This window comes from Leuresthes tenuis, unplaced genomic scaffold (assembly GCF_036924035.1).
Source record: "Leuresthes tenuis unplaced genomic scaffold, fLeuTen1.0.hap1 SCAF_18, whole genome shotgun sequence".
Classification (NCBI taxonomy): domain Eukaryota; kingdom Metazoa; phylum Chordata; class Actinopteri; order Atheriniformes; family Atherinopsidae; genus Leuresthes; species Leuresthes tenuis.
This window is the reverse complement of record NW_027325372.1, coordinates 29,303,930-29,376,018: the sequence shown is the minus strand read 5'-3', so window position 1 is coordinate 29,376,018 and position 72,089 is coordinate 29,303,930. Positions and strand designations below refer to the sequence as shown.

Below are 72,089 nucleotides of genomic sequence, written 5' to 3'. Positions count from 1 at the left end.
CACACCGCAAGACAGCCCCACCCGCAAGCCCCCAAAACTGCCCTCCAAGCCCGACACACAGTCCCCCCCAGCAATGACCAACCCGGTCCCCACGACCCGAGAGACCACCAGACGCCCGAAGCCACACAGCCCCCCCCAGCACACACCCAACCGCCCAGAGCGACGGGACAGCAACCCACCACCAACACTATGTGATCAAGCTAATCAGAGGGGACCAGAGAGAATTAAATTCAGCCAATTGATGTTTTGAGGAGGCAGACATTGTTTCCATGCTAATATAATCTAAAAGAAAATTTCTAAACTGGTTAATACACAGATTGTTCTTCGCTTTCCAGTTCATGAGAATAGTTTTCTTTGCTATACATAACACTGTGAGGATCATGTGTGCTAAGCTAAATTCCACGTTGATGTTGTCTAAGTCACCCAGTATGCACAGTGTGGGGCATGCAGGAATGCTACACTTTAGCCATGTTGATAGGTCCGCACAGACTTCAAGCCAGAACTTCTGGACAGGCGCACAAAACCACAAAGCGTGTGCATAATCATCAGGTGTGTTATCTGTGCAATGTGAGCAGATGTTTGAGTGTGTTAGACCCATCCTGAACATCCTTTGTCCTGTATAGTGTGTTCTATGAAGAATTTTGTATTGTATGAGCTGTAAATTAGGATTTTGAGTCATTCTGAAGGTGTTCAAACATATTTGTGGCCAGAAGCTATGACTAGAACTGATGGATAAATCTGCCTCCCATTTTGAGGACGGTAGAGACATTGTGTCATCTATCTTAGACAATAATTTATATATTTTTGATAGTAGTTTTGGGGTGCAGATGCTCGGGATCGGGAGTTGTAAGTCTGGTTGGTGGAGGATATATTTCTTTGTTATTATAGACTTAAGTTGTTGATATTCTAGGAATTTATTGCTGCCTATCTCATGTTGTGATATGAGCTCATCAAATGAAATAAAATGTCCATTTTGGATTATATGTTCCAGATGTTTGATTCCTTTGATCTTCCAGAGAGTAAAGTTTAGCATTTTTTTGTTTTGCAGGATGTCAGGATTGTTCCAGATGGGTGTAAGCTTACACGGGACAAGTGAAGACTTTGTTATTTTAAGAAATTCCCACCAGGCTGTCAGAGAGGTGCTGATGTTAATGCTTTTGAAACATTTGTGATTTTTTACGTTTTGACTAATAAGTGGCAGGTCAGAGATTTCCAGATTATCACACAATGCTTGTTCTATATTTATCCATGTTCATCTATTGGGCTAGGTTTAAACTATTTTGATATATACCGTAACCTATTGGCTAAGGAATAGTGCTGAAAATTAGGTAAATCTAATCCACCACTGTCCTTGGTCTTCTGTAGGGTTTTTAAACTAATACGTGGTGGTTTGTTTTTCCACAGAAATTTGGAGATGCATGAATCTAGTGACTTAAACCAAGTAGCAGGTTGGTTTTATGGGGATCATTGAGAACAAATAGTTAACTTTTGGTAGTATCATCATTTTAATGGTTGTAACTCTCCCCATAAGTGATATAGGTAAGGACTTCCAACGAGAGAGATTGTCCTCTACTGTCTTTAATAATTGCACATAAATTAGCTTTGTTAGCTCTGAGAGCCTGGAGGAAATGTTTATGCCTAAATATCTAATATTTCCTGACTGTAAAGTGATCGCAGGTATATTCTGGACCCTACAGTTAATGGGCAGAACTGTGGTCTTAGACCAATTGATAGAGTAGTCAGAAAGTGCTGAGAATTTATTTATGAGTGTGATCGTGTGAGTGAGAGACGTCTGTGAGTTCTGAAGGAAAAGTAATACATCATCAGCATAAAGACTTATTTTATGCTCAATATTTTGGGGTTGGGTGTCTTTAATATTTCTATCTTGTCTGATAGCAGCTGCTAAAGGTTTGATGAAAATAGCAAAAAGTGAGGGAGAAAGTGAGCAACCCTGTCTTGTACTTCTCTGCAGACTGAAGCTTGGAGAAGTTTGATCATTTGTCCTGACACTTGCATTTGGGGAGTCAGTTATTTTCTTGTGAGGAGATAAGAGACTTTAATAATAATATCTTGCAAGAGAGAACAACACAGTACAGAATACAGAGTTGCTCTGACCACTGAAGCAAAAACACACAGTTATATTGCCCGCTCATCACGTCATCTGTTTTTGGGTATAATTGATTGTTCTTCTAACTTTCCTCCCCAACCATCAGTTGAGGTTACCCAGACACACTCGTAAATACCAGCCTAACCCTGTCCCCCCTAAAGTGCAGCTATCTCATTATAACAAGCCCACCATTGTAAAGAGGAATTTAAGAAAACAGGGCAGGGTGGTACCTTGCAGCTCGGTCATTTGCAGGTTATACACAGTAACACTCAATACAATGCATATAAGAATTATTTTCCATTACATTCCTCCATTTTGATTATAATAATACCATTATATTAATCAACCCAAAAGAAACAAGGAAAATAATAACTTTATCTGTAAAACATCAGCCTGCATTTGCACACAACGTGAGTTTAAAATGCAGGCATCATAGTAATAAAGGGTCCAATGATAAACAATCAAAACATGAACAATTAAACATGATTATCTTCATCCCTCTCTAAGTCAGCGTCACTAGAGGAAAGATTTTGAAAGCAAGAAAGTTATTTGAGTCATTTGGTCTTTTTCACACTGTTGTTTAGATGGACTACATAAAAGGATGTCATCCACATACTGCAAAAGAGCAGAGCCTGTGGTTGATTGAAGTTAATCCAGACTAGCTTTGAGGGCAGCATTGTAAATAGTGGGACTTTCACAGTACCCCTGGCATAACCGGGTAAAAGTCCAAGATCTCCCTTCAAACTAAAAAGCAAACCAAAATGGGCTATCAGGGTGCACTGGCGACAAGTCAACCACTGAGAAAAACTGTGCATCTGATGTAATTTGAGACAAAATAGTGTGTGGGTTGGGCACAGTAGGAGCATGTGGCTGAACTGCAGCATTCACCGCTTGGAGGTCCTGTACAAAACGCCATTCATCTGGCTGGCCAGCATCTTTAATCTTTTTAACAGGAAACAATGGAGTAAGCACAGGTGAATTTTCAAAAGGAACAATAACGCCTGTTTTCTGAAAAGATTGAAAAACAGGTTTAATCCCTTTAATTGCTTCAGGCTTAAAAGGGTATTGTTTTTTACATGGACAAAAGTCTGATTTAGGGGTGACAATTACTGGTTCACAGCCTTTTATCAACCCCACATCATATTTGCTCTTAGCCCAAAGATCATTGGGCACTTCAGCCAACATGGGTATCGAAGACAAATCTGAAGACAAAACATGCTTCAAAATGTGATTCTGTGGTAGGAATTAAGTCCACAGTTCTTTGACAATGCATTGTACTCAAAAATGTTTTTTTGTATGCTGACAATCGTTCAGAAAACATCAAATTTGGATCAGCAGGTGAAACAGTCCACTCCATTTCTATCTGACATGTAGCAACAAACTCTCCCACACCTTGTCACTGCCAGTGTGTACGTTTGGCCAAGGAAATGTGAGGGCGAGTACCACAAACATTAAAAAAATCGAAGTGCTCTGGAGTGAGCGACACAGCCAATAAAGTAGGCACACATATTTTTTCACTTCTTCTCATAGTCATTGTCAGGCCCCAAAGAAATGTGTGATGTGCAGTGCAAATCAGTAGGTTGCATGAAATCAGAAAGGGGTGAAACTAACGCTTTTGCTTCTTCCACTAGTTGTTGTGAAAAAGGAGAGCTGGGAAGTTTCCACTCATAAGCATATGTAAGTGCCGATGAATCAAACTGCACTGCTGTGAAAACTTTGTCAGGCTGTAACATAACCTTAACACCCTCTGGTGTAGAAGTTAAAATAATGCCTAATTTACACATGAGATCACAGCCCATCAGGTTAATGGGACACAACTCTGATAACAAAAATGAGTGTTTGAAGGAGAGCTCATCGGGAGTGACAACACGCAATGGGCATTGTCATTTTCTCCTTCACAACCTGGCCTGATGCAGACATACAGTAAACGTGGTTTCCACTTAACTTTGGAGGACAATCAAACTCCCCTGACGTCACTACTGATGAACATAAGTTCCTATATTCTGAGAGAAATATCTTTGCTCTAGGACGGAAATAGCATGCAAAACTTTACTACGTGAATCACAGTCGGCAAGCGTTGCTTCACTACACAGAGCAGGAAAAATGTGTGAGTGTGTTTGTGCTATCACCCATTAGTGGAGGCTCCGCTGCCGCGTGACGTCCAGAACCTGCCTCCCACCCTCAGTCAGCCTTTTGCCCAATTTCATCACTTTTTAGCTGTGGACAGTCCTTCTTCCAGTGTCCAGTCTGGCCACAGTAAAAACAAATATTCGGATCATAGCTCTGGCGTGGCCCATTTCGACCTCCTCTCCCACACGTCCACGTCTTCGACTTCGGCCTCGTCCTCTGTTTACACCAACTGCGTAATACATGGTCATGGTTGCCAAATGCAGCTCCTTTTCACACTTGTCCCTTTTGGTTGTCTTACGCGTCTCAACTTGGTTCTGAGCATGGCGAGCATATCGGCGAACGTCAGCCAAACGAGGACCCTCACACCATCCCACGTAAATGTTCTTTACTTCAGTGGCGACATCTATATAATATTGTCTGGGTCCCGTTAAAACATGTATTTTTCCCATCTAATTCCTTGTTTGCTTTAAAACAAGTATTCCCCATTTTCTATCCCTTCAGTAGCCAACCAGTTTGTATGGAGTACACTGGAGCAACTTGACTGATCAGTAAAACACTGCTTTTGTTGTCACCGCAAGGCTTCCCCCGTCGGTTGTTTCACTGAGACACTACTGAGTAACTACAACTCAACACAGTTTATACACATAACATTCATATACATACTAACAAACAAACAAACAATAATTTATCGCAATTTTCTCATCTCTGTTTGAACGTACACCCAGGTAAATATTCCTGTAGTCTTCTCATACCGACTATGGACCCATTCATTGTTTAACTTCACTGTTTTGCAAATCCTAATTGAATATTACACATTGACATTGAACTTTACTGGATAAGCAGGTCTTCATTGCATTCAGCAGCCTATATGTGAGCATCTATGTGTAAGCTGTTCTTCTTTGCATTTATCAGCAGCAAGCAATTCCTCACTGCACATGCATATGTAAATAGTAAAACAATTCCAATGTGTTAGCGAAACCTTCTATATCACAGTGGTTTCTAAGATCTATTTTAAGTTCTTTGCCATCAGTGAGATGACATAGTTTACAAAGTGTGTCAAATTATCACTGAAGATCTTTTCAGGAATTTCAAATCTAGAAATGAGTTATTTTACGCGTGATTTTGCTACTGAGAGTGCATCTGCTTGTGCACATGGAAATATTTCAGACCATTTGGTAAAAACCTCTGTTGTCACTGAGCAGAATCGTTTCCCTTAACATTAATTTAGTTCAATGAAATCTACACAATAATGAAATAATGAAATACAAACAAATATGTTGAAAAAGATACACTGGCTTAGGGAATTATCTTCGTTTTGGTCTTAGATTGCCCTGTGGAATGTATTTTGCACATATTTGACCTGCTAGACAAAACTTTATTCATTTATTTATTCTAAAAAAAAAAATTCAATAATTAGTAAAACCATATGCTGTAAAAACCTTGTTCATTATTGCTTCCATCCCTCCTGTTGAGACATGACATGGTCCGTGGCTCAATACTGCAGCATATTTAAACAAATTCTTTGGCAGTATGGTTTTCCTTCCGGTCATTCATACGAGTCTATTGTAGATGGCAATTGAATAACATCTAATAATGCTAAAATATTTGTAGTTTATACATTTAGCTGTGGATGTCAACATACCTGTTTTTCCAATGCTGTGTTAACACATGTACAGTTGAGAAGGCATACTGACTGTCAGTGTAAACGTTAACAACCTTTTTGTTATTTAATTTACAAGCTTCAGTTAAAGCTACCAATTCGACTGCTTGAACAGAGTAATTTTTTGGTAGTGGTTGTTTTAAGAAAACTTCAGTTTCTGTTACTACTGCAAATCCTGTAGCATTTGTGCCATCAGGGTTTTTTGCTTGACCTGTTGAATAAATATAGTTATTTCTGCATTTTCATAACGTATATCAGTTAAGTCTGGCCTGGGTAAAACACTGATGGTTATTTCTGACATGCAATCATGAGGCTTTCCATCTGTGGGGTAGGTAGCAGTGTGGATGGATTAAGTGTAGCACATCTCTCGACAACAAGGTGTGGCTGTGAAAGAAGAACTGTTATGTAGGAGAGATGTCTGGTAAAGATATTTTGTTAAGTAACCATATCACAGCCACTGCATGAGGTACCTTAAGTGTTAATGGGTGAAATAACACCATTATTGTTGATGCCTGCACTGCCAATGGCTTCTGGCCATTGATTCAAAAGTACGATCTCGTCCCTTTTTCCCCCTTTCAGTGGACACTGGCCCCTAATTACCGCAATTCAGCAGGGGGTCTTTCATTAGGAGTACTGGACTCCCCCGTGCACGGTTTCAGCTCCGACCCTGGAAAGCGGAAAAAACGTTGAGATCTGGTTTGAGGACCCAATTGTTGAGAAAAGTCTCTCAATGAGACTCAGAGTTGCTGGAGTCAGTTAATGCAAATGTTTAATCTTGCAGCAAGTTCAAGAATGTGTGTGTGTATGGGTGTATGTGTGTGAACGTGTGTGAGTTTGTGTGTGTGAGAGTTTAAAGAACCTGTTATCCACAGGCAGGTCTTCACTAGTATGGCACAGGTCCAGCCTGTCTCATCTTTTTTGGAAGGTCCAGCGCTCGGCCGTAACCCTTCTGTCTGTTTGGACTCTCACATACATTCGGTTAATCATAGAAAAACGAGAACAAAACTTTTTAGCCCCTTAAATTCATAAAACAGACATGGTGCAGTCATTTCCATTCTAGAAAATAAGAGTAATCACCACCATTCCTATAAATTCTGGATATTCTAACAATCTGAATCTTTTTTAAATGTTCGATGAAGCCCTTTGCTGTTCTGTTTAGAGACTCAGCTGATCATAAACCAAGTTTTGCTCTTGAACCAAGCTTCTAAACTCTTCACCTTTTTCATTTCTCAGTTAGTATTCACTTTAAAACTGATTAAAAGAAAAATTAAATGAATGCCTATCAACAAATGTGGGATCTAAACTCTAGTGCTTTCTCTAAAATAATTTCTTTTCTCAATTCAGAAATGTGTGTGTGTAAGTCACAACACCCGTGACACCAAAACGGCTTTCTTTTCTCTCTTTTCTCTCCACTCTGCACTGTGAGCACACACACCAAATCAGAAAGGACTGTGGGGACACAAAACCGCTCTCTCTCTTTTTTTTTTGATTGTGTGCCAGGGCGTTGTCTCACGTATTAGATTATGCTTAAGATACGAATGGGTTTATCAGTCACATCAGAATCCATACATACTGATCCTCCAATAATAAAATGGTCGGATCTTATCAAACACACTTTGTTTCTTGTGACAAGTCAGCGAAACAGCGTATACACGTCAAGACACTGAATCAAGTTTGCCACAAGAACTCATAAGTTTGGCAGTATTGCTCTGCCGTCAGCAATCATACACCCATTTTATTTTCATGAGACATGTGCAGGCACCTGTTCATCTACTGTTCTATCACTATGAATTAGTTTATCTATTATCAATAAGGATACTTCTACAACTACTATCAAAGTATGTCCGGACTTCTTATGTTCTCAGTTGCTATATATGAATAAGTGGGTTGCTACTGAAAAGCATTAAGCATGTCACACAGCCCAAACATATAACATTTCAGGACACACCACACAGTTAACAACCACAGTGAAGCGTGTCAAAGCCCAAACATGTAACATTCAACAGGACACTTACACAACACATTCAAATCAAACAGTCAGACAACATACAAGAACATATACCCCAGCCGGCATTGCTTCCTGCCTATTTTCCTACAACTCACTATGTGTGCGCACACCTTTATTCACAAACTCTTCAACTTATACTCTTTTACCGAAGCTGCTACAGCTCGATAAGACATCTGCCTTGTATGTAACAGATTAGCGGTTTAGCAGTTTTAATTTAGTTTGAGTGAAGGAATTCATTTTATAGCAAAATCCGAAATCGTGAAGAACTCATGAAAGTAAGCTTATTCTCGGATTCCTGAAACTTTAGATTTGCTCTTTCTTTTACTGCAAAGTACAACGTTGAGCAGCACTAATGAGTTGTTTCTATTTTTGGCAGGCTTTACCTTTGCGGATGAAGCCCTTTCTGTCTGTGCAAAAGAAATCTTGTTACTGTGCAGAGTGACTACTCTGAGTAGAGTCGCCTTACTTGTTGCGACTGTGCCGATGTTCGAAGCTGGAGTGCAAAGTTGTTGCTTGAATGGTGCTCACTGGAGCGTGTGGTAGTGTAAAGTTATACCATTTAAAAGGGCTGAAGAGTGCTCAGTGCAGCGGGTGGGCGGAGGTGCAAAGTGACACTATGGCCATAAAAAGAACACCGCTACAAGTGCGAATTGTGCCAGGAAGGGCCCTCGGACGTGAACCAGTGGACATCGCTTCTCGGCCTTTTGGCTAAGATCAAGTGTAATATCTGTTCTTATCAGTTTAATGTCTGATATGTCCTCTATGCGAGGACTACATATTAAATGGATTTTTATCAATAGGAGTTGAAAAAGGAGCTTGCTCCGTTCACTCCAAGCATCGACCCGGTACTGCAGTGCCGCTGGGAACGGTGCGCTCTCCTCTGCTCTTGTGAAAAAGCAAACAGCGGTGCAGGATGGAAGTTTCAGGGAGCCTAAGATGAAACTTTCTTTTAATCTGCTGAGAAAAGAGAGTGAATGCGAAGCAGACTTTAACACGGCTCTGGGAGCGAGCCGAGTGCGGGCTAACCGGGAGAATTGCTTGAAAGAAACGCGACACCGAATGAGCAGTCAGAACAAAGCCTCAATACGGTGTTCCCGTGTTGTTTGTGGCTGCCTTGTCTTTTGCACAGAGTAAAAGACAAGGCTGCCATCGAATAGGGCCCGATTGTTCCTACTTGGTCAGCCGAGGAGCAAGCATCTCAACCAAGCAAAGCTCACCATGGGGAAGGTGGCTATGCCAACTAGTCTGATGCCCTGCTCCCGCAGTGATGGATAATCGTACACTGGTTTCTCTTCATAATGTATAAGTCCTTCGCCTTTTACTAAAGACTTCCGTGGAGAGCAGCACTAATGAATTGTTTCTATTTTTGGCAGGCTTTACCTTTGCGGGTGAAGCCCTTTCTGTCTGTGCAAAAGAAATCTTGTTACTGTGCAGAGTGACTTCTCTGAGTAGAGTCGCCTTACTTGTTGCGACTGTGCCGATGGTGCTCGCTGGAGCGTGCGGTAGTGTAAAGTTATACCATTTAAAAGGGTTGAAGAGTGCTCAGTGCAGCGGGTGGGCGGAGGTGCAAAGTGACACTATGGCCATAAAACGAACACCGCTACAAGTGCGCATTGTGCCAGGAAGGGCCCTCGGACGTGAACCAGTGGACAGATATCGCTTCTCGGCCTTTTGGCTAAGATCAAGTGTAGTATCTGTACTTATCAGTTTAATATGTGATATGTCTATGCAAGGACTACATATTAAATGGATTTATATCAATAGGAGTTGAAAAAGGAGCTTGCTCCGTTCACTCCAAGCATCGACCCGGTACTGCAGTGCCGCTGGGAACGGTGCGCTCTCCTCTGCTCTTGTGAAAAAGCAAACAGCGGTGCAGGATGGAAGTTTCTTTTAATCTGCTGAGAAAAGAGAGTGAATGCGAAGCAGACTTTAACACGGCTCTGGGAGCGAGCCGAGTGCGGGCTAACCAGGAGAATTGCTTGAAAGAAACGCGACACCGAATGAGCGGTCAGAACAAAGCCTCAATACGGTGTTCCTGTGGTGTTTTTATAAAATGCGGTGTAAAAAAAGGTGTGAATGCCCCATAGAAAACTAAAAGGTAGAGCGGAAGTGTTCGGCTGCAAGAAGGTGTGAATGTCCGACTATATTTGGTGAAAAGCAGGTGAAGCAAGGTCTGAATGCCTTAACCTTTTCTTACCCGCTTTTTACCAACTATGGTCGGACATTCGCAGCATCTTACAGCCGAACACCACCTCTCTAGCTTTTGATGATGTATGGTTGGGCATTCGCACCTTTTCTTACCCATTTTTGAGGAATTATGGGTGGACATTCACACCTTCTTGCAGCTGAACACCTCCGCTCCCGCTTTTGATGGTGTATAGTTGGGCTTCGGAACCTTTTCTTCCCCGGTTTTTACAAATTATGGTTGGACATTTAGACCTTCTTGCAGCCGAAAACCTCCGTTCCCTCTTTTGATCATACATTGTCAGGCATTCGCACCTTTTCTTACCCGCTTTTTACCAATTATGGTCGGATATTCACACCTTACAGCGGAAAACCTCCGCTCCCTTTTTTGATCATTTATGGTCTGGCAATACTACCTTTTCTTACCCGTTTTTGAGTAATTATGGCTGGACATTCACAGCTTCTTGCAGCCGAACACCTCTTCTCCCGCTTTTGATGATGAATGGTCCGGCATTCTTACCTTTTCTAACACATTTTTCAGCAATTATTGTCGGTCATTCACACCTTTCTCATCAGCTTTTTGCAAATTATGATCTGACATTCACACCTACTTGCAGCCGAACACCTCGGCTTCCGCTTTTGATGGTGTATATTTTGGCATTCGAACCTTTTCTTACCCACTTTTTACCAACTATGGTCGGACATTCACACCTTCTTACAGCGGAACACCTCCGCTCCCTCTTTTGATGGTGTATGTTCTTGCATTCTAACCTTTTCTTACCCACTTTTTACAAACTATGCTCGGACATTCACACCTTCTTGCAGCGAAACACCTCCGCTCCCTCTTTTGATTGTGTATGTACGGGCATTCGAACCTTTTCTTACCCGCCTTTTACAAACTATGGTCGGACATTCAAACCTTCTTGTGGCCGAACACATCCACTTCTGCTTTTGATGATGTATAGTTGGGCATTCACACCTTTTCTTACCCATTTTTCAGTAATTATTGGTGGACTTTCACACCTTCTTGTAGCCGAACAACTCCGCTTCCGCTATTGATTGTGTACAGTCGGGTTTTTTAACCTTTTTTTACCCGCTTTTTACCAACTATGGTCGGACATTCGCAGCATCTTACAGCGGAACACCTCCGCTCCCTCTTTTGATGGTGTATGTTCGGGCATTCGAACTTTTTCTTACCCACTTTTTACAAACTATGGTCGGACATTCAAACCTTCTTGTAGCAGAACACATCCACTTCTTCTTTTGATGATGTATGGTTGGGCATTCGCACCTTTTCTTACCAATTTTTCAGGAATTATGGGTGGACATTCAAACCTACTTGCAGTCGAACAGCTCTGCTCCCACTTTTGATTATGTTTGGTTGGATATTCGAACCTTTTCTTAACTGCTTTTTACAAACTTTGGTCGGACGTTCACAACTTCTTACAGCCGAACACCTCCGCTTCCGTTTTGATGGTATATATTCGGGCATTCGAACCTTTTCTTACCCGCTTTTTACCAACTATGGTCGGACATTCACACCGTCTTTCAGCGGAACACCTCCGCTCCCTCTTTTGATGGTGTATGTTCGGGCATTCGAACCTTTTCTTACCCGCTTATTACAAACTATGCTCGGACATTCAAACCTTCTTGTAGCCGAACACATCCACTCCTGCTTTTGATGATGTATGGTTGGGCATTCGAACCTACTTGTTGCCCGCTTTTCATTAATTATGGGTGGACATTCACACCTTGTCGCACCCGCTTTTTGCAAACTATGGTCGGCCATTCACAGCTTCCTCTCCACCATACTTGTATGGTGGGATATTCACACCCACTTGCATCCGAAGACCTCCGCCCCCACTTTTGTTGATATTTAGCCGATCATTCGCACCTTACCCGCTTTTGGCAAACTATGGCCTTCTTGCAGCCAAAAACCTCTGATCTCGCTTTTGATGATGTAAGGTTGGGCATTCAGACCTTGCTTCACCTGCTTTTCACCAAATATAGTCGGACATTCACACCTTCTTGCAGCCGAACACTTCCGCTCCACCTTTTAGTTTTCTATGGGGCATTCACACCTTTTTTTACACCGCATTTTATAAAAACACCACAGGAACACCGTATTGAGGCTTTGTTCTGACCGCTCATTCGGTGTCGCGTTTCTTTCAAGCAATTCTCCTGGTTAGCCCGCACTCGGCTCGCTCCCAGAGCCGTGTTAAAGTCTGCTTCGCATTCACTCTCTTTTTTCAGCTGATTAAAAGAAACTTCCATCCTGCACCGCTGTTTGCTTTTTCACAAGAGCAGAGGAGAGCGCACCGTTCCTTTTTCAAATCCTATTGATAAAAATCCATTTAATATGTAGTCCTTGCATAGACATATCACATATTAAACTGATAAGTACAGATACTACACTTGATCTTAGCCAAAAGGCTGAGAAGCGATATCTGTCCACTGGTTCACGTCCGAGGGCCCTTCCTGGCACAATGCGCACTTGTAGCGGTGTTCGTTTTATGGCCATAGTGTCACTTTGCACCTCCGCCCACCCGCTGCACTGAGCACTCTTCAACCCTTTTAAATGGTATAACTTTACACTACCGCACGCTCCAGCGAGCACCATTCAAGCAACATCGGCACAGTCGCAACAAGTAAGGCGACTCTACTCAGAGAAGTCACTCTGCACAGTAACAAGATTTCTTTTGCACAGACAGAAAGGGCTTCACCCGCAAAGGTAAAGCCTGCCAAAAATAGAAACAATTCATTAGTGCTTCTCTCCACGGAAGTCTTTAGTAAAAGGCGAAAGACTTGTACATTATGAAGAGAAACCAGTGTACGATTATCCATCACTGCGGGAGCAGGGCATCAGGCTAGTTGGCATAGCCACCTTCCCCATGGTGAGCTTTGCTTGGTTGAGACGCTTGCTCCCCCCCTTGCTCCTCGGCTGACCAAGTAGGAACAATCGGGCCCTATTCGATGGCTGCCTTGTCTTTTACTCTGTGCAAAAGACAAGGCAGCCACAAACAACACGGGAACACCGTATTGAGGCTTTGTTCTGACTGCTCATTCGGTGTCGCGTTTCTTTCAAGCAATTGTCCCGGTTAGCCCGCACTCGGCTCGCTCCCAGAGCCGTGTTAAAGTCTGCTTCGCATTCACTCTCTTTTCTCAGCAGATTAAAAGAAAGTTTCATCTTAGGCTCCCTGAAACTTCCATCCTGCACCGCTGTTTGCTTTTTCACAAGAGCAGAGGAGAGGAGAGCGCACCGTTCCCAGCGGCACTGCAGTACCGGGTCGATGCTTGGAGTGAACGGAGCAAGCTCCTTTTTCAACTCCTATTGATAAAAATCCATTTAATATGTAGTCCTCGCATAGAGGACATATCAGACATTAAACTGATAAGAACAGATACTACACTTGATCTTAGCCAAAACGCCGAGAAGCGATAACTGTCCACTGGTTCACGTCCGAGGGCCCTTCCTGGCACAATGCGCACTTGTAGCGGTGTTCTTTTTATGGCCATAGTGTCACTTTGCACCTCCGCCCACCCGCTGCACTGAGCACTCTTCAGCCCTTTTAAATGGTATAACTTTACACTACCACACGCTCCAGCGAGCACCATTCAAGCAACAACTTTGCACTCCAGCTTCGAACATCGGCAAAGTCACAACAAGTAAGGCGACTCTACTCAGAGAAGTCACTCTGCACAGTAACAAGATTTCTTTTGCACAGACAGAAAGGGCTTCATCCGCAAAGGTAAAGCCTGCCAAAAATAGAAACAACTCATTAGTGCTGCTCAACGTTGTACTTTGCAGTAAAAGAAAGAGCAAATCTAAAGTTTCAGGAATCCGAGAATAAGCTTACTTTCATGAGTTCTTCACGATTTCGGATTTTGCTATAAAATGAATTCCTTCACTCAAACTAAATTAAAACTGCTAAACCGCTAATCTTTTACATACAAGGCAGATGTCAAATTCACCGAAATAGGATCTAAGGGTATTTGGCCAATCGAGCTGTAGCAGCTTCGGTAAAAGAGTATAAGTTGAAGAGTTTGTGAATAAAGGTGTGCGCACACATAGTGAGTTGTAGGAAAATAGGCAGGGAGCAATGCCGGCTGGGGTATATGTTCTTGTATGTTGTCTGACTGTTTGATTTGAATGTGTTGTGTAAGTGTCCTGTTGAATGTTACATGTTTGGGCTTTGACACGCTTCACTGTGGTTGTTAACTGTGTGGTGTGTCCTGAAATGTTATATGTTTGGGCTGTGTGACATGCTTAATGCTTTTCAGTAGCAACCCACTTATTCATATATAGCAACTGACAACATAAGAAGTCCGGACATACTTTGATAGTAGTTGTAGAAGTATCCTTATTGATAATAGATAAACTAATTCATAGTGATAGAACAGTAGATGAACAGGTGCCTGCACATGTCTCATGAAAATAAAATGGGTGTATGATTGCTGACGGCAGAGCAATACTGCCAAACTTATGAGTTCTTGTGGCAAACTTGATTCAGTGTCTTGACGTGTATATGCTGTTTCGCTGACTTGTCACAAGAAACAAAGTGTGTTTGATAAGATCCGACCATTTTATTACGGGAGGATCAGTATGTATGGATTCTGATGTGACTGATAAACCCATTCGTATCTTAAGCATAATCTAATACGTGAGACAACGCCCTGGCACACATTATGGACTGTCCCCACAGTCCATAATGTAGAAAAGAGAGAAAAAAGCCTTTCTGATTTGGTGTGTGTGCTCACAGTGCAGAGTGTAGAGAAAAGAGAGAAAAGAAAGCCGTTTTGGTGTCACGGGTGTTGTGACTTACACACACACATTTCTGAATTGAGAAAGGAAATTATTTTAGAGAAAGCACTAGAGTTTAGATCCCACATTTGTTGATAGGCATTCATTTAATTTTTCTTTTAATCAGTTTTAAAGTGAATACTAACTGAGAAATGAAAAAGGTGAAGAGTTTAGAAGCTTGGTTCAAGAGCAAAACTTGGTTTATGATCAGCTGAGTCTCTAAACAGAACAGCAAAGGGCTTCATCGTACATTTAAAAGAAGATTCAGATTGTTAGAATATCCAGAATTTATAGGAATGGTGGTGATTACTCTTATTTTCTAGAATGGAAATAACTGCACCATGTCTGTTTTATAAATTTAAGGGGCTAAAAAGTTTTGTTCTCGTTTTTCTATGATTAACCGAATGTATGTGAGAGTCCAAACAGACAGAAGGGTTACGGCCGAGCACTGGACCTTCCAAAAAAGATGAGACAAGCAAAAAACCCTGATGGCACAAATGCTACAGGATTTGCAGTAGTAACAGAAACTGAAGTTTTCTTAAAACAACCACTACCAAAAAATTACTCTGTTCAAGCAGTCGAATTGGTAGCTTTAACTGAAGCTTGTAAATTAAATAACAAAAAGGTTGTTAACGTTTACACTGACAGTCAGTATGCCTTCTCAACTGTACATGTGTTAACACAGCATTGGAAAAACAGGTATGTTGACATCCACAGCTAAATGTATAAACTACAAATATTTTAGCATTATTAGATGTTATTCAATTGCCATCTACAATAGACTCGTATGAATGACCGGAAGGAAAACCATACTGCCAAAGAATTTGTTTAAATATGCTGCAGTATTGAGCCACGGACCATGTCATGTCTCAACAGGAGGGATGGAAGCAATAATGAACAAGGTTTTTACAGCATATGGTTTTACTAATTATTGAATTTTTTTTTTTAGAATAAATAAATGAATAAAGTTTTGTCTAGCAGGTCAAATATGTGCAAAATACATTCCACAGGGCAATCTAAGACCAAAACGAAGATAATTCCCTAAGCCAGTGTATCTTTTTCAACATATTTGTTTGTATTTCATTATTTCATTATTGTGTAGATTTCATTGAACTAAATTAATGTTAAGGGAAACGATTCTGCTCAGTGACAACAGAGGTTTTTACCAAATGGTCTGAAATATTTCCATGTGCACAAGCAGATGCACTCTCAGTAGCAAAATCACGCGTAAAATAACTCATTTCTAGATTTGAAATTTCTGAAAAGATCTTCAGTGATAATTTGACACACTTTGTAAACTATGTCATCTCACTGATGGCAAAGAACTTAAAATAGATCTTAGAAACCACTGTGATATAGAAGGTTTCGCTAACACATTGGAATTGTTTTACTATTTACATATGCATGTGCAGTGAAGAATTGCTTGCTGCTGATAAATGCAAAGAAGAACAGCTTACACATAGATGCTCACATATAGGCTACTGAATGCAATGAAGACCTGCTTATCCAGTAAAGTTCAATGTCAATGTGTAATATTCAATTAGGATTTGCAAAACAGTGAAGTTAAACAATGAATGGGTCCATAGTCGGTATGAGAAGACTACAGGAATATTTACCTGGGTGTACGTTCAAACAGAGATGAGAAAATTGCGATAAATTATTGTTTGTTTGTTTGTTAGTATGTATATGAATGTTATGTGTATAAACTGTGTTGAGTTGTAGTTACTCAGTAGTGTCTCAGTGAAACAACCGACGGGGGAAGCCTTGCGGTGACAACAAAAGCAGTGTTTTACTGATCAGTCAAGTTGCTCCAGTGTACTCCATACAAACTGGTTGGCTACTGAAGGGATAGAAAATGGGGAATACTTGTTTTAAAGCAAACAAGGAATTAGATGGGAAAAATACATGTTTTAACGGGACCCAGACAATATTATATAGATGTCGCCACTGAAGTAAAGAACATTTACGTGGGATGGTGTGAGGGTCCTCGTTTGGCTGACGTTCGCCGATATGCTCGCCATGCTCAGAACCAAGTTGAGACGCGTAAGACAACCAAAAGGGACAAGTGTGAAAAGGAGCTGCATTTGGCAACCATGACCATGTATTACGCAGTTGGTGTAAACAGAGGACGAGGCCGAAGTCGAAGACGTGGACGTGTGGGAGAGGAGGTCGAAATGGGCCACGCCAGAGCTATGATCCGAATATTTGTTTTTACTGTGGCCAGACTGGACACTGGAAGAAGGACTGTCCACAGCTAAAAAGTGATGAATTTGGGCAAAAGGCTGACTGAGGGTGGGAGGCAGGTTCTGGACGTCACGCGGCAGCGGAGCCTCCACTAATGGGTGATAGCACAAACACACTCACACATTTTTCCTGCTCTGTGTAGTGAAGCAACGCTTGCCGACTGTGATTCACGTAGTAAAGTTTTGCATGCTATTTCCGTCCTAGAGCAAAGATATATATATCTCAGAATATAGGAAATTATGTTCATCAGTAGTGACGTCAGGGGAGTTTGATTGTCCTCCAAAGTTAAGTGGAAACCACGTTTACTGTATGTCTGCATCAGGCCAGGTTGTGAAGGAGAAAATGACAATGCCCATTGCGTGTTGTCACTCCCGATGAGCTCTCCTTCAAACACTCATTTTTGTTATCAGAGTTGTGTCCCATTAACCTGATGGGCTGTGATCTCATGTGTAAATTAGGCATTATTTTAACTTCTACACCAGAGGGTGTTAAGGTTATGTTACAGCCTGACAAAGTTTTCACAGCAGTGCAGTTTGATTCATCGGCACTTACATATGCTTATGAGTGGAAACTTCCCAGCTCTCCTTTTTCACAACAACTAGTGGAAGAAGCAAAAGCGTTAGTTTCACCCCTTTCTGATTTCATGCAACCTACTGATTTGCACTGCACATCACACATTTCTTTGGGGCCTGACAATGACTATGAGAAGAAGTGAAAAAATATGTGCGCCTACTTTATTGGCTGTGTCGCTCACTCCAGAGCACTTCGATTTTTTTAATGTTTGTGGTACTCGCCCTCACATTTCCTTGGCCAAACGTACACACTGGCAGTGACAAGGTGTGGGAGAGTTTGTTGCTACATGTCAGATAGAAATGGAGTGGACTGTTTCACCTGCTGATCCAAATTTGATGTTTTCTGAACGATTGTCAGCATACAAAAAAACATTTTTGAGTACAATGCATTGTCAAAGAACTGTGGACTTAATTCCTACCACAGAATCACATTTTGAAGCATGTTTTTTATCTGAAACAGATTTGTCTTCGATACCCATGTTGGCTGAAGTGCCCAATGATCTTTGGGCTAAGAGCAAATATGATGTGGGGTTGATAAAAGGCTGTGAACCAGTAATTGTCACCCCTAAATCAGACTTTTGTCCATGTAAAAAACAATACCCTTTTAAGCCTGAAGCAATTAAAGGGATTAAACCTGTTTTTCAATCTTTTCAGAAAACAGGCGTTATTGTTCCTTTTGAAAATTCACCTGTGCTTACTCCATTGTTTCCTGTTAAAAAGATTAAAGATGCTGGCCAGCCAGATGAATGGTGTTTTGTACAGGACCTCCAAGCGGTGAATGCTGCAGTTCAGCCACATGCTCCTACTGTGCCCAACCCACACACTATTTTGTCTCAAATTACATCAGATGCACAGTTTTTCTCAGTGGTTGACTTGTCGCCAGTGCACCCTGATAGCCCATTTTGGTTTGCTTTTTAGTTTGAACAGAGATCTTGGACTTTTACCCCTTTATGACAGGGGTACTGTGAAAGTCCCACTATTTACAATGCTGCCCTCAAAGCTAGTCTGGATTAACTTCAATCAACCACAGGCTCTGCTCTTTTGCAGTATGTGGATGACATCCTTTTATGTAGTCCATCTAAACAACAGTGTGAAAAAGACCAAATGACTCAAATAACTTTCTTGCTTTCAAAATTTTTCCTCTAGTGACGCTGACTTAGAGAGGGATGAAGATAATCATATTTAATTGTTCATGTTTTGATTGTTTATCTTTGGACCCTTTATCACTATGATGCCTGCATTTTAAACTCACGTTGTGTGCAAATGCAGGCTGATGTTTTACAGATAAAGTTATTATTTTCCTTGTTTCTTTTGGGTTGATTAATATAATGGTATTATTATAATCAAAAGGGAGGAATGTAATGGAAAATAATTCTTATATGCATTGTATTGAGTGTTACTGTGTATAACCTGCAAATGACTGAGCTGCAAGGTACCACCCTGCCCTGTTTTCTTAAATTCCTCTTTACAATGGTGGGCTTGTTAATATGAGATAGCTGCACTTTAGGGGGGACAGGGTTAGGCTGGTATTTACGAGTGTGTCTGGGTAACCTCAACTAATGGTTGGGGAGGAAAGTTAGAAGAACAATCAACTATACCCAAAAACAGATGACGTGATGAGCGGGCAATATAACTGTGTGTTTTTGCTTCAGTGGTCAGAGCAACTCTGTATTCTGTACTGTGCTGTTCTCTCTTGCAAGATATTATTATTAAAGCCTCTTATCTCCTCAAAAGAAAATAACTGACTCCCCAAGTGCAAGTGTCAGGACAAATGATCAAACTTCTCCAAGCTTCAGTCTGCAGAGAGGTACAAGACAGGGTTGCCCACTTTCGCCCTCACTTTTTGCTATTTTCATCGAACCTTTAGCAGCTGCTATCAGACAAGATAGAAATATTAAAGGCATCCAACCCCAAAATATTGAGCATAAAATAAGTCTTTATGCTGATGATGTATTACTTTTCCTTCAGAACTCACAGACATCTCTCACTCACACGATCACACTCATAAATAAATTCTCAGCACTTTCTGACTACTCTATCAATTGGTCTAAGACCACAGTTCTGCCCATTAACTATAGGGACCAGAATATACCTGCGATCACTTTACAGTGAGGAAATATTAGATATTTAGGCATAAACATTTCCTCCAGGCTCTCAGAGCTAACAAAGCTAAATTATGTGCAATTATTAAAGACAGTAGAGGACGATCTCTCTCGTTTGAAGTCCTTACCTATATCACTTATGGGGAGAGTTACAACCATTAAAATGATGATACTACCAAAAGTTAACTATTTGTTCTCAATGATCCCCATAAAACCATCTGCTACTTGGTTTAAGTCACTAGGTTCATGCATCTCCAAATTTCTGTGGAAAAACAAACCACCACGTATTAGTTTAAAAACCCTACAGAAGACCAAGGACAGTGGTGGATTAGATTTACCTAATTTTCAGCACTATTCCTTAGCCAATAGGTTACAGTATATATCAAAATGGTTTAAACCTAGCCCAATAGATGAACCATGGATAAATATAGAACAAGCATTGTGTGATAATCTGGAAATCTCTGACCTGCCACTTATTAGTCAAAACGTAAAAAATCACAAATGTTTCAAAAGCATTAACATCAGCACCTCTCTGACAGCCTGGTGGGAATTTCTTAAAATAACAAAGTCTTCACTTGTCCCGTGTAAGCTTACACCCATCTGGAACAATCCTGACATCCTGCAAAACAAAAAAATGCTAAACTTTACTCTGTGGAAGATCAAAGGAATCAAACATCTGGAACATATAATCCAAAATGGACATTTTATTTCATTTGATGAGCTCATATCACAACATGAGATAGGCAGCAATAAATTCCTAGAATATCAACAACTTAAGTCTATAATAACAAAGAAATATATCCTCCACCAACCAGACTTACAACTCCCGATTAGGGTAGTAGAATTTCTAAGCATCTGCACCCCAAAACTACTATCAAAAATATATAAATTATTGTCTAAGATAGATGACACAATGTCTCTACCGTCCTCAAAATGGGAGGCACATTTATCCATCAGTTCTAGTCATAGCTTCTGGCCACATATATGTTTGAACACCTTCAGAATGACTCAAAATCCTAATTTAGAGCTCATACAATACAAAATTCTTCATAGAACACACTATACAGGACAAAGGATGTTCAGGATGGGTCTAACACACTCAAACATCTGCTCACATTGCACAGATAACACACCTGATGATTATGCACACGCTTTGTGGTTTCGTGCGCCTGTCCAGAGGTTCTGGCTTGAAGTCTGTGCGGACCTATCAACATGACTAAAGTGTAGCATTCCTGCATGCCCCACACTGTGCATACTGGGTGACTTAGACAACATCAATGTGGAATTTAGCTTAGCACACATGATCCTCACAGTGTTATGTATAGCAAAGAAAACTATTCTCATGAACTGGAAAGCGAAGAACAATCTGTGTATTAACCAGTTTAGAAATTTTCTTTTAGATTATATTAGCATGGAAACAATGTCTGCTTCCTCAAAACATCAATTGGCTGAATTTAATTCTCTCTGGTCCCTTCTGATTAGCTTGATCACATAGTGGTGGTGGTGGGTTGCTGTCCCGTCGCTCTGGGCGGTTGGGTGTGTGCTGGGGGGGGCTGTGTGGCTTCGGGCATCTGGTGGTCTCTCGGGTCGTGGGGAAATACAGCAGCCCTGTATTATTGCTTCCTGTGAAATCAAGATACAATGTGCACATGCTGGTTACAAATAAGAAAATACAAACAACAAACAGTTTCTTCCATGGTTCACAGCATGTGTATGATCATCTTCATCGCTGGTCTCAGTAAGGATGTTTCAATCTTCGGTGTCAGAGGTTACTAGCACTTAACACACCGTTGGAGTACAGCTTTTACTGCTGACTCTTATCTTTGTCCTTCCGGGCGTGTTGGTTAGGCTGATGTATTTCAGGGTGGAAGTCATCTACTGGTTCTGGTACCTTCCTACAGTGACTGGCATGAATCCAGGTTGCTCTCTCTGCAACTTTAACAGCTGTGTGAGTGACCAGTAGCACCTGGAACGGGCCTTGCCAACGTTTGGAATTCCAATGTTTCCTGCGAAGTTCCTTCACCACCTGTCATCTGGTTGGAGTGGTGTGTTTTCTGTGGCTGGAAGGGCTGCTTTTACTGTCTGTGAAACTTGAGATAGAACAGTGGAAAGGTTTCGACAGTAAGACAACATAGCATCATCACAAACAGTTGTGGAAGGGCGGGGTCTGGTTACAGGTCCCAATCCCAGGTTAGGAGGTCTACCAAATAAAATTTCAAATGGGCTGAGATTCACTTGAGCTCTGATTCTCATTCTCATGTAGGTAAGCTCAATAGGTAATGCTTTTGTCCATGGCAGACCTGTTTCTTCACAACATTTGGCTAACTTGGACTTTAATGTACCATTTTCTCTTTCCACAGCACCTCCACTCTGTGGATGATAAGCACAATGTGTGCGCAAGGTTATTCCCAGGAATTTACCAACCTCAGTCAATGCAGTGTTTACAAAATGTGTGCCATTATCACTGCTGATCTTCTCTGGAATGCCCCATCTAGGAATGATTTCTGTTTAGCAGTGCTTTAGTCACTGCATTACTGTTTGCATGTTTTGCAGGGAAAACTTCAACCCATTTACTAAACACGTCCACTATTACTAGTGCATATTTCTTTCCTTCAGCTGGTGTGAGTTCAACAAAATCCATCATCAAATGTTCAAAAGGTTTCTCTGGTGGAGGGTGTGCAACTTGCGATGTGTGTAATGCCTTTCCTACATTATGTGTGGCACAAACCATACATGACTGACAGTATTTTTGCGCATATGAACTGAACCCTTTTGTGAACCACTGAGCAGTGAGTGCATTCAGCATCCCCCCTTTTGACACATTGTTCAACCCATGTGTCAATTTTGAAAAATGAGGAAAAAAATTTTTAGGTAGACAGGGTTTACCATCAGGTCCCATCCAAACACCATCCGTATGAGTTGCACCCACAGAGGACCAAATGCGTCCAGAGGACCAAATTTCATCTGCAGAGGCAAAAGTTTGCAAAGCATGGAGATCTGTGAGGGAGTCTTCTGCCTGCAAAGAGAGGGAAGCGAAAACAGGAAAAAAATTAGCTGCTTAGCTGTCCCGTCGCTCTGGGCGGTTGGGTGTGTGCTGGGGGGGGCTGTGTGGCTTCGGGCGTCTGGTGGTCTCTCGGGTCGTGGGGACCGGGTTGGTCATTGCTGGGGGGGACTGTGTGTCGGGCTTGGAGGGCAGTTTTGGGGGCTTGCGGGTGGGGCTGTCTTGCGGTGTGGGGCGGGGTCCCTTAGGGGCCTTGGGGTGGTGGCTGCTGGCTCTGTACCGGGTGACCGGGCCGCTCTGGCGTGGGTGGTGGAGCTGGGCCTGGACCTGGTGGCTTGCCGCTGCCTTGCGCCCGGGGCGGGGCCCTGCCTGTGCCTGGGGGGTCTGGGTTGCCCTGGACATGCCACAATATGCGTGGGTTGGTGCAGGTCCTGGTGCCGGCCTTGTTGCTCTGGGAACTCCAAGGTGTCCGCAGGTGGTTGTTTTTTTTAGGGTGTTGGGGCGTGCGGTGAGGAGGAGGGGGTCTGTATGGGGGTGTGCTTTTCCCCTGTTGGGGGGGGCCTGGGTGATGGTGGGTCTCAGGCCCGTGCTGCTGCGACTGGTGTAACCGGGTGATTTGTTTGTTTGTTTGTTTGATTTTTGTTGTTGTTTGTTTGTTTTTGTAGAGGTCCTCCGGGGTGGGGTTGGGTTGAGTGGGGTGGGGCGGGATGGGTTCCTTCTGGGGGTGCAGTAGTTCCCGGAATATGGTGACTGCAGGCCCCGAGCCTGGTGGACATCAGGCCCTCCTGCCCTGTGTTGGGTCCCAGGTAGCGGGGATGCCTATTGCAGCCAGTCTCTGGCTGCCCTCTCCGGGGTGGGAGGGACCAGGAGGATGAATTAATTATTCTGCTAGTTTATATATTGTAAACATAAACAATAAACAATTATAAAACTTCCCTTGGCAAAGCAAATCTGTTTGGCATAAAGGTATTCAGACTACAATTCTGCTGCCATAATGCACAATTCCGGATTTTGATATAAAATGAATTCCTTCACTCAAACCAAGTTAAAACTGCTTTTTCCTTCATATTTATCCATGTCTAAATAGCTTTAAACAAAAAAGAACGTTGTACTTTGCAGAATAGGAAACAACAACACTAAACCTTTAGGAATCCGAGAATAAGCTTATTTTCACGAGTTCTACACAATTCCGGATTTTGATATAAAATGAATTCCTTCACTCAAACTAAGTTAAAACTGCTTTGTCCTTCATATTTATCCATGTCCAAATAGCTTTAAACAAAAAAGACCGTTGTGCTTTGCAGGATAGGAAAGAACAACACTAAACCTTTTCAGGAATCCGAGAATAAGCGTCGTTTGACGAGTTCTACACAATATCGGATTTTGATATAAAATTAATTCCTTCACTCAAACCAAGTTAAAACTGCTTTGTCCTTCATATTTATCCATCTCTAAATACCTTTAAACAAAAACTAACGTAGTACTTTTCAGGATAGGAAACAACAACACTAAATTTTTTCAGGAATCCAAGAATAAGCTTCTTTTCACGAGTTCTACACAATTCCGGATTTTGATATAAAATTAATTCCTTCACTCAAACCAAGTTAAAACTGCTTTGTCCTTCATATTTATCCATGTCTAAATAGCTTTAAACAAAAAAGAACGTTGTACTTTGCAGGATAGGAAAGAACAACACTGAACCTTTAGGAATCCGAGAATAAGCTTATTTTCACGAGTTCTACACAATTTCAGATTTTGTTATAAAATGAATTCCTTCACTCAAACCAAGTTAAAACTGCTTTGTCCTTCATATTTTTGCATGTCTAAATAGGTTTCAGGCATAAAATTCTTCATATTACCCTGTATGTGAAAGAAGCATACTTGTGATGGAGCAATACACTCCTTTTGGGTAACCTAAACTGATGGTTGGGGAGGAAAGTTAGAAGAACAATCAACTATCAACCAAAGACAGATGACGTGATGAGCGGGCAATATAACTGTGTGTTTTTGCTTCAGTGGTCAGAGCAACTCTGTATTCTGTACTGTGTTGTTCTCTCTTTCAAGATATTATTATTAAAGCCTCTTATCTCCTCAGAAGAAAATAACTGACTCTGTGCGTTACTAAATTTCCACCACAATTTTGGCGTCACGAACAGGATCCCTCGACTGGTGTCTCTGGACCGGATCGCAGTGCATGGCCAGCCTGGACTGAAGTAGCTGTTCCAGCCTCATACCTCCAAGGCCTTTTCTGAGAGAGAGGACTGGCAGGTCCTTTTCTTGAATACCAGCGCTGGGATCATTTTTGAAATATGATAGTCTGAGACGATAGGACTGCTTTTTAGTTTTTATTTGAATAAAAGAGGGTTTCCCGCTTGTGTCATTAGTGAGACAGAGATTTCATGGGTAAGTGAAACTTTTGAAGCAGTCCGAAGAAGTGTGAAGTACTCCGAAGAAGTGTGAGTACAGATTAAGGTCCTCATTGGAGACGTCCTTTGAGTGAAGGAATATATTTCCCCATTCCAAGTCTGAGAATTGGAAACAGTAGGTCTCAGACTTTTGACCCTACCGGGGGACCTAAGCATGATGAAATGAAAAAGACATATGGTCCAGAGGTTTTCCACCAGAATGTTCTTTTAGTATGTTAGAAATAAGAAAATTAGAAGAAAAGTTTTGCAAATATGAGAAAGAGATAAAGCAAAAAAAAAGAAAATTAAGTTTAAATAAGAAGTAAGAAAGGTATAGAATTTTGGAAAAAAATAAAGTGTATTAAGAGAAAGAAAGGAAAATGTTAAACAAATGCCATGACGGAATGATGATAATAATTTAGTATTAGCTGTGCCGGATCCAGACCTGGACTCCTGCCCTCCACGACGCCTGCAACAACAACAGCCAGCCCTGCCACAAGCCTCTGGCTCTCGGGAAGAAGGGACTTCTTCCATCCTCCCTTGGGAAGAAATTCCATCATTCTCACAACATCAGCTACATAGGTCTGATGATGAGGAAAAGGAAGACGTTTGGTTCTCCAGCGTACCTGCCCAAGAACTTTTAACGCAAGTGACAAAAATCCTTTACCCACAATCTGGACTTCAGAGATCTAAACGTGAGAAAAAACAAAACCAGATTCAAACCATGCCTATGGTTAAAGTTGCAGTTCCCACTGGACCATTACTGGTTTATCGACCCTGGACTGAGACTGACATCATGGAAGCATAACAATGCTTACCAGATCCAGAGATTTCTGGACCCCATTTTGCTGACGAGTTGCGAGATTTCTGCGCACAATTCTGCCCGACTGGGGTTGAATTGCATCGCATATTGGCAAAAAAGTTCAAACCGTCCGACCTCTGCAAAATAGAGGCCAGTATGCTACAACTGGATTTGCGACCTACCAACAGTGAACGAGGACATAATGATAACGCTCAATATGAAGCAGCCAACCAAAGACTGTGTCAAGCCATCACCACTCAATTTCCAACCAAAATCAATATGTCCCACATTTACACCTGCAAACAGAAACCCGGTGAAGGGACTGATGATTTTGTACACCGCATCCTTGAGGAAGTCAGCAAGCACAGCGGTCATCAGAGACCAAGGGATTTGGGTAATGAATCAGGACCATGGGAGAGTATTGCATGCAATGCAATAATTAAAGGCCTCATGCCAGATGTCGCCACTGAAGTAAAGAACATTTACGTGGGATGGTGTGAGGGTCCTCGTTTGGCTGACGTTCGCCGATATGCTCGCCATGCTCATAACCAAGTTGAGACGCGTAAGACAACCAAAAGGGACAAGTGTGAAAAGGAGCTGCATTTGGCAGCCATGACCATGTATTACGCAGTTGGTGTAAACAGAGGACGAGGCCGAAGTCGAAGACGTGGACGTGTGGGATCAGAGCTATGATCCGAATATTTGTTTTTACTGTGGCCAGACTGGACACTGGAAGAAGGACTGTCCACAGCTGAAAAGTGATGAAATTGGGCAAAAGGCTGACTGAGGGTGGGAGGCAGGTTCTGGACGTCACGCGGCAGCGGAGCCTCCACTAATGGGTGATAGCACAAACACACTCACACATTTTTCCTGCTCTGTGTAGTGAAGAAGACTGTGATTCACGTAGTAAAGTTTTGCATGCTATTTCCGTCCTAGAACAAAGATATTTCTCTCAGAATATGGGAACTTATGTTCATCAGTAGTGACGTCAGGGGAGTTTGATTGTCCTCCAAAGTTAAGTGGAAACCACGTTTACTGTATGTCTGCCTCAGGCCAGGTTGTGAAGGAGAAAATGACAATGCCCATTGCGTGTTGTCACTCCCGATGAGCTCTCCTTCAAACACTCATTTTTGTTATCAGAGTTGTGTCCCATTAACCAGATGGGCTGTGATCTCATGTGTAAATTAGGCATTATTTTAACTTCTACACCAGAGGGTGTTAAGGTTATGTTACAGCCTGACAAAGTTTTCACAGCAGTGCAGTTTGATTCATCGGCACTTACATATGCTTATGAGTGGAAACTTCCCAGCTCTCCTTTTTCACAACAACTAGTGGAAGAAGCAAAAGTGTTAGTTTCACCCCTTTCTGATTTCATGCAACCTACTGATTTGCACTGCACATCACACATTTCTTTGGGGCCTGACAATGACTATGAGAAGAAGTGAAAAAATATGTGCGCCTACTTTATTGGCTGTGTCGCTCACTCCAGAGCACTTCGATTTTTTTAATGTTTGTGGTACTCGCCCTCACATTTCCTTGGCCAAACGTACACACTGGCAGTGACAAGGTGTGGGAGAGTTTGTTGCTACATGTCAGAAAGAAATGGAGTGGACCGTTTCACCTGATGATCCAAATTTGATGTTTTCTGAACGATTGTCAGCATACAAAAAAACATTTTTGAGTACAATGCATTGTCAAAGAACTGTGGACTTAATTCCTACCACAGAATCACATTTTGAAGCATGTTTTTTATCTGAAACAGATCTGTCTTCGATACCCATGTTGGCTGAAGTGCCCAATGATCTTTGGGCTAAGAGCAAATATGATGTGGGGTTGATAAAAGGCTGTGAACCAGTAATTGTCACCCCTAAATCAGACTTTTGTCCATGTAAAAAACAATACCCTTTTAAGCCTGAAGCAATTAAAGGGATTAAACCTGTTTTTCAATCTTTTCAGAAAACAGGCGTTATTGTTCCTTTTGAAAATTCACCTGTGCTTACTCCATTGTTTCCTGTTAAAAAGATTAAAGATGCTGGCCAGCCAGATGAATGGCGTTTTGTACAGGACCTCCAAGCGGTGAATGCTGCAGTTCAGCCACATGCTCCTACTGTGCCCAACCCACACACTATTTTGTCTCAAATTACATCAGATGCACAGTTTTTCTCAGTGGTTGACTTGTCGCCAGTGCACCCTGATAGCCCATTTTGGTTTGCTTTTTAGTTTGAAGGGAGATCTTGGACTTTTACCCGGTTATGCCAGGGGTACTGTGAAAGTCCCACTATTTACAATGCTGCCCTCAAAGCTAGTCTGGATTAACTTCAATCAACCACAGGCTCTGCTCTTTTGCAGTATGTGGATGACATCCTTTTATGTGGTCCATCTAAACAACAGTGTGAAAAAGACAGTGAATCTGTTGAAACATCTTCCTTCTTATGGCCATAAAGCCAGCCTTTCTAAGTTACAGTTTGTACAGGACGAAGTCACCTTTTTGGGTCATGTGATTTCTAAGGATGGGCGCTCACTTTCTCCTAAACGTGTTGCTGCAGTTCAGATCATTCCTAAACCGGTTACTAAAAAACAGCTTATGTCATTCTTAGGTATAACATCTTACTGCAGGAACTTTATTCCTAACTACTCTTTTCTCGAAGCTCTCTTAGGTGCTCTTATCCATGGTAAAGGCAGCTGCAGTTCTGACATGCAGCTCCAGTCAGCTGATCGTGTTCCATGGACTCCTGAGGCTGAATCAGCCTTTAGTCAGCTTAAGCTGGCTCTTCAAACAGCACCAACACTTGGCATTCCAGATCCTCATAAACCTTTCATACAGGCAGTTGATGAGAAGCATGGTTGTATGACATCTGTTCTTATGCAGGAACATGGGGCAGGCAAAGGCCAGTGGCTCATTTCTCAGCAAAACTGGACTCTGTGGCTGCAGGCCTGCCTGGTGGTCTTCGTGCTGTTGCAGCTGCAGAGAAAGCTGTCCTGGCCTCCCAAGATATTGTGGGCTACGCTAATTTGACTGTTTTGGTTCCTCATGCTGTTGCCATTATTCTTCTCGAGCAGAAAACTTCCCATCTTTCAACATCTTGTTGGCTCAGATACACCTCTGTGCTCCTTGATATGCCAAATGTCACTGTTAAACGTTGTACTGTTCTGAATCCTGCTACTTTGCTTCTGACTCCTGAGGATGGGGAGCCTCATGACTGTGAAGCTGTTTTGGAACAAGTTTGTACACCCCGACCTGATCTTTTAGAGACTCCTCTTCCAAACTCTGACATGATTCTTTTTGTAGATGGATCAGCTTTGCGTGATCCAGCCACAGGTACTAACTGTGTTTGGTTTGCAGTATTTTCTTCACATGACACTTTGTTGTCTGGTTCTCTTCCTAAACATTTCTCTGCTCAAACTACTGAGCTTATTGCACTTACTGAAGCTTGTAAGTTGGCAGCTGGTAAGTCTGTCACTATTTACACAGATTCCAGATATGCTTTTGGTGTTGTTCATGACTTTGGTGCGCTGTGGAAACACAGGCATTTCCTTAAATCAGATGGTAAAACTATTCTGAACTCCAAGCAGGTTTCTGATCTTCTTGATGCGATCCTTTTGCCTACAGCAATCTCGGTCTGTAAGTGTGCGGCTCACACTAACTCAGACGATCCTGTTGCTTGTGGCAATGCCAGAGCTGATGCTGCAGCTAAGCAAGCAGCTAAATTTTTTTCCTGTTTTCGCTTCCCTCTCTTTGCAGGCAGAAGACTCCCTCACAGATCTCCATGCTTTGCAAACTTTTGCCTCTGCAGATGAAATTTGGTCCTCTGGACGCATTTGGTCCTCTGTGGGTGCAACTCATACGGATGGTGTTTGGATGGGACCTGATGGTAAACCCTGTCTACCTAAACATTTTTTTCCTCATTTTTCAAAATTGACACATGGGTTGAACCATGTGTCAAAAGGGGGGATACTGAATGCACTCACTGCTCAGTGGTTCACAAAAGGGTTCAGTTCATATGCGCAAAAATACTGTCAGTCATGTATGGTTTGTGCCACACATAATGTAGGAAAGGCATTACACACATCCCAAGTTGCACACCCTCCACCAGAGAAACCTTTTGAACATTTGATGATGGATTTTGTTGAACTCACACCAGCTGAAGGAAAGAAATATGCACTAGTAATAGTGGACGTGTTTAGTAAATGGGTTGAAGTTTTCCCTGCAAAACATGCAAACAGTAATGCAGTGACTAAAGCACTGCTAAACAGAAATCATTCCTAGATGGGGCATTCCAGAGAAGATCAGCAGTGATAATGGCACACATTTTGTAAACACTGCATTGACTGAGGTTGGTAAATTCCTGGGAATAACCTTGCGCACACATTGTGCTTATCATCCACAGAGTGGAGGTGCTGTGGAAAGAGAAAATGGTACATTAAAGTCCAAGTTAGCCAAATGTTGTGAAGAAACAGGTCTGCCATGGACAAAAGCATTACCTATTGTGCTTACCTACATGAGAATGAGAATCAGAGCTCAAGTGAATCTCAGCCCATTTGAAATTTTATTTGGCAGACCTCCTAACCTGGGATTGGGACCTGTAACCAGACCCCTCCCTTCCACAACTGTTTGTGATGATGCTATGTTGTCTTACTGTCGAAACCTTTCCACTGTTCTATCTCAAGTTTCACAGGCAGTAAAAGCAGCCCTTCCAGCCACAGAAAACACACCACTCCAACCAGATGACAGGTGGTGAAGGAACTTCGCAGGAAACATTGGAAGTCCAAACGTTGGCAAGGCCCGTTCCAGGTGCTACTGGTCACTCACACAGCTGTTAAAGTTGCAGAGAGAGCAACCTGGATTCATGCCAGTCACTGTAAGAAGGTACCAGAACCAGTAGATGACTTCCACCCTGACATACATCAGCCTAACCAACACGCCCGGAAGGACAAAGATAAGAGTCAGCAGTAAAAGCTGTACTCCACCGGTGTGTTAAGTGCTAGTAACCTGTGACACCGAAGATTGAAACATCCTTACTGAGACCAGCGATGAAGATGATCATACACATGCTGTGAACCATGGAAGAAACTGTTTGTTGTTTGTATTTTCTTATTTGTAACCAGCACGTGCACATTGTATCTTGATTTCACAGGAAGCAATAATACAGGGCTGCTGTATTTCCCCACGACCCGAGAGACCACCAGACGCCCGAAGCCACACAGCCCCCCCCAGCACACACCCAACCGCCCAGAGCGACGGGACAGCAACCCACCACCACCACTATGTGATCAAGCTAATCAGAAGGGACCAGAGAGAATTAAATTCAGCCAATTGATGTTTTGAGGAAGCAGACATTGTTTCCATGCTAATATAATCTAAAAGAAAATTTCTAAACTGGTTAATACACAGATTGTTCTTCGCTTTCCAGTTCATGAGAATAGTTTTCTTTGCTATACATAACACTGTGAGGATCATGTGTGCTAAGCTAAATTCCACATTGATGTTGTCTAAGTCACCCAGTATGCACAGTGTGGGGCATGCAGGAATGCTACACTTTAGTCATGTTGATAGGTCCGCAAAGACTTCAAGCCAGAACCTCTGGACAGGCGCACAAAACCACAAAGCGTGTGCATAATCATCAGGTGTGTTATCTGTGCAATGTGAGCAGATGTTTGAGTGTGTTAGACCCATCCTGAACATCCTTTGTCCTGTATAGTGTGTTCTATGAAGAATTTTGTATTGTATGAGCTGTAAATTAGGATTTCGAGTCATTCTGAAGGTGTTCAAACATATATGTGGCCAGAAGCTATGACTAGAACTGATGGATAAATCTGCCTCCCATTTTGAGGACGGTAGAGACATTGTGTCATCTATCTTAGACAGAGTAAAGTTTAGCATTTTTTTGTTTTGCAGGATGTCAGGATTGTTCCAGATGGGTGTAAGCTTACACGGGACAAGTGAAGACTTTGTTATTTCAAGAAATTCCCACCAGGCTGTCAGAGAGGTGCTGATGTTAATGCTTTTGAAACATTTGTGATTTTTTACGTTTTGACTAATAAGTGGCAGGTCAGAGATTTCCAGATGATCACACAATGCTTGTTCTATATTTATCCATGGTTCATCTATTGGGCTAGGTTTAAACCATTTTGATATATACTGTAACCTATTGGCTAAGGAATAGTGCTGAAAATTAGGTAAATCTAATCCACCACTGTCCTTGGTCTTCTGTAGGGTTTTTAAACTAATACGTGGTGGTTTGTTTTTCCACAGAAATTTGGAGATGCATGAACCTAGTGACTTAAACCAAGTAGCAGATGGTTTTATGGGGATCATTGAGAACAAATAGTTAACTTTTGGTAGTATCATCATTTTAATGGTTGTAACTCTCCCCATAAGTGATATAGGTAAGGACTTCAAACGAGAGAGATCGTCCTCTACTGTCTTTAATAATTGCACATAATTTAGCTTTGTTAGCCCTGAGAGCCTGGAGGAAATGTTTATGCCTAAATATCTAATATTTCCTGACTGTAAAGTGATCGCAGGTATATTCTGGTCCCTATAGTTAATGGGCAGAACTGTGGTCTTAGACCAATTGAGAGAGTAGTCAGAAAGTGCTGAGAATTTATTTATGAGTGTGATCGTGTGAGTGAGAGACGTCTGTGAGTTCTGAAGGAAAAGTAATACATCATCAGCATAAAGACTTATTTTATGCTCAATATTTTGGGGTTGGATGCCTTTAATATTTCTATCTTGTCTGATAGCAGCTGCTAAAGGTTCGATGAAAATAGCAAAAAGTGAGGGCGAAAGTGGGCAACCCTGTCTTGTACCTCTCTGCAGACTGAAGCTTGGAGAAGTTTGATCATTTGTCCTGACACTTGCACTTGGGGAGTCAGTTATTTTCTTTTGAGGAGATAAGAGGCTTTAATAATAATATCTTGCAAGAGAGAACAACACACTACAGAATACAGAGTTGCTCTGACCACTGAAGCAAAAACACACAGTTATATTGCCCACTCATCACGTCATCTGTTTTTGGGTATAGTTGATTGTTCTTCTAACTTTCCTCCCCAACCATTAGTTGAGGTTACCCAGACACACTCGTAAATACCAGCCTAACCCTGTCCCCCCTAAAGTGCAGCTATCTCATAATAACAAGCCCACCATTGTAAAGAGGAATTTAAGAAAACAGGGCAGGGTGGTACCTTGCAGCTCGGTCATTTGCAGGTTATACACAGTAACACTCAATACAATGCATATAAGAATTATTTTCCATTACATTCCTCCCTTTTGATTATAATAATACCATTATATTAATCAACCCAAAAGAAACAAGGAAAATAATAACTTTATCTGTAAAACATCAGCCTGCATTTGCACACAACGTGAGTTTAAAATGCAGGCATCATAGTGATAAAGGGTCCAATGATAAACAATCAAAACATGAACAATTAAATATGATTATCTTCATCCCTCTCTAAGTCAGCGTCACTAGAGGAAAAATTTTGAAAGCAAAAAAGTTCTTTGAATCATTTGAATCATTTGGTGAGATACATACAATGAGGCCTTTCACACAGGGAAAAATACAGCAGCCCTGTATTATTGCTTCCTGTGAAATCAAGATACAATGTGCACATGCTGGTTACAAATAACAAAATACAAACAACAAACAGTTTCTTCCATGGTTCACAGCATGTGTATGATCATCTTCATCGCTGGTCTCAGTAAGGATTTTTCAATCTTCGGTGTCAGAGGTTACTAGCACTTAACACACCGGTGGAGTACAGCTTTTACTGCTGACTCTTATCTTTGTCCTTCCGGGCGTGTTGGTTAGGCTGATGTATGTCAGGGTGGAAGTCATCTACTGGTTCTGGTACCTTCTTACAGTGACTGGCATGAATCCAGGTTGCTCTCTCTGCAACTTTAACAGCTGTATGAGTGACCAGTAGCACCTGGAACGGGCCTTGCCAACGTTTGGACTTCCAATGTTTCCTGCGAAGTTCCTTCACCACCTGTCATCTGGTTGGAATGGTGTGTTTTCTGTGGCTGGAAGGGCTGCTTTTACTGTCTGTGAAACTTGAGATAGAACAGTGGAAAGGTTTCGACAGTAAGACAACATAGCATCATCACAAACAGTTGTGGAAGGGAGGGGTCTGGTTACAGGTCCCAATCCCAGGTTAGGAGGTCTGCCAAATAAAATTTCAAATGGGCTGAGATTCACTTGAGCTCTGATTCTCATTCTCATGTAGGTAAGCACAATAGGTAATGTTTTTGTCCATGGCAGACCTGTTTCTTCACAACATTTGGCTAACTTGGACTTTAATGTACCATTTTCTCTTTCCACAGCACCTCCACTCTGTGGATGATAAGCACAATGTGTGCGCAAGGTTATTCCCAGGAATTTACCAACCTCAGTCAATGCAGTGTTTACAAAATGTGTGCCATTATCACTGCTGATCTTCTCTGGAATGCCCCATCTAGGAATGATTTCTGTTTAGCAGTGCTTTAGTCACTGCATTACTGTTTGCATGTTTTGCAGGGAAAACTTCAACCCATTTACTAAACACGTCCACTATTACTAGTGCATATTTCTTTCCTTCAGCTGGTGTGAGTTCAACAAAATCCATCATCAAATGTTCAAAAGGTTTCTCTGGTGGAGGGTGTGCAACTTGCGATGTGTGTAATGCCTTTCCTACATTATGTGTGGCACAAACCATACATGACTGACAGTATTTATGCGCATATGAACTGAACCCTTTTGTGAACCACTGAGCAGTGAGTGCATTCAGCATCCCCCCTTTTGACACATGGTCCAACCCATGTGTCAATTTTGAAAAATGAGGAAAAAAATGTTTAGGTAGACAGGGTTTACCATCAGGTCCCATCCAAACACCATCCATATGAGTTGCACCCACAGAGGACCAAATGCGTCCAGAGGACCAAATTTCATCTGCAGAGGCAAAAGTTTGCAAAGCATGGAGATCTGTGAGGGAGTCTTCTGCCTGCAAAGAGAGGGAAGCGAAAACAGGAAAAGATTTAGCTGCTTGCTTAGCTGCAGCATCAGCTCTGGCATTGCCACAAGCAACAGGATCGTCTGAGTTAGTGTGAGCCGCACACTTACAGACCGAGATTGCTGTAGGCAAAAGGATCGCATCAAGAAGATCAGAAACCTGCTTGGAGTTCAGAATAGTTTTACCATCTGATTTAAGGAAATGCCTGTGTTTCCACAGCGCACCAAAGTCATGAACAACACCAAAAGCATATCTGGAATCTGTGTAAATAGTGACAGACTTACCAGCTGCCAACTTACAAGCTTCAGTAAGTGCAATAAGCTCAGTAGTTTGAGCAGAGAAATGTTTAGGAAGAGAACCAGACAACAAAGTGTCATGTGAAGAACATACTGCAAACCAAACACAGTTAGTACCTGTGGCTGGATCACGCAAAGCTGATCCATCTACAAAAAGAATCATGTCAGAGTTTGGAAGAGGAGTCTCTAAAAGATCAGGTCGGGGTGTACAAACTTGTTCCAAAACAGCTTCACAGTCATGAGGCTCCCCATCCTCAGGAGTCGGAAGCAAAGTAGCAGGATTCAGAACAGTACAACGTTTAACAGTGACATTTGGCATATCACAGAGGTGTATCTGAGCCAACGAGCAGTTGAAAGATGTGAAGTTTTCTGCTCGAGAAGAATAAAGGCAACAGCATGAGGAACCAAAACAGTCAAATTAGCGTAGCCCACAATATCTTGGGAGGCCAGGACAGCTTTCTCTGCAGCTGCAACAGCACGAAGACCACCAGGCAGGCCTGCAGCCACAGAGTCCAGTTTTGCTGAGAAATGAGCCACTGGCCTTTGCCTGCCCCATGTTCCTGCATAAGAACAGATGTCATACAACCATGCTTCTCATCAACTGCCTGTATGAAAGGTTTATGAGGATCTGGAATGCCAAGTGTTGGTGCTGTTTGAAGAGCCAGCTTAAGCTGACTAAAGGCTGGAGCTGCATGTCAGAACTGCAGCTGCCTTTACCATGGATAAGAGCACCTAAGAGAGCTTCGAGAAAAGAGTAGTTAGGAATAAAGTTCCTGCAGTAAGATGTTATACCTAAGAATGACATAAGCTGTTTTTTAGTAACCGGTTTAGGAATGATCTGAACTGCAGCAACACGTTTAGGAGAAAGTGAGCGCCCATCCTTAGAAATCACATGACCCAAAAAGGTGACTTCGTCCTGTACAAACTGTAACTTAGAAAGGCTGGCTTTATGGCCATAAGAAGGAAGATGTTTCAACAGATTCACTGTCTTTTTCACACTGTTGTTTAGATGGACCACATAAAAGGATGTCATCCACATACTGCAAAAGAGCAGAGCCTGTGGTTGATTGAAGTTAATCCAGACTAGCTTTGAGGGCAGCATTGTAAATAGTGGGACTTTCACAGTACCCCTGGCATAACCGGGTAAAAGTCCAAGATCTCCCTTCAAACTAAAAAGCAAACCAAAATGGGCTATCAGGGTGCACTGGCGACAAGTCAACCACTGAGAAAAACTGTGCATCTGATGTAATTTGAGACAAAATAGTGTGTGGGTTGGGCACAGTAGGAGCATGTGGCTGAACTGCAGCATTCACCGCTTGGAGGTCCTGTACAAAACGCCATTCATCTGGCTGGCCAGCATCTTTAATCTTTTTAACAGGAAACAATGGAGTAAGCACAGGTGAATTTTCAAAAGGAACAATAACGCCTGTTTTCTGAAAAGATTGAAAAACAGGTTTAATCCCTTTAATTGCTTCAGGCTTAAAAGGGTATTGTTTTTTACATGGACAAAAGTCTGATTTAGGGGTGACAATTACTGGTTCACAGCCTTTTATCAACCCCACATCATATTTGCTCTTAGCCCAAAGATCATTGGGCACTTCAGCCAACATGGGTATCGAAGACAAATCTGTTTCAGATAAAAAACATGCTTCAAAATGTGATTCTGTGGTAGGAATTAAGTCCACAGTTCTTTGACAATGCATTGTACTCAAAAATATTTTTTTGTATGCTGACAATTGTTCAGAAAACATCAAATTTGGATCAGCAGGTGAAACGGTCCACTCCATTTCTTTCTGACATGTAGCAACAAACTCTCCCACACCTTGTCACTGCCAGTGTGTACGTTTGGCCAAGGAAATGTGAGGGCGAGTACCACAAACATTAAAAAAATCGAAGTGCTCTGGAGTGAGCGACACAGCCAATAAAGTAGGCGCACATATTTTTTCACTTCTTCTCATAGTCATTGTCAGGCCCCAAAGAAATGTGTGATGTGCAGTGCAAATCAGTAGGTTGCATGAAATCAGAAAGGGGTGAAACTAACGCTTTTGCTTCTTCCACTAGTTGTTGTGAAAAAGGAGAGCTGGGAAGTTTCCACTCATAAGCATATGTAAGTGCCGATGAATCAAACTGCACTGCTGTGAAAACTTTGTCAGGCTGTAACATAACCTTAACACCCTCTGGTGTAGAAGTTAAAATAATGCCTAATTTACACATGAGATCACAGCCCATCAGGTTAATGGGACACAACTCTGATAACAAAAATGAGTGTTTGAAGGAGAGCTCATCGGGAGTGACAACACGCAATGGGCATTGTCATTTTCTCCTTCACAACCTGGCCTGAGGCAGACATACAGTAAACGTGGTTTCCACTTAACTTTGGAGGACAATCAAACTCCCCTGACGTCACTACTGATGAAAATAAGTTCCTATATTCTGAAAGAAATATCTTTGCTCTAGGACGGAAATAGCATGCAAAACTTTACTACGTGAATCACAGTCGGCAAGCGTTTCATCACTTTTCAGCTGTGGACAGTCCTTCTTCCAGTGTCCAGTCTGGCCACAGTAAAAACAAATATTCGGATCATAGCTCTGGCGTGGCCCATTTCGACCTCCTCTCCCACACGTCCACGTCTTCAACTTCGGCCTCGTCCTCTTTTTACACCAACTGCGTAATACATGGTCATGGCTGCCAAATGCAGCTCCTTTTCACACTTGTCCCTTTTGGTTGTCTTACGCGTCTCAACTTGGTTATGAGCATGGCAAACATATCGGCGAACGTCAGCCAAACGAGGACCCTCACACCATCCCAATGTTCTTTACTTCAGTGGCGACATCTGGCATGAGGCCTTTAATTATTGCATTGCATGCAATACTCTCCCATGGTCCTGATTCATTACCCAAATCCCTTGGTCTCTGATGACCGCTGTGCTTGCTGACTTCCTCAAGGATGCGGGGTACAAAATCATCAGTCCCTTCACCGGGTTTCTGTTTGCAGGTGTAAATGTGGGACATATTGATTTTGGTTGGAAATTGAGTGGTGATGGCTTGACACAGTCTTTGGATGGCTGCTTCATATTGAGCGTTATCATTATGTCCTCGTTCACTGTTGGTAGGTCGCAAATCCAGTTGTAGCATACTGGCCTCTATTTTGCAGAGGTCGGTCGGTTTGAACTTTTTTGCCAATATGCGACGCAATTCAACCCCAGTCGGGCAGATTGTGCGCAGAAATCTCGCAACTCGTCAGCAAAATGGGGTCCAGAAATCTCTGGATCTGGTAAGCATTGTTATGCTTCCATGATGTCAGTCTCAGTCCAGGGTCGATAAACCAGTAATGGTCCAGTGGGAACTGCAACTTTAACCATAGGCATGGTTTGAATCTGGTTTTGTTTTTTCTCACGTTTAGATCTCTGAAGTCCAGATTGTGGGTAAAGGATTTTTGTCACTTGCGTTAAAAGTTCTTGGGCAGGTACGCTGGAGAACCAAACGTCTTCCTTTTCCTCATCATCAGACCTATGTAACTGATGTTGTGAGAATGATGGAATTTCTTCCCGAGGGAGGATGGAAGAAGTCCCTTCTTCCCGAGAGCCAGAGGCTTGTGGCAGGGCTGGCTGTTGTTGTTGCAGGCGTCGTGGAGGGCAGGAGTCCAGGTCTGGATCCGGCACAGCTAATACTAAATTATTATCATCATTCCGTCATGGCATTTGTTTAACATTTTCCTTTCTTTCTCTTAATAAACTTTATTTTTTCCAAAATTCTATACCTTTCTTACTTCTTATTTAAACTTAATTTTCTTTTTTTTGCTTCATCTCTTTCTCATATTTGCAAAACTTTTCTTCTAATTTTCTTATTTCTAACATACTAAAAGAACCTTCAGGTGGAAAACCTCTGGACCATATGTCTTTTTCATTTCATCATGCTTAGGTCCCCCGGTAGGGTCAAAAGTCTGAGACCTACTGTTTCCCATTCTCAGACTTGGAATGGGGAAATATATTCCTTCACTCAAAGGACGTCTCCAATGAGGACCTTAATCTGTACTCACACTTCTTCGGAGTACTTCACACTTCTTCGGACTGCTTCAAAAGTTTCACTTACCCATGAAATCTCTGTCTCACTAATGACACAACCGGGAAACACTCTTTTATTCAAATAAAAACTAAAAAGCAGTCCTATCGTCTCAGACTATCATATTTCAAAAATGATCCCAGCGCTGGTATTCAAGAAAAGGACCTGCCAGTCCTCTCTCTCAGAAAAGGCCTTGGAGGTATGAGGCTGGAACAGCTACTTCAGTCCAGGCTGGCCATGCACTGCGATCCGGTCCAGAGACACCAGTCGAGGGATCCTGTTCGTGACGCCAAAATTGTGGTGGAAATTTAGTAACGCACAGAGTCAGTTATTTTCTTCTGAGGAGATAAGAGGCTTTAATAATAATATCTTGAAAGAGAGAACAACACAGTACAGAATACAGAGTTGCTCTGACCACTGAAGCAAAAACACACAGTTATATTGCCCGCTCATCACGTCATCTGTCTTTGGTTGATAGTTGATTGTTCTTCTAACTTTCCTCCCCAACCATCAGTTTAGGTTACCCAAAAGGAGTGTATTGCTCCATCACAAGTATGCTTCTTTCACATACAGGGTAATATGAAGAATTTTATGCCTGAAACCTATTTAGACATGCAAAAATATGAAGGACAAAGCAGTTTTAACTTGGTTTGAGTGAAGGAATTCATTTTATATCAAAATCCGGAATTGTGTAGAACTCGTGAAAAGAAGCTTATTCTTGGATTCCTGAAAAAATTTAGTGTTGTTGTTTCCTATCCTGAAAAGTACTACGTTCGTTTTTGTTTAAAGCTATTTAGACATGGATAAATATGAAGGACAAAGCAGTTTTAACTTGGTTTGAGTGAAGGAATTCATTTTATATCAAAATCCGAAATTGTGTAGAACTCGTGAAAAGAAGCTTATTCTTGGATTCCTGAAAAAATTTAGTGTTTTTGTTTCCTATCCTGAAAAGTACTACGTTCGTTTTTGTTTAAAGCTATTTAGACATGGATAAATATGAAGGACAAAGCAGTTTTAACTTGGTTTGAGTGAAGGAATTCATTTTATATCAAAATCCGAAATTGTGTAGAACTCGTGAAAATAAGCTTATTCTCGGATTCCTAAAGGTTTAGTGTTGTTGTTTCCTATCCTGCAAAGTACAACGTTCTTTTTTGTTTAAAGCTATTTAGACATGGATAAATATGAAGGAAAAAGCAGTTTTAACTTGGTTTGAGTGAAGGAATTCATTTTATATCAAAATCCGGAATTGTGCATTATGTCAGCAGAATTGTAGTCTGAATACCTTTATGCCAAACAGATTTGCTTTGCCAAGGGAAGTTTTATAAATGTTTATTGTTTATGTTTACAATATATAAACTAGCAGAATAATTAATTCATCCTCCTGGTCCCTCCCATCCCGGAGAGGGCAGCCAGAGACTGGCTGCAATAGGCATCCCCGCTACCTGGGACCCAACACAGGGCAGGAGGGCCTGATGTCCACCAGGCTCGGGGCCTGCAGTCACCATATTCCGGGAGCTACTGTACCCCCAGAAGGAACCCATCCCGCCCCACCCCACTCAACCCAACCCCACCCCGGAGGACCTCTACAAAAACAAACAAACAACAACAAAAATCAAACAAACAAACAAACAAATCACCCGGTCACACCAGTCGCAGCAGCGAGACCCACCATCACCCAGGCCCCCCCAGGCCCCCCCCAACAGGGGAAAAGCACACCCCCACACAGACCCCCTCCCCCTCACCGCACGCCCCAACACCCTAAAGAAAATAACCACCTGCGGACACCTTGGAGTTCCCAGAGCAACAAGGCCGGCACCAGGACCTGCACCAACCCACGCATATTGTGGCATGTCCAGGGCAACCCAGACCCCCCAGGCACAGGCAGGGCCCAGCCCCGGGCGCAAGGCAGCGGCAAGCCACCAGGTCCAGGCCCAGCTCCACCACCCACGCCAGAGCGGCCCGGTCACCCGGTACAGAGCCAGCAGCCACCACCCCAAGGCCCCTAAGGGACCCCGCCCCACACCGCAAGACAGCCCCACCTGCAAGCCCCCAAAACTGCCCTCCAAGCCCGACACACAGTCCCCCCCAGCAATGACCAACCCGGTCCCCACGACCCGAGAGACCACCAGACGCCCGAAGCCACACAGCCCCCCCCAGCACACACCCAACCGCCCAGAGCGACGGGACAGCAACCCACCACCAACACTATGTGATCAAGCTAATCAGAGGGGACCAGAGAGAATTAAATTCAGCCAATTGATGTTTTGAGGAGGCAGACATTGTTTCCATGCTAATATAATCTAAAAGAAAATTTCTAAACTGGTTAATACACAGATTGTTCTTCGCTTTCCAGTTCATGAGAATAGTTTTCTTTGCTATACATAACACTGTGAGGATCATGTGTGCTAAGCTAAATTCCACGTTGATGTTGTCTAAGTCACCCAGTATGCACAGTGTGGGGCATGCAGGAATGCTACACTTTAGCCATGTTGATAGGTCCGCACAGACTTCAAGCCAGAACTTCTGGACAGGCGCACAAAACCACAAAGCGTGTGCATAATCATCAGGTGTGTTATCTGTGCAATGTGAGCAGATGTTTGAGTGTGTTAGACCCATCCTGAACATCCTTTGTCCTGTATAGTGTGTTCTATGAAGAATTTTGTATTGTATGAGCTGTAAATTAGGATTTTGAGTCATTCTGAAGGTGTTCAAACATATTTGTGGCCAGAAGCTATGACTAGAACTGATGGATAAATCTGCCTCCCATTTTGAGGACGGTAGAGACATTGTGTCATCTATCTTAGACAATAATTTATATATTTTTGATAGTAGTTTTGGGGTGCAGATGCTTAGAAATTCTGCTACCCTAATCGGGAGTTGTAAGTCTGGTTGGTGGAGGATATACTTCTTTTTTATTATAGACTTAAGTTGTTGATATTCTAGGAATTTATTGCTGCCTATCTCATGTTGTGATATGAGCTCATCAAATGAAATAAAATGTCCATTTTGGATTATATGTTCCAGATGTTTGATTCCTTTGATCTTCCAGAGAGTAAAGTTTAGCATTTTTTTGTTTTGCAGGATGTCAGGATTGTTCCAGATGGGTGGAAGCTTACACGGGACAAGTGAAGACTTTGTTATTTTAAGAAATTCCCACCAGGCTGTCAGAGAGGTGCTGATGTTAATGCTTTTGAAACATTTGTGATTTTTTACGTTTTGACTAATAAGTGGCAGGTCAGAGATTTCCAGATTATCACACAATGCTTGTTCTATATTTATCCATGTTCATCTATTGGGCTAGGTTTAAACCATTTTTATATATACCGTAACCTATTGGCTAAGGAATAGTGCTGAAAATTAGGTAAATCTAATCCACCACTGTCCTTGGTCTTCTGTAGGGTTTTTAAACTAATACGTGGTGGTTTGTTTTTCCACAGAAATTTGGAGATGCATGAATCTAGTGACTTAAACCAAGTAGCAGGTTGGTTTTATGGGGATCATTGAGAACAAATAGTTAACTTTTGGTAGTATCATCATTTTAATGGTTGTAACTCTCCCCATAAGTGATATAGGTAAGGACTTCCAACGAGAGAGATTGTCCTCTACTGTCTTTAATAATTGCACATAAATTAGCTTTGTTAGCTCTGAGAGCCTGGAGGAAATGTTTATGCCTAAATATCTAATATTTCCTGACTGTAAAGTGATCGCAGGTATATTCTGGACCCTACAGTTAATGGGCAGAACTGTGGTCTTAGACCAATTGATAGAGTAGTCAGAAAGTGCTGAGAATTTATTTATGAGTGTGATCGTGTGAGTGAGAGACGTCTGTGAGTTCTGAAGGAAAAGTAATACATCATCAGCATAAAGACTTATTTTATGCTCAATATTTTGGGGTTGGGTGTCTTTAATATTTCTATCTTGTCTGATAGCAGCTGCTAAAGGTTTGATGAAAATAGCAAAAAGTGAGGGAGAAAGTGAGCAACCCTGTCTTGTACTTCTCTGCAGACTGAAGCTTGGAGAAGTTTGATCATTTGTCCTGACACTTGCATTTGGGGAGTCAGTTATTTTCTTGTGAGGAGATAAGAGACTTTAATAATAATATTTTGCAAGAGAGAACAACACAGTACAGAATACAGAGTTGCTCTGACCACTGAAGCAAAAACACACAGTTATATTGCCTGCTCATCACGTCATCTGTTTTTGGGTATAATTGATTGTTCTTCTAACTTTCCTCCCCAACCATCAGTTGAGGTTACCCAGACACACTCGTAAATACCAGCCTAACCCTGTCCCCCCTAAAGTGCAGCTATCTCATTATAACAAGCCCACCATTGTAAAGAGGAATTTAAGAAAACAGGGCAGGGTGGTACCTTGCAGCTCGGTCATTTGCAGGTTATACACAGTAACACTCAATACAATGCATATAAGAATTATTTTCCATTACATTCCTCCCTTTTGATTATAATAATACCATTATATTAATCAACCCAAAAGAAACAAGGAAAATAATAACTTTATCTGTAAAACATCAGCCTGCATTTGCACACAACGTGAGTTTAAAATGCAGGCATCATAGTAATAAAGGGTCCAATGATAAACAATCAAAACATGAACAATTAAACATGATTATCTTCATCCCTCTCTAAGTCAGCGTCACTAGAGGAAAGATTTTGAAAGCAAGAAAGTTATTTGAGTCATTTGGTCTTTTTCACACTGTTGTTTAGATGGACTACATAAAAGGATGTCATCCACATACTGCAAAAGAGCAGAGCCTGTGGTTGATTGAAGTTAATCCAGACTAGCTTTGAGGGCAGCATTGTAAATAGTGGGACTTTCACAGTACCCCTGTCATAACCAGGTAAAAGTCCAAGATCTCCCTTCAAACTAAAAAGCAAACCAAAATGGGCTATCAGGGTGCACTGGCGACAAGTCAACCACTGAGAAAAACTGTGCATCTGATGTAATTTGAGACAAAATAGTGTGTGGGTTGGGCACAGTAGGAGCATGTGGCTGAACTGCAGCATTCACCGCTTGGAGGTCCTGTACAAAACGCCATTCATCTGGCTGGCCAGCATCTTTAATCTTTTTAACAGGAAACAATGGAGTAAGCACAGGTGAATTTTTAAAAGGAACAATAACGCCTGTTTTCTGAAAAGATTGAAAAACAGGTTTAATCCCTTTAATTGCTTCAGGCTTAAAAGGGTATTGTTTTTTACATGGACAAAAGTCTGATTTAGGGGTGACAATTACTGGTTCACAGCCTTTTATCAACCCCACATCATATTTGCTCTTAGCCCAAAGATCATTGGGCACTTCAGCCAACATGGGTATCGAAGACAAATCTGTTTCAGATAAAAAACATGCTTCAAAATGTGATTCTGTGGTAGGAATTAAGTCCACAGTTCTTTGACAATGCATTGTACTCAAAAATGTTTTTTTGTATGCTGACAATCGTTCAGAAAACATCAAATTTGGATCAGCAGGTGAAACAGTCCACTCCATTTCTTTCTGACATGTAGCAACAAACTCTCCCACACTTTGTCACTGCCAGTGTGTACGTTTGGCCAAGGAAATGTGACGGCGAGTACCACAAACATTAAAAAAATCGAAGTGCTCTGGAGTGAGCGACACAGCCAATAAAGTAGGCGCACATATTTTTTCACTTCTTCTCATAGTCATTGTCAGGCCCCGAAGAAATGTGTGATGTGCAGTGCAAATCAGTAGGTTGCATGAAATCAGAAAGGGGTGAAACTAACGCTTTTGCTTCTTCCACTAGTTGTTGTGAAAAAGGAGAGCTGGGAAGTTTCCACTCATAAGCATATGTAAGTGCCGATGAATCAAACTGCACTGCTGTGAAAACTTTGTCAGGCTGTAACATAACCTTAACACCCTCTGGTGTAGAAGTTAAAATAATGCCTAATTTACACATGAGATCACAGCCCATCAGGTTAATGGGACACAACTCTGATAACGAAAATGAGTGTTTGAAGGAGAGCTCATTGGGAGTGACAACACGCAATGGGCATTGTCATTTTCTCCTTCACAACCTGGCCTGATGCAGACATACAGTAAACGTGGTTTCCACTTAACTTTGGAGGACAATCAAACTCCCCTGACGTCACTACTGATGAACATAAGTTCCTATATTCTGAGAGAAATATCTTTGCTCTAGGACGGAAATAGCATGCAAAACTTTACTACGTGAATCACAGTCGGCAAGCGTTGCTTCACTACACAGAGCAGGAAAAATGTGTGAGTGTGTTTGTGCTATCACCCATTAGTGGAGGTTCCGCTGCCGCGTGACGTCCAGAACCTGCCTCCCACCCTCAGTCAGCCTTTTGCCCAATTTCATCACTTTTTAGCTGTGGACAGTCCTTCTTCCAGTGTCCAGTCTGGCCACAGTAAAAACAAATATTCGGATCATAGCTCTGGCGTGGCCCATTTCGACCTCCTCTCCCACACGTCCACGTCTTCGACTTCGGCCTCGTCCTCTGTTTACACCAACTGCGTAATACATGGTCATGGTTGCCAAATGCAGCTCCTTTTCACACTTGTCCCTTTTGGTTGTCTTACGCGTCTCAACTTGGTTCTGAGCATGGCGAGCATATCGGCGAACGTCAGCCAAACGAGGACCCTCACACCATCCCACGTAAATGTTCTTTACTTCAGTGGCGACATCTATATAATATTGTCTGGGTCCCGTTAAAACATGTATTTTTCTTGTTTGCTTTAAAACAAGTATTCCCCATTTTCTATCCCTTCAGTAGCCAACCAGTTTGTATGGAGTACACTGGAGCAACTTGACTGATCAGTAAAACACTGCTTTTGTTGTCACCGCAAGGCTTCCCCCGTCGGTTGTTTCACTGAGACACTACTGAGTAACTACAACTCAACCCAGTTTATACACATAACATTCATATACATACTAACAAACAAACAAACAATAATTTATCGCAATTTTCTCATCTCTGTTTGAACGTACACCCAGGTAAATATTCCTGTAGTCTTCTCATACCGACTATGGACCCATTCATTGTTTAACTTCACTGTTTTGCAAATCCTAATTGAATATTACACATTGACATTGAACTTTACTGGATAAGCAGGTCTTCATTGCATTCAGCAGCCTATATGTGAGCATTTATGTGTAAGCTGTTCTTCTTTGCATTTATCAGCAGCAAGCAATTCTTCACTGCACATGCATATGTAAATAGTAAAACAATTCCAATGTGTTAGCGAAACCTTCTATATCACAGTGGTTTCTAAGGTCTATTTTAAGTTCTTTGCCATCAGTGAGATGACATTGTTTACAAAGTGTGTCAAATTATCACTGAAGATCTTTTCAGGAATTTCAAATCTAGAAATGAGTTATTTTACGCGTGATTTTGCTACTGAGAGTGCATCTGCTTGTGCACATGGAAATATTTCAGACCATTTGGTAAAAACATCTGTTGTCACTGAGCAGAATCGTTTCCCTTAACATTAATTTAGTTAAATGAAATCTACACAATAATGAAATAATGAAATCCAAACAAATATGTTGAAAAAGATACACTGGCTTAGGGAATTATCTTCGTTTTGGTCTTAGATTGCCCTGTGGAATGTATTTTGCACATATTTGACCTGCTAGACAAAACTTTATTCATTTATTTATTCTAAAAAAAAAAATTTAATAATAAGTAAAACCATATGCTGTAAAAACCTTGTTCATTATTGCTTCCATTCCTCCTGTTGAGACATGACATGGTCCGTGGCTCAATACTGCAGCATATTTAAACAAATTCTTTGGCAGTATGGTTTTCCTTCCGGTCATTCATACGAGTCTATTGTAGATGGCAATTGAATAACATCTAATAATGCTAAAATATTTGTAGTTTATACATTTAGCTGTGGATGTCAACATACCTGTTTTTCCAATGCTGTGTTAACACATGTACAGTTGAGAAGGCATACTGACTGTCAGTGTAAACGTTAACAACCTTTTTGTTATTTAATTTACAAGCTTCAGTTAAAGCTACCAATTCGACTGCTTGAACAGAGTAATTTTTTGGTAGTGGTTGTTTTAAGAAAACTTCAGTTTCTGTTACTACTGCAAATCCTGTAGCATTTGTGCCATCAGGGTTTTTTGCTTGACCTGTTGAATAAATATAGTTATTTCTGCATTTTCATAACGTATATCAGTTAAGTCTGGCCTGGGTAAAACACTGATGGTTATTTCTGACATGCAATCATGAGGCTTTCCATCTGTGGGGTAGGTAGCAGTGTGGATGGATTAAGTGTAGCACATCTCTCGACAACAAGGTGTGGCTGTGAAAGAAGAACCCTTCTGTCTGTTTGGACTCTCACATACATTCGGTTAATCATAGAAAAACAAGAACAAAACTTTTTAGCCCCTTAAATTCATAAAACAGACATGGTGCAGTTATTTCCATTCTAGAAAATAAGAGTAATCACCACCATTCCTATAAATTCTGGTTATTCTAACAATCTGAATCTTTTTTAAATGTTCGATGAAGCCCTTTGCTGTTCTGTTTAGAGACTCAGCTGATCATAAACCAAGTTTTGCTCTTGAACCAAGCTTCTAAACTCTTCACCTTTTTCATTTCTCAGTTAGTATTCACTTTAAAACTGATTAAAAGAAAAATTAAATGAATGCCTATCAACAAATATGGGATCTAAACTCTAGTGCTTTCTCTAAAATAATTTCCTTTCTCAATTCAGAAATGTGTGTGTGTAAGTCACAACACCCGTGACACCAAAACGGCTTTCTTTTCTCTCTTTTCTCTACACTCTGCACTGTGAGCACACACACCAAATCAGAAAGGCTTTTTTCTCTCTTTTCTACATTATGGACTGTGGGGACACAAAACCGCTCTCTCTCTTTTTTTTTTTTGATTGTGTGCCAGGGCGTTGTCTCACGTATTAGATTGTGCTTAAGATACGAATGGGTTTATCAGTCACATCAGAATCCATACATACTGATCCTCCCGTAATAAAATGGTCGGATCTTATCAAACACACTTTGTTTCTTGTGACAAGTCAGCGAAACAGCGTATACACGTCAAGACACTGAATCAAGTTTGCCACAAGAACTCATAAGTTTGGCAGTATTGCTCTGCCGTCAGCAATCATACACCCATTTTATTTTCATGAGACATGTGCAGGCACCTGTTCATCTACTGTTCTATCACTATGAATTAGTTTATCTATTATCAATAAGGATACTTCTACAACTACTATCAAAGTATGTCCGGACTTCTTATGTTGTCAGTTGCTATATATGAATAAGTGGGTTGCTACTGAAAAGCATTAAGCATGTCACACAGCCCAAACATATAACATTTCAGGACACACCACACAGTTAACAACCACAGTGAAGCGTGTCAAAGCCCAAACATGTAACATTCAACAGGACACTTACACAACACATTCAAATCAAACAGTCAGACAACATACAAGAACATATACCCCAGCCGGCATTGCTCCCTGCCTATTTTCCTACAACTCACTATGTGTGCGCACACCTTTATTCACAAACTCTTCAACTTATACTCTTTTACCGAAGCTGCTACAGCTCGATTGGCCAAATACCCTTAGATCCTATTTCGGTGAATTTGACATCTGCCTTGTATGTAACAGATTAGCGGTTTAGCAGTTTTAATTTAGTTTGAGTGAAGGAATTCATTTTATAGCAAAATCCGAAATCGTGAAGAACTCATGAAAGTAAGCTTATTCTCGGATTCCTGAAACTTTAGATTTGCTCTTTCTTTTACTGCAAAGTACAACGTTGAGCAGCACTAATGAGTTGTTTCTATTTTTGGCAGGCTTTACCTTTGCGGATGAAGCCCTTTCTGTCTGTGCAAAAGAAACCTTTTTACTGTGCAGAGTGACTTCTCTGAGTAGAGTCGCCTTACTTGTTGCGACTGTGCCGATGTTCGAAGCTGGAGTGCAAAGTTGTTGCTTGAATGGTGCTCGCTGGAGCGTGTGGTAGTGTAAAGTTATACCATTTAAAAGGGCTGAAGAGTGCTCAGTGCAGCGGGTGGGCGGAGGTGCAAAGTGACACTATGGCCATAAAAAGAACACCGCTACAAGTGCGCATTGTGCCAGGAAGGGCCCTCGGACGTGAACCAGTGGACAGTTATCGCTTCTCGGCCTTTTGGCTAAGATCAAGTGTAGTATCTGTTCTTATCAGTTTAATGTCTGATATGTCCTCTTTGCGAGGACTACATATTAAATGGATTTTTATCAATAGGAGTTGAAAAAGGAGCTTGCTCCGTTCACTCCAAGCATCGACCCGGTACTGCAGTGCCGCTGGGAATGGTGCGCTCTCCTCTGCTCTTGTGAAAAAGCAAACAGCGGTGCAGGATGGAAGTTTCAGGGAGCCTAAGATGAAACTCTCTTTTAATCTGCTGAGAAAAGAGAGTGAATGCGAAGCAGACTTTAACACGGCTCTGGGAGCGAGCCGAGTGCGGGCTAACCGGGAGAATTGCTTGAAAGAAACGCGACACCGAATGAGCAGTCAGAACAAAGCCTCAATACGGTGTTCCCGTGTTGTTTGTGGCTGCCTTGTCTTTTGCACAGAGTAAAAGACAAGGCTGCCATCGAATAGGGCCCGATTGTTCCTACTTGGTCAGCCGAGGAGCAAGGGTGGGGAGCAAGCGTCTCAACCAAGCAAAGCTCACCATGGGGAAGGTGGCTATGCCAACTAGCCTGATGCCCTGCTCCCGCAGTGATGGATAATCGTACTCTGGTTTCTCTTCATAATGTACAAGTCTTTCGCCTTTTACTAAAGACTTCCGTGGAGAGCAGCACTAATGAATTGTTTCTATTTTTGGCAGGCTTTACCTTTGCGGGTGAAGCCCTTTCTGTCTGTGCAAAAGAAATCTTGTTACTGTGCAGAGTGACTTCTCTGAGTAGAGTCGCCTTACTTGTTGCGACTGTGCCGATGTTGCTTGAATGGTGCTCGCTGGAGCGTGCGGTAGTGTAAAGTTATACCATTTAAAAGGGTTGAAGAGTGCTCAGTGCAGCGGGTGGGCGGAGGTGCAAAGTGACACTATGGCCATAAAAAGAACACCGCTACAAGTGCGCATTGTGCCAGGAAGGGCCCTCGGACGTGAACCAGTGGACAGATATCGCTTCTCGGCCTTTTGGCTAAGATCAAGTGTAGTATCTGTACTTATCAGTTTAATATGTGATATGTCTATGCGAGGACTACATATTAAATGGATTTTTATCAATAGGAGTTGAAAAAGGAGCTTGCTCCGTTCACTCCAAGCATCGACCCGGTACTGCAGTGCCGTTGGGAACGGTGCGCTCTCCTCTGCTCTTGTGAAAAAGCAAACAGCGGTGCAGGATGGAAGTTTCTTTTAATCTGCTGAGAAAAGAGAGTGAATGCGAAGCAGACTTTAACACGGCTCTGGGAGCGAGCCGAGTGCGGGCTGACCAGGAGAATTTCTTGAAAGAAACGCGACACCGAATGAGCGGTCAGAACAAAGCCTCAATACGGTGTTCCTGTGGTGTTTTTATAAAATGCGGTGTAAAAAAAGGTGTGAATGCCCCATAGAAAACTAAAAGGTGAATCGGAAGTGTTCGGCTGCAAGAAGGTGTGAATGTCCGACTATATTTGGTGAAAAGCAGGTGAAGCAAGGTCTGAATGCCCAACCTTACATCATCAAAAGCGAGATCAGAGGTTTTTGGCTGCAAGAAGGCCATAGTTTGCCAAAAGCGGGTAAGGTGCGAATGATCGGCTAAATATCAACAAAAGTGGGGGCGGAGGTCTTCGGATGCAAGTGGGTGTGAATATCCCACCATACAAGTATGGTGGAGAGGAAGCTGTGAATGGCCGACCATAGTTTGCAAAAAGCGGGTGAGAAAAGGTGCGAATGTCCAACCATACATGATCAAAACAGGGAGCGGAGGTGTTTGGCTGCGACAAGGTGTGAATGTCCACCCATAATTAATGAAAAGCGGGCAACAAGTAGGTTCGAATGCCCAACCATACATCATCAAAAGCAGGAGTGGATGTGTTCGGCTACAAGAAGGTTTGAATGTCCGAGCATAGTTTGTAAAAAGCGGGTAAGAAAAGGTTCGAATGCCCGAACATACACCATCAAAAGAGGGAGCGGAGGTGTTCCGCTGTAAGACGGTGTGAATGTCCGACCATAATTGGTAAAAAGCGGGTAAGAAAAGGTTAAAATACCCGACTGTACACAATCAATAGCGGGAGCGGAGTTGTTCAGCTACAAGAAGGTGTGAAAGTCCGACCATGGTTTGTAAAACGCGGGTAAGACAAGGTGCGAATGCCCGACAATGTATGATCAAAAGAGGGAGTTGAGGTGTTCGGCTGCAAGGTTTGAATTTCCAACCGTAATTTGTAAACACCGTTGAAGAAAAGCCTCGAAAGCCCGACTATACACCATCAAAAACGGGAGCAGAGGTGTTCAGCTGCACACAATCAGGTTTTTGCAAATTATGATCTGACATTCACGCATGCTTTTGATGATGTATGGTTGGGCATTCGCACCTTTTTTTACCCATTTTTCAGGAATTATGGGTAGACATTCACACCTTCTTGCAGCTGAACACCTCCTCTCCCGCATATGATCATGTGCGGTTTGATATTCGAAAATTTTCTTTCATGTTTTCTAGCAATTATTGATGGACAATCAGACCTTCTTGCAGCTGAACCCCTCTGCTCCCGCTTTTGATGGTGTATAGTCGGGCTTTCGAGCCTTTTCTTCCCCGGTTTTTACAAATTATGGTTGGACATTCAGACCTTCTTTTAGCCGAAAACCTCTGCTCCCTCTTTTGATCATACATTGTCGGGCATTCGCACCTTTTCTTACCCGCTATTTACAAAAAATGGTCGGCCATTCACACCTTCTTGTAGCCGAACACATTCGCTCCCGCTATTGATTGTGTACAGTCGGGTATTTTAACCAACTACGGTCGGACATTCACACCTTCTTATAGCGGAACACCTCCGCTCCCTCTTTTGATGGTGTATGTTCGGGCATTCGAACCTTTTCTTACCCGCTTTTTACAAACTATGCTCGGACATTCAAACCTTCTTGTAGCCTAACACATCCAGTCCTGCTTTTGATGATGTATGGTTGGGCATTCGAACTTACTTGTTGCCCGCTTTTCATTAATTATGGGTGGACATTCACACCTTGTCGCAGCCAAACACCTCCGCTCCCTGTTTTGATCATGTATGGTTGGACATTCGCACCTTTTCTCACCCGCTTTTTGCAAACTATGGTCGGCCATTCACAGCTTCCTCTCCACCATACTTGTATGGTGGGATATTCACACCCACTTGCATCCGAAGACCTCCGCCCCCACTTTTGTTGATATTTAGTCGGTCATTCACCCCTTACCCGTTTTCTTGCCGCCAAACACCTCTGATCTCGCTTTTGATTATGTAAGATTGGGCATTCAGACCTTGCTTTTCCTGCTTTTCACCAACTATATATATAACATTCACACCTTCTTGCAGCCGAACACTTCCGCTCCACCTTTTAGGTATCTATCACACCTTTTTTTTTCACCGCATTTTATAGATTATGGTTGGAAATTCTCGACCACTCATCCGAAGACCTCTCCTCCCGCTTTTGTTAATATATTTGAACTTTAGTCAGACATTCACACCTACTTGCAGCCGAACACCACCTCTCTAGCTTTTGATGATGTATGGTCCGGCATTCTTACCGTTTCTAACACATTTTTCAGCAATTATGGTAGGACATTCACACCTTCTTGCAGCTGAACACCTCCTCTCCCACTTATGATCATGTGCGGATTGATTTTCGAAAATTTTCTTTCATGTTTTCTAGCAATTAAAAATGGACATTTAGACCTTCTTGCAGCTGAACACCTCCGCTCCCGCTTTTGATCATACATTGTCAGGCATTCGCACCTTGTCTTACCCGCTTTTTACAAAATTTAGTCGAACATTCACACCTTTTTGCAGCCGAACACAGTTTTTTGCAGCCGAATTTGAGCATTCGAACCTTTTCATACCCACTTTTTACCAACTATGGTCGGACATTCACACCGTCTTACAGCGGAACACCTCCGCTCCCTCTTTTGATGGTGTATGTTCGGGCATTCGAACCTTTTCTTACCCGCTTTTTACAAACTATGCTCGGACATTCAAACCTTCTTGTAGCCGAACACATCCACTCCTGCTTTTGATGATGTATGGTTGGGCATTCGAACCTACTTGTTGCCCGCTTTTCATTAATTATGGGTGGACATTCACACCTTGTCGCAGCCAAACACCTCCGCTCCCTGTTTTGATCATGTATGGTTGGACATTCGCACCTTTTCTCACCCGCTTTTTGCAAACTATGGTCGGCCATTCACAGCTTCCTCTCCACCATACTTGTATGGTGGGATATTCACACCCACTTGCATCCGAAGACCTCCGCCCCCACTTTTGTTGATATTTAGCCGATCATTCGCACCTTACCCGCTTTTGGCAAACTATGGCCTTCTTGCAGCCAAAAACCTCTGATCTCGCTTTTGATGATGTAAGGTTGGGCATTCAGACCTTGCTTCACCTGCTTTTCACCAAATATAGTCGGACATTCACACCTTCTTGCAGCCGAACACTTCCGCTCCACCTTTTAGTTTTCTATGGGGCATTCACACCTTTTTTTACACCGCATTTTATAAAAACACCACAGGAACACCGTATTGAGGCTTTGTTCTGACCGCTCATTCGGTGTCGCGTTTCTTTCAAGCAATTCTCCTGGTTAGCCTGCACTCGGCTCGCTCCCAGAGCCGTGTTAAAGTCTGCTTCGCATTCACTCTCTTTTCTCAGCAGATTAAAAGAAACTTCCATCCTGCACCGCTGTTTGCTTTTTCACAAGAGCAGAGGAGAGCGCACTGTTCCCAGCGGCACTGCAGTACCGGGTCGATGCTTGGAGTCAACGGAGCAAGCTCCTTTTTCAACTCCTATTGATAAAAATCCATTTAATATGTAGTCCTTGCATAGACATATTACATATTAAACTGATAAGTACAGATACTACACTTGATCTTAGCCAAAAGGCCGAGAAGCGATATCTGTCCACTGGTTCACGTCCGAGGGCCCTTCCTGGCACAATGCGCACTTGTAGCGGTGTTCGTTTTATGGCCATAGTGTCACTTTGCACCTCCGCCCACCCGCTGCACTGAGCACTCTTCAACCCTTTTAAATGGTATAACTTTACACTACCGCACGCTCCAGCGAGCACCATTCAAGCAACATCGGCACAGTCGCAACAAGTAAGGCGACTCTACTCAGAGAAGTCACTCTGCACAGTAACAAGATTTCTTTTGCACAGACAGAAAGGGCTTCACCCGCAAAGGTAAAGCCTGCCAAAAATAGAAACAATTCATTAGTGCTGCTCTCCACGGAAGTCTTTAGTAAAAGGCGAAAGACTTGTACATTATGAAGAGAAAACAGTGTATGATTATCCATCACTGCAGGAGCAGGGCATCGGGCTAGTTGGCATAGCCACCTTCCCCATGGTGAGCTTTGCTTGGTTGAGACGCTTGCTCCCCCCCCTTGCTCCTCGGCTGACCAAGTAGGAACAATCAGGCCCTATTCGATGGCTGCCTTGTCTTTTACTCTGTGCAAAAGACAAGGCAGCCACAAACAACACGGGAACACCGTATTGAGGCTTTGTTCTGACTGCTCATTCGGTGTCGCGTTTCTTTCAAGCAATTCTCCCGGTTAGCCCGCACTCGGCTCGCTCCCAGAGCCGTGTTAAAGTCTGCTTCGCATTCACTCTCTTTTCTCAGCAGATTAAAAGAAAGTTTCATCTTAGGCTCCCTGAAACTTCCATCCTGCACCGCTGTTTGCTTTTTCACAAGAGCAGAGGAGAGCGCAACATTCCCAACGGCACTGCAGTACCGGGTCGATGCTTGGAGTGAACGGAGCAAGCTCCTTTTTCAACTCCTATTGATAAAAATCCATTTAATATGTAGTCCTCGCATAGAGGACATATCAGACATTAAACTGATAAGAACAGATACTACACTTGATCTTAGCCAAAAGGCCGAGAAGCGATAACTGTCCACTGGTTCACGTCCGAGGGCCCTTCCTGGCACAATGCGCACTTGTAGCGGTGTTCTTTTTATGGCCATAGTGTCACTTTGCACCTCCGCCCACCCGCTGCACTGAGCACTCTTCAGCTCTTTTAAATGGTATAACTTTACACTACCACCAACTCTGAGTCTCATTGAGAGACTTTTCTCAACAATTGGGTCCTCAAACCAGATCTCAACGTTTTTTCCGCTTTCCAGGGTCGGAGCTGAAACCGTGCACGGGGGAGTCCAGTACTCCTAATGAAAGACCCCCTGCTGAATTGCGGTAATTAGGGGCCAGTGTCCACTGAAAGGGGGTAAAAGGGACGAGATCGTACTTTTGAATCAATGGCCAGAAGCCATTGGAAGTGCAGGCATCAACAATAATGGTGTTATTTCACCCATTAACACTTAAGGTACCTCATGCAGTGGCTGTGATATGGTTACTTAACAAAATATCTTTACCAGACATCTCTCCTACATAACAGTTCTTCTTTCACAGCCACACCTTGTTGTCGAGAGATGTGCTACACTTAATCCATCCACACTGCTACCTACCCCACAGATGGAAAGCCTCATGATTGCATGTCAGAAATAACCATCAGTGTTTTACCCAGGCCAGACTTAACTGATATACGTTATGAAAATGCAGAAATAACTATATTTATTCAACAGGTCAAGCAAAAAACCCTGATGGCACAAATGCTACAGGATTTGCAGTAGTAACAGAAACTGAAGTTTTCTTAAAACAACCACTACCAAAAAATTACTCTGTTCAAGCAGTCGAATTGGTAGCTTTAACTGAAGCTTGTAAATTAAATAACAAAAAGGTTGTTAACGTTTACACTGACAGTCAGTATGCCTTCTCAACTGTACATGTGTTAACACAGCATTGGAAAAACAGGTATGTTGACATCCACAGCTAAATGTATAAACTACAAATATTTTAGCATTATTAGATGTTATTCAATTGCCATCTACAATAGACTCGTATGAATGACCGGAAGGAAAACCATACTGCCAAAGAATTTGTTTAAATATGCTGCAGTATTGAGCCACGGACCATGTCATGTCTCAACAGGAGGGATGGAAGCAATAATGAACAAGGTTTTTACAGCATATGGTTTTACTAATTATTGAATTTTTTTTTTTAGAATAAATAAATTAATAAAGTTTTGTCTAGCAGGTCAAATATGTGCAAAATACATTCCACAGGGCAATCTAAGACCAAAACGAAGATAATTCCCTAAGCCAGTGTATCTTTTTCAACATATTTGTTTGGATTTCATTATTTCATTATTGTGTAGATTTCATTGAACTAAATTAATGTTAAGGGAAACGATTCTGCTCAGTGACAACAGAGGTTTTTACCAAATGGTCTGAAATATTTCCATGTGCACAAGCAGATGCACTCTCAGTAGCAAAATCACGCGTAAAATACCTCATTTCTAGATTTGAAATTCCTGAAAAGATCTTCAGTGATAATTTGACATACTTTGTAAACAATGTCATCTCACTGATGGCAAAGAACTTAAAATAGACCTTAGAAACCACTGTGATATAGAAGGTTTCGCTAACACATTGGAATTGTTTTACTATTTACATATGCATGTGCAGTGAAGAATTGCTTGCTGCTGATAAATGCAAAGAAGAACAGCTTACACATAGATGCTCACATATAGGCTGCTGAATGCAATGAAGACCTGCTTATCCAGTAAAGTTCAATGTCAATGTGTAATATTCAATTAGGATTTGCAAAACAGTGAAGTTAAACAATGAATGGGTCCATAGTCGGTATGAGAAGACTACAGGAATATTTACCTGGGTGTACGTTCAAACAGAGATGAGAAAATTGCGATAAATTATTGTTTGTTTGTTTGTTAGTATGTATATGAATGTTATGTGTATAAACTGTGTTGAGTTATAGTTACTCAGTAGTGTCTCAGTGAAACAACCGACGGGGGAAGCCTTGCGGTGACAACAAAAGCAGTGTTTTACTGATCAGTCAAGTTGCTCCAGTGTACTCCATACAAACTGGTTGGCTACTGAAGGGATAGAAAATGGGGAATACTTGTTTTAAAGCAAACAAGGAATTAGATGGGAAAAATACATGTTTTAACGGGACCCAGACAATATTATATAGATGTCGCCACTGAAGTAAAGAACATTTACGTGGGATGGTGTGAGGGTCCTCGTTTGGCTGACGTTCGCCGATATGCTCGCCATGCTCAGAACCAAGTTGAGACGCGTAAGACAACCAAAAGGGACAAGTGTGAAAAGGAGCTGCATTTGGCAACCATGACCATGTATTACGCAGTTGGTGTAAACAGAGGACGAGGCCGAAGTCGAAGACGTGGACGTGTGGGAGAGGAGGTCGAAATGGGCCACGCCAGAGCTATGATCCGAATATTTGTTTTTACTGTGGCCAGACTGGACACTGGAAGAAGGACTGTCCACAGCTAAAAAGTGATGAAATTGGGCAAAAGGCTGACTGAGGGTGGGAGGCAGGTTCTGGACGTCACGCGGCAGCGGAGCCTCCACTAATGGGTGATAGCACAAACACACTCACACATTTTTCCTGCTCTGTGTAGTGAAGCAACGCTTGCCGACTGTGATTCACGTAGTAAAGTTTTGCATGCTATTTCCGTCCTAGAGCAAAGATATTTCTCTCAGAATATAGGAACTTATGTTCATCAGTAGTGACGTCAGGGGAGTTTGATTGTCCTCCAAAGTTAAGTGGAAACCACGTTTACTGTATGTTTGCATCAGGCCAGGTTGTGAAGGAGAAAATGACAATGCCCATTGCGTGTTGTCACTCCCGATGAGCTCTCCTTCAAACACTCATTTTTGTTATCAGAGTTGTGTCCCATTAACCTGATGGGCTGTGATCTCATGTGTAAATTAGGCATTATTTTAACTTCTACACCAGAGGGTGTTAAGGTTATGTTACAGCCTGACAAAGTTTTCACAGCAGTGCAGTTTGATTCATCGGCACTTACATATGCTTATGAGTGGAAACTTCCCAGCTCTCCTTTTTCACAACAACTAGTGGAAGAAGCAAAAGCGTTAGTTTCACCCCTTTCTGATTTCATGCAACCTACTGATTTGCACTGCACATCACACATTTCTTTGGGGCCTGACAATGACTATGAGAAGAAGTGAAAAAATATGTGCGCCTACTTTATTGGCTGTGTCGCTCACTCCAGAGCACTTCGATTTTTTTAATGTTTGTGGTACTCGCCCTCACATTTCCTTGGCCAAACGTACACACTGGCAGTGACAAGGTGTGGGAGAGTTTGTTGCTACATGTCAGAAAGAAATGGAGTGGACTGTTTCACCTGCTGATCCAAATTTGATGTTTTCTGAACGATTGTCAGCATACAAAAAAATATTTTTGAGTACAATGCATTGTCAAAGAACTGTGGACTTAATTCCTACCACAGAATCACATTTTGAAGCATGTTTTTTATCTGAAACAGATTTGTCTTCGATACCCATGTTGGCTGAAGTGCCCAATGATCTTTGGGCTAAGAGCAAATATGATGTGGGGTTGATAAAAGGCTGTGAACCAGTAATTGTCACCCCTAAATCAGACTTTTGTCCATGTAAAAAACAAAACCCTTTTAAGCCTGAAGCAATTAAAGGGATTAAACCTGTTTTTCAATCTTTTCAGAAAACAGGCGTTATTGTTCCTTTTGAAAATTCACCTGTGCTTACTCCATTGTTTCCTGTTAAAAAGATTAAAGATGCTGGCCAGCCAGATGAATGGCGTTTTGTACAGGACCTCCAAGCGGTGAATGCTGCAGTTCAGCCACATGCTCCTACTGTGCCCAACCCACACACTATTTTGTCTCAAATTACATCAGATGCACAGTTTTTCTCAGTGGTTGACTTGTCGCCAGTGCACCCTGATAGCCCATTTTGGTTTGCTTTTTAGTTTGAAGGGAGATCTTGGACTTTTACCCGGTTATGCCAGGGGTACTGTGAAAGTCCCACTATTTACAATGCTGCCCTCAAAGCTAGTCTGGATTAACTTCAATCAACCACAGGCTCTGCTCTTTTGCAGTATGTGGATGACATCCTTTTATGTGGTCCATCTAAACAACAGTGTGAAAAAGACCAAATGACTGGGAATTTCTTAAAATAACAAAGTCTTCAATTGTCCCATGTAAGCTTACACCCATCTGGAACAATCCTGACATACTGCAAAACAAAAAAATGCTAAACTTTACTCGGTGGAAGATCAAAGGAATCAAACATTTGGAACATATAATCCAAAATGGACATTTTATTTCATTTGATGAGCTCATATCACAACACGAGATAGGCAGCAATAAATTCCTAGAATATCAACAACTTAAGTCTATAATAACAAAGAAATATATCCTCCACCAACCAGACTTACATCTCCCGATTAGGGTAGCAGAATTTCTAAGCATCTGCACCCCAAAACTACTATCAAAAATATATAAATTATTGTCTAAAATAGATGACACAATGTCTCTTCCATCCTCAAAATGGGAGGCAGATTTATCCATCAGTTCTAGTCATAGCTTCTGGCCACAAATATGTTTGAACACCTTCAGAATGACTCAGAATTCTAATTTACAGCTCATACAATACAAAATCCTTCATAGAACACACTATACAGGACAAAGGATGTTCAGGATGGGTCTGACACACTCAGACATCTGCTCACATTGCACAGAGAACACGCCTGATGATTATGCACACGCTTTGTGGTTCTGTGCGCCTGTCCAGAAGTTCTGGCTTGAAGTCTGTGCGGACCTATCAACATGGCTAAAGTGTAGCATCCCTGCATGCCCCAGACTGTGCATACTGGGTGACTTAGACAACATCAACATGGAAATTAACTCAGCACACATGGTTCTCACAGTGTTATGTATCGCAAAGAAAACTATTCTCATGAACTGGAAAGCGAAGAACAATCTCTGTATTAACCAGTTTAGAAATTTTCTTTTAGATTATATTAGCATGGAAACAATGTCTGCCTCCTCAAAACATCAATTGGCTGAATTTAACTCTCTCTGGTTCCCGCTGATTAGCTTTATCACATAGTGGTGGTGGTGGGTTGCTGTCCCGTCGCTCTGGGCGGTTGGGTGTGTGCTGGGGGGGGCTGTGTGGCTTCGGGCGTCTGGTGGTCTCGCGGGTCGTGGGGACCGGGTTGGTCATTGCTGGGGGGGACTGTGTGTCGGGCTTGGAGGGCAGTTTTGGGGGCTTGCGGGTGGGACTGTCTTGCGGTGTGGGGCGGGGTCACTTAGAGGCCTTGGGGTGGTGGCTGCTGGCTCTATGCCGGGTGGCTGGGCCGCTCCGGCATGGGTGGTGGTGCTGGGCCTGGGCCCTGGTGGCTGGGCGCTGCCTTGCGCCCGGGGGGGGGCCCTGCCTGTGCCTGGAGGGGCTGGGTTGTCCTGGACGCGCCACAGTATGGGTGGGTTGGTGCAGGTCCTGGTGCCGGGCTTGTTGCTCTGGGACCTCCAAGGTGTCCGCAGATGGTTGTTTTTTTTTCAGGGTGTTGGGGTGTGCGGTGGGGGGGGGGGCGGTGCTTTTCCCCTGTTGGGGGGGTGGGGGGGGGGGGGGGGGGGGTGGTGGCCTGTGTGATGGTGGGTCTCAGGCCCGGGCTGCTGCGACTGGTGTGACCGGGAGGTTTGTTTGTTTGTTTTTTGTTGTTGTTTGTTTGTTGTTTGTAGAGGTCCTCCGGGGTGGGGTGGGGCGGGATGGGTACCTTCTGGGGGTACAGTAGCTCCCGCAATATGGTCGCTGCAGGCCCCGAGCCTGGTGGACATCAGCCCCTCCTGCCCTGGGTTGGCTCCCAGGTAGCGGGGATGCCTATTGCAGCCAGTCCCTGGCTGCCTTCTCCGGGGGAGAGTAGCTGCCCCGGTGTATATCCCCATACCCCTCTCCCTTCTGGCTCCTGTACACAGCACACACTCACACATGAAGGGTTTTGGGGGCGTGTGTGTTCGGTGGGGTGTAGTGGATGGGGCCACGTAGGTGGTCCCCTTTGGTTGCACTCTGCAGTTCCCCGCCCCTGTTTTAATTACACCTTAGACATTACTACTTATCAAACACACACTCACACACACACATTAGGTCTTGGGGGGTGGTTACACTGAGTGGCATCTGGTGGGCGGGGCTCTTTGGGTATGTAGGCTGCCCAGAGGGCCGCGCTCCCAGTCCTACAAGTTGGGCTGCCCCTCAATTTTAATCGCTCACTATTAGAAAATATTGAAGAGCCAGAAGGGTGAGGGGAGGGGTCTTCTTCCCACACCCCTGCTTCCTGGTTGCTGCTCGGGGCGGGAGGGGCCAAGAGGATTAATTAATTGTTCTGCTGGTTCGGGGTCTGTGGTGGCTGGGGGGCTGCTGGCCCCCTGGTGTGCCCGCTGCACTACACCCCAGCAGAGTCGAGGGAGGGAGGATGTGTGGATGTATGGGACGTGAAAGTGTGTGTGGTAATGATTGGGCCTGGATCTGGGACTTGCTGTCGCCTGGCCTGCCTGTGCTTCTCCCGATGGGGGGGCGGCGTTGCCTCTCCCCGCTGCTCGCGACTTCACCCACCTGTGGGCACGTCTTGACTCCCAGGGCACTTGGCCAGGGGCGCTGGGGCAGGCGCTGACCCACTGCGTGGCTGTCTGGGGCACTTGGCCCTCCTGGGTATTGGGTGGGGCCTCTGCCGGGGGGTTTGGGGGCGCTCGGGCTCCCGGGGCCCGGGTCCAGTGCACGGCCCATGTCTGGGCGGCTGGGACCTGGCGGGGTCGGTGGGCTGTTGCCCCTGGCTCTCTGAGGGCCTCTGCCCTATGCTTATGGGGGCTCTGTCCGGGGGCTTCCTCTGCAGTCTTCTGGGTGGATGCGTAGTTGTCCCTGCGGTGGGCTTCCTGGGTTCTGTGCTCCGTGGGGGCTGCTGGTGGCCTGGGTCTTGTGGCCCTCTCTGCCTGCTTCTGATTGCTGGGGGGGGGGTGTGGATTGTGGCCCTGTACACTTATACACTCATAACTAACCACGGTTACCATGTAGATCCTGTGCCATGGGTGTTGCATGTTCTCACACACACACACACACACACATTTATTAGCCCAGTAGCATGCTCGCTAAGCAGTTGATGTGTTATCATGTCGTCTCAGGTCATCTATCCACAGCTGTGTTGTATGCGATTGCCGCTTCTTGTGCTTGTTTTTGTTTGTTTGTGTGTTTGTTTTTTCTTTGCTTGTCTGCTTTCAGGTGCTCCTGGTGGCGCTAAGGCTGGATTCCCCTCAGAGGCCATGGATTGTTGTCTGTTTTGTTTTTTACAGGTGTAGCAGCTGGTTGTCTGGTTTTTGTTTCTATTTTTGTTCTGTTTCCTCTTCTTTCCTCTTCTTCTTTCCTTGTCCCCCGGTCCGGTTCAGTTCTATTACATGTTATATATTGTAAACAAAAATAAATAAATGGGCATCAAGGGGAGCTTTACATTTATAAAACTTCCCTTGGCAAAGCAAATCTGTTTGGCATCAAAGGTATTCAGACTACAATTCTGCTGCCATAATGCTGAACAGGACAAGGAAAAAAAAAAAAAAAAAAAACTATTTGTTCTCAATGATCCCCATAAAACCAACCTGCTACTTGGTTTAAGTCACTAGATTCATGCATCTCCAAATTTCTGTGGAAAAACAAACCACCACGTATTAGTTTAAAAACCCTACAGAAGACCAAGGACAGTGGTGGATTAGATTTACCTAATTTTCAGCACTATTCCTTAGCCAATAGGTTACGGTATATATCAAAATGGTTTAAACCTAGCCCAATAGATGAACATGGATAAATATAGAACAAGCATTGTGTGATAATCTGGAAATCTCTGACCTGCCACTTATTAGTCAAAACGTAAAAAATCACAAATGTTTCAAAAGCATGTCATCCACATACTGCAAAAGAGCAGAGCCTGTGGTTGATTGAAGTTAATCCAGACTAGCTTTGAGGGCAGCATTGTAAATAGTGGGACTTAGACAACATCAACGTGGAATTTAGCTTAGCACACATGATCCTCACAGTGTTATGTATAGCAAAGAAAACTATTCTCATGAACTGGAAAGCGAAGAACAATCTGTGTATTAACCAGTTTAGAAATCGCTCTGGGCGGTTGGGTGTGTGCTGGGGGGGGCTGTGTGGCTTCGGGCGTCTGGTGGTCTCTCGGGTCGTGGGGACCGGGTTGGTCATTGCTGGGGGGGACTGTGTGTCGGGCTTGGAGGGCAGTTTTGGGGGCTTGCGGGTGGGGCTGTCTTGCGGTGTGGGGCGGGGTCCCTTTGGGGCCTTGGGGTGGTGGCTGCTGGCTCTGTACCGGGTGACCGGGCCGCTCTGGCGTGGGTGGTGGAGCTGGGCCTGGACCTGGTGGCTTGCCGCTGCCTTGCGCCCGGGGCGGGGCCCTGCCTGTGCCTGGGGGGTCTGGGTTGCCCTGGACATGCCACAATATGCGTGGGTTGGTGCAGGTCCTGGTGCCGGCCTTGCTCTGGGAACTCCAAGGTGTCCGCAGGTGGTTGTTTTTTTTAGGGTGTTGGGGCGTGCGGTGAGGAGGAGGGGGTCTGTATGGGGGTGTGCTTTTCCCCTGTTGGGGGGGGCCTGGGGGGGCCTGGGTGATGGTGGGTCTCAAGCCCGGGCTGCTGCGACTGGTGTAACCGGGTGATTTGTTTGTTTGTTTGTTTGATTTTTGTTGTTGTTTGTTTGTTTTTGTAGAGGTCCTCCGGGGTGGGGTTGGGTTGAGTGGGGTGGGGCGGGATGGGTTCCTTCTGGTGGTGCAGTAGCTCCCGGAATATGGTGACTGCAAGCCCCGAGCCTGGTGGACATCAGGCCCTCCTGCCCTGTGTTGGGTCCCAGGTAGCGGGGATGCCTATTGCAGCCAGTCTCTGGCTGCCCTCTCCGGGGTGGGAGGGACCAGGAGGATGAATTAATTATTCTGCTAGTTTATATATTGTAAACATAAACAATAAACAATTATAAAACTTCCCTTTCTTTTAATCTGCTGAGAAAAGAGAGTGAATGCGAAGCAGACTTTAACACGGCTCTGGGAGCGAGCCGTGTGCGGGCTAACCGGGAGAATTGCTTGAAAGAAATGCGACACTTGCCCATAAGAAAATAAGCTTATTCTCGGATTCCTGATCAGTTCAGGAAACTTCAGTTTTGCTCTTTCTTCTACTGCAAAATACAATGTTTTTCTTTGTTGAAGTCGATCTAGACATTGATAAATATGAATGAAAAAGCAGTTTTAACTTGGTTTGAGTGAATGAATTCATTTTATACATAAAATCCGAAATCGTGCAGAACTCATGAAAATAATCTTATTCTCGGATTCCTAAAACTTTTGATTGGCTCTTTCTTTTACTGCAAAGTACAACGTTGTTTTTTTGTTTAAATCTATCGAGACATTGATAAATATGAAGGTAAAAGCCGTTTTAACATAGGTTGAGTGAAGGAATTGATTTTATAGATAAAATCCCAAATCATGCAGAACTCCTCAAAAGGGGCGTATGGCTTAATCACAAGTGTGGCTCTTTCTCATTCAGGGTAGTATGAGGAAGTTTATGCTTGAAATATATGTAGAAATGGGTACTGTTAGAAAAATTCTCTGTAAAATTAGGCTCAGAGTCGCTGGATACGATTAACACAAAACATTTATTTCTTGCAAGAAAGAGACAAGTCCGCACAAATCCACACAACCTGTCGGGAAGACCGCTCAGAGTTGTCTCCCGACCAAATGGTGCTCCAGCTATTTATGTTGTTTATGCTTGCTGATCACACAATGTTATGAGAAAAGGCGCTTTTCTCACCATTCATTATTATGGGAAGGAATATTCAATGTTATGGGGAAAGGTGCTTCTCTCCCCATTCCTTGTTATGGGAAGGAACATAAGAGGTGCTTCTCACCAGTTAATATTATGGGAAAGACTAGTACCAGAGTCAAAACTCTTTTGCTTGAATCATAGAAGGTGAACAGATGGAGGGACTCTTCTGTCATAGTATAACTATATAATTTTTCCAACATTCCCTCCTGTTTATGCTATGAAGTATTAAAACTGTACAATTAACATTGAATGTATTTCTATCGTTCGCAGTGCATAGGAGCGAAAAACCCATTTGCTTTATTTACGGGAAAATTCTCCTATGGCCCCATTCTCTCCTTGGCGACCGACCGCTTAGTCACTCACTCAGTATCAAAGGTCGCACTCCGAACCGTTAATTTCAATGAATGGTGATGGACCTAGGTGTGACCAGCAAACACAAAACGGATACAACCAAAAATACATGGAAATAAGGACAAAAATCAATAAAACTATGACTAAATGATTAATGGACAAAATGTGACACAAACAAAAAATTAATGAAATGAAAATAATAAAATAAATGAAAATATGATTATATGCAATTAATAAATAATATGAAATTGATATTAAATGGAAAATTAATAAAATGAAAAATAATAATAAATGAAAATCAAGAACAGTCAAACAATAATAATAATAATAATACAATGCAGTTTATTCAGTCCACTCTGCAATCGTCTGCTTCTGGCCGAACATCAGTCCGGCTGGGTCTGGAACTGCTAAGCTATCTTGGAAGGAGAGGTTACTAGCACTTCACTTCCCGGAAGAGGTCTTTACCACCTCTTATTCCCTAACTAATCCTCTTTTAGGACACTTCAGGATATAATTCAGCCATACAGTGGTTGGAGGCTGTAGATTGTTAGACGTTACTTGGTGGAATGAACTCTTCAAATCAGCTTTTCATTCAGTTGGGGTGGAGCGCTTAGCTTCACCGTCCACCCTTTTGTACACATGTGGATAAAAATTTGTGATTGTTCCGCCATCATCTTGGCATGATGGGAATTCCAGAATTCCAGAAACCTGTTCAGTTACCTGACTTTGAGTCCTGTAGTGGTTCTGCTGCTGATGCAGTTCATCAAACTGTGGACAAATGTTAGCAGGAAGAAGCACCATATCATCTTTACAATGCTCTACATTCAGGAATTGCCTTTTATTAGGTCCAATTCCCATGTTCATTGGTCTTTCATATGAACGCAAAAATAATCATTAAAGAAATCATTTAGAATTCACTCGGGGTCATTCAAAGTACTTTGAACTTTAAAGGTTATCATCGTCTCCATCGTCCACGTGTAGCTCGTTGTCATCATCTCCCTCTATCTGTTGATACATTATGCAGGTAAGGGTGGTTTCAATCAGTCTTTGGGACAGTCCTGTCAAGCATGTGATACAACATCAAGCACAGGTGGCTACTATGGCTGTGACAACAGACAGAGACCAAACCACTTCTCCATCATGTCAGTGAAGGGGTCGTTGATTTTCTATCAGCTCTGCAGAGAGTGAGGCGAGTCCCTCTTTGTGATTCTGCCATCTGCGGAAGTATTGTTAGGAATAAAGGAACAGGATAAAGTTCCAAACATTTTAATTGTTCAGCAATGCCTCGTAGATGTAATTTATCCAATAAACATTTTTATTTATTGTTGCCCACCAGAAAAGAAAAGATTCAAAGTCTGTAGTTACTTGATTTCTAGCTTTAAATTCATCTGGGACTCAGAACTCCAATGCTATCCAGGTACACTCTGTTGTCAAATGAACCTCCAGACGCAGTTGAACGCTTGAGACATTGCAGCTTCTCACCCAAGGCCTTAAAGTCCCCCACAGGGAACAGATGGAAAGGCATCTGTAGTTGGGCTATTGTGCAGCTGCCAGTTAGGCAGAAGGACGGACCTCAGTTTCATATCCCCACACAGCCACCAGAGGTCTGCTCTCATGGAAGTCTGGTTCCGAAACCAAGATGCTGAGTAGTTACCTGCATCCTGAGTGACATTGATGGATTTTTTTACAATAATCTGACATGAGTGTACCCACATTCTTACCTGTTCCCCTGTGGATGAAACATATATAATTACCCTTATAAGCCAACGCTGAGGGCAGTACATCTCTTTTCTTAACTGCTGGGAACAACAAAGAGAGAGTTTTACATTGCTCTGTGTTAGGTACAAAAGATTCATTATACAATTGTAATGCAATTGTAATGCTTCTTTTCTAAATTTATTCTGGCCTTTGCACATTCAATACAATTAGATTGGTTATTTTGTCATGCTGTATACATTCTAACAAAATTCCAACTGATACACTGATGATTCTTCAGAAATCTTGTATTAACATACGTTTCACATATGTACTTTTCAGAATACACATGGGCTTTTTGGTTGTCTTTACATAAAATAATTGAGCATAAGTCAATGTCAGCCACCCCATCTATTCCTGCAACAAAAAATAGGTTGACAAGTTGTCTGTTGGACCTGAGGGACCTCCTATCTCTGTGGTCAGTCTGTGTCATGGGTCTGAGGGTGATTCATTGTAATGCATTATCTTTTAGTTTTTTTATTAATCTGTGCTTAATCCCATAGAATTAGCAATACGATAATAAGAATAATGATTAACAATACACAACTGGTTCCTTTTAACCTACAAAATCCTGGTAATCTGAATGGATGCCACGGCTGCTGTCTGTCTATCCCTGTCTTATTTTAGCCACACCCTATGTTCTCATTTTAGCCGTTGTTTTCTTCACTGAGGTTGAGACGAACCCCCTCCTGTTGAGAGAATTCCCCTTTGTAGTCAGACTCATGCCTCAGAGAACGGTGGTGGGTAACTAATCTTTCCCTACTTCTGCAGGTCGTGGCCTTACTGGTTTATAGTGTGATGAGGATCCAGGATATATTAGTTTAGCTGCTGTGGGTGCTGTAAGCAGTACCTGCTATGAACCTTCCCACCTTGGGCTGGAGCAGTTATCTTTCTTTATCACTTTGATGAGGATCCAGTCTCCAGGTTTTAGAGATTCCTCCACAGGGTCACCTGGAACAGACACTAGACAGAATAGATCTCTCTACTTGTTAACATTTTAACCATGTATCCTGCTAAGGTTTCTTCTCTTTCTTCATCATGTCTGGTGAATAGTTCTGTGGTAGTAAAAATGGTCATACATTTTACATCCTCTCAAATAGAGTTAATTCTGTGCTAGTTAGAGTAATATGTATGTTTAGGACTACTAGTGGTAAACAGTAACCCAATTCTTCCCAGTTTCTTCAGTCTTGCACAGTGGTTTCTGAGATCCTTTTTTGTTTTCAAGTTCTTCGCCATTTGTTTACAAAGTGCGTCCCTGTTATCACTGTAGATTTTTTCAGGAATTCCAAATCTAGGTACTATTTAATTCACCAGTGTTGAGGGTACATCTGCCTGTGCATCTGGAAATACTTCACTTCATTTGGTAAAACATCACTAATCACCAGGGAGACACCTTTATTTAATTCAATGAAATCCATACAAACGTGTTGAAAAAGGTCCTCCGGCCTCGGGAACTGTCCTCGCCCCGGTCCTAGGCCATATGTATGGATCATATTTTGCACATATTTGACGTTAGACAAAAATTCTTTATTATCATATTATGATATTATTATTTTATTATAATTAAAACCATACACTGCAAAAACCTTGTTCATTGTTGCTACCTTCCCTCCTGTAGAGACATGACGTAGTCCATGGCTCGATACTGAAGCATATTTAAACAAACTCTTTGGCAGTATAAGTTCTACATTTCATAGTAAATGGCACCTTTATTCTTCCAGATCTGTCCTTGTAAGTGTATATTTGGTTTCGCATGTGTGGTCCAATTTAATGGACTAGTATATGCATCCAGTTTCTCAGAATACTCTATTCCTGGCTCCACCTCCTCCCAATCTGAGGCTTCTTCACATGCAGTCACAAACACCCCTAAACGCCTCCAGTGGTCATCTGTGGGTTTGGAGAGTGACATATGGGGTGCATAACATGATCTTAAAAACTTTCTCATGCTGTGGGAGAGTAAGCAGCTGACTGCACAACAACCCTCTTTATTCCAGTATAAGTGTTTTAACTTTAGCATGTTTTAACTTTCTCATTTGTTTAAAAAATAAAATATGTCCTCCCCTTGAGTTTATTTGTAATACACAGTGCAGTGTAATTCATGTGGTGACCTGAGGGTGAGCTCTCCTGAGGCGTGTTCTTTTGCCTTCTGAAGGAGAGGAAGAGTGATAGAGCTGGGGCCTGTAGACACAAGATCCAAACTATTATGAAGGTGGTCTCGCGTCATGCTGAATCATTGTTTGAGCGGACTTCATTCAAACTACAGTTAACCCTTTTTCTTCTGGAACTATTCTTAGCTTCAATAAATGGAGTAAATCCCTTCCCAGTAAGTTACAGGGACACAGAGTGGACAAGACAACCTGACAATCAGCACTTACCCCACTCCGTGTATCTGTTACTGTCAAGAGTTTTGATAAACGCTCAGGATGGCTCTTACCATTTGCTGATTTGACCCAAATAATTTCTTTGGATTCCTCAACTCCCGGAATGTCATCAGGATGGATTACAGTTCGTTTTGCACCTGTGTCGCATAGAAAAGTTACCTCCGTCCCGGAAACATTCAATCTAATCTCAGGTTTGATGTCATACTATAAGATAAGTTCAATTCCCTCTAAGTTTAACACTTTTTCTGGCTTTTCTGCTTCTATCCTGGTTACAGCTCCTGTTTTTTTTTTTCTTATCTAGTCATAACTGACTCCCAAACTCTTCCTCTATCTTACTCTTGCTCCTGCAGTCCCTCGCCCAATGCCCCCTCCTTCCACACAGCCTCCTGCTCTGTCTCTCCTTCTACTTCCTCTGTCTCTGCTCCTGTTGTGATCTGTGTTTTTGCTTTCCCTCATCACCTAAATAGTTGCTTCTCTCCCTTCCAACAAAAAGTTTAGTCCTTTCTTCCTTTTCTTTTTGTTGTCAGAGTGCTACTCTGCATGCCCTCTTTATTCCATTGCTGTGCAAACACATTAAGATGACTGTTTATTGTCATGTTACAAGTCACACAAAATTACTCTCTGCATTTGACCCATCTAGTTTGGCACCTGTTGAACACACATGCACACACCTTTCTGTTTAATTTAATTAATATTTATCTGCAGGCTTAGAAACTGCTTATAGTATTAATATATTACTCCATATATTACGCTGATTTATTGCAGCTGTCTTTAAATTTCTCTTTAAGAAAGCTATTGTTTGATATCTGACTCACATAGCATATTTCATTGCTGTGTTGGTTTTTAAAAAAAAAAATAATTTTTATATATAAAATATATAAATATATTTATATATCTATATATATATACTAATACTCACTTTAACCCATTCTGTGAGATAAATGCTTTAATCTCTGATGAATATGATGTCAGTTCATAAGTTTTAGGGAAGTTAGTCAATCAGAAGTAATGAAGCATTACTTAACCATAGCATTACTTAACATTAATATGTTAAATTCTCTATTTTCGGCTTATGTTTCTGATACACTTATGATTTTGTTGCAGAAGAGCTAATCTCAAATTTAGAAAATGTTTCAGTTTGGCTTGAAAATCATCTGCACCTGAAGGGTTTGACTGTCTGGTCTCAGACCTGCTTCAGGTGGAAATTATTTCATTTTTTAATGCCTTGAACCTTGTCATTAAAGAATATTCCGACTTCATTACCCTTATATGTAGAAATGAGTTCTAAATGCAACCTGGAGGGTTTGTTAATCTGTTTACTGTAGCAAGCAAGACATGAGAGTTGTTACTGCAGTTTTTTTTATGATTTCAGAAAATAACTCTCTCTTCATCTATGCAAAGTCACACGCTGAGTTAGACCAAACATTTCAAAGACAGCAGTGAGTTCTTTAGCTTGCTTATTATGGCCTACATCTATGTGCACCTTCAAGTCCCCTGTTATGATTAAACAGTCAACAGCAGTGCACACAATTTAAAGAAATTCCAGTAAAATCATCAATAAAATCATTCTGCGGTGAGACAAAGTATTTAAGATAATTTTATCTCCCTTTTTAAATGACACATGCTCGAATTAAAGACAAAAATAAATGTTTTATCTTGTGAGTGGGTATATTGGCCCTGAATATGGCACAAAGACCCTCCCCACTCTCGGTCTTGTTGTTTCATCTCTCAGTTAAACCCATAAAATCAAGACTGTGAGAGGAAAGTATCAAAAGCATTGTTAGACAGGAAAAAGTCAGAAAGCTGTTGGTATACAACTTTTCCTAGGACTTTGCCTAAGAATGGCAGGTTTGATATGGAAATGATAAAAATCACAGGTTGTAAAACATCTTTTGCTCAGATAGTTTTTCCTGTGAAAGGAGTAATGATTTGAAATGATCTGTTTGTTTGTCTGAGATCTTCTGAACTTTAACTCTTTAAGAGAGCTGCTAAATCTTAATACACAAACTTGTACAAATGTCTAGCTCTAATCCTTGTTGTTGTGTTTTTTTAAACTAGATTTACTTTGTACATTACTTTTGTCTTCCCCTTCTCTAGGATTGGACAATTTTACCATGTTCAATTCTCCCTCAAACCCAAATTTATTTTCTCATCTAGTATTCAATATTATCGGGTTTTTTCTGACACATGATTTTAGCGCTCCCACTTAACTCCCGGTTAGCTTTAAAACAGATATTTCCCATACTGTCCTCTTGCAGCTAATCAATTTTCAGTGGAGTTATTTTGAGTACTACTGAATGAAACACTACTTCTGTCGTTATGTCACGAGCAAC

General features: G+C 42.4%; 12 non-coding genes across 12 annotated transcripts; 6 read left to right on the top strand and 6 right to left on the bottom strand.

Annotated features, from left to right (window-relative positions):
* The first annotated feature begins 8,593 nt into the window (after nt 1–8,593).
* On the top strand, nt 8,594–8,784 carry LOC140275863 (U2 spliceosomal RNA). The gene has a single exon (XR_011908572.1). It is a non-coding gene; the product is annotated as a U2 spliceosomal RNA (small nuclear RNA).
* Nucleotides 8,785–9,182: 398 nt separating this feature from the next.
* LOC140275881 (U5 spliceosomal RNA) lies at nt 9,183–9,296 on the top strand. The gene has a single exon (XR_011908588.1). It is a non-coding gene; the product is annotated as a U5 spliceosomal RNA (small nuclear RNA).
* Nucleotides 9,297–9,560: 264 nt separating this feature from the next.
* Nucleotides 9,561–9,748, top strand: LOC140275992 (U2 spliceosomal RNA). The gene has a single exon (XR_011908686.1). It is a non-coding gene; the product is annotated as a U2 spliceosomal RNA (small nuclear RNA).
* A 2,600-nt stretch (nt 9,749–12,348) lies between these two features.
* On the bottom strand, nt 12,349–12,534 carry LOC140276214 (U2 spliceosomal RNA). Its single transcript, XR_011908881.1, has one exon. It is a non-coding gene; the product is annotated as a U2 spliceosomal RNA (small nuclear RNA).
* A 275-nt stretch (nt 12,535–12,809) lies between these two features.
* On the bottom strand, nt 12,810–12,923 carry LOC140275757 (U5 spliceosomal RNA). The gene has a single exon (XR_011908475.1). It is a non-coding gene; the product is annotated as a U5 spliceosomal RNA (small nuclear RNA).
* Nucleotides 12,924–13,338: 415 nt separating this feature from the next.
* LOC140275910 (U2 spliceosomal RNA) lies at nt 13,339–13,529 on the bottom strand. Its single transcript, XR_011908612.1, has one exon. It is a non-coding gene; the product is annotated as a U2 spliceosomal RNA (small nuclear RNA).
* A 35,976-nt stretch (nt 13,530–49,505) lies between these two features.
* LOC140275827 (U2 spliceosomal RNA) lies at nt 49,506–49,696 on the top strand. The gene has a single exon (XR_011908539.1). It is a non-coding gene; the product is annotated as a U2 spliceosomal RNA (small nuclear RNA).
* Nucleotides 49,697–50,107: 411 nt separating this feature from the next.
* LOC140276400 (U5 spliceosomal RNA) lies at nt 50,108–50,221 on the top strand. Its single transcript, XR_011908997.1, has one exon. It is a non-coding gene; the product is annotated as a U5 spliceosomal RNA (small nuclear RNA).
* A 275-nt stretch (nt 50,222–50,496) lies between these two features.
* On the top strand, nt 50,497–50,684 carry LOC140276003 (U2 spliceosomal RNA). Its single transcript, XR_011908696.1, has one exon. It is a non-coding gene; the product is annotated as a U2 spliceosomal RNA (small nuclear RNA).
* A 3,563-nt stretch (nt 50,685–54,247) lies between these two features.
* LOC140276084 (U2 spliceosomal RNA) lies at nt 54,248–54,435 on the bottom strand. Its single transcript, XR_011908771.1, has one exon. It is a non-coding gene; the product is annotated as a U2 spliceosomal RNA (small nuclear RNA).
* A 275-nt stretch (nt 54,436–54,710) lies between these two features.
* On the bottom strand, nt 54,711–54,824 carry LOC140275867 (U5 spliceosomal RNA). The gene has a single exon (XR_011908575.1). It is a non-coding gene; the product is annotated as a U5 spliceosomal RNA (small nuclear RNA).
* A 411-nt stretch (nt 54,825–55,235) lies between these two features.
* Nucleotides 55,236–55,426, bottom strand: LOC140275927 (U2 spliceosomal RNA). The gene has a single exon (XR_011908628.1). It is a non-coding gene; the product is annotated as a U2 spliceosomal RNA (small nuclear RNA).
* Between the last annotated feature and the right edge of the window lie 16,663 nt (nt 55,427–72,089).